The sequence below is a fragment of the Ahaetulla prasina genome, chromosome 1 (genome assembly GCF_028640845.1).
Source record: "Ahaetulla prasina isolate Xishuangbanna chromosome 1, ASM2864084v1, whole genome shotgun sequence".
NCBI lineage: Eukaryota > Metazoa > Chordata > Lepidosauria > Squamata > Colubridae > Ahaetulla > Ahaetulla prasina.
The window spans coordinates 347,663,551-347,735,639 of record NC_080539.1 but is presented as its reverse complement, the minus strand read 5'-3'; the positions used below and the strand labels follow the sequence as shown (position 1 = coordinate 347,735,639).

The 72,089-nt window shown below is 40.7% G+C and overlaps 1 protein-coding gene and 1 long non-coding RNA gene across 3 annotated transcripts; one reads left to right on the top strand and one right to left on the bottom strand.

Moving 5' to 3' along the window:
* Nucleotides 1–28,626: 28,626 nt before the first annotated feature.
* Nucleotides 28,627–34,669, bottom strand: LOC131188034 (uncharacterized). 2 transcript variants are annotated; one of them, XR_009152712.1, is made up of 3 exons: nucleotides 33,841–34,669; nucleotides 31,897–31,952; nucleotides 28,627–30,136 (listed from the first exon to the last, which is right to left on the bottom strand). It is a non-coding gene; the product is annotated as an uncharacterized LOC131188034 (long non-coding RNA). The 2 variants fall into 2 exon arrangements; XR_009152711.1 differs by having other exon boundaries at nucleotides 28,627–29,669.
* DACT1 (dishevelled binding antagonist of beta catenin 1) lies at nucleotides 32,739–61,211 on the top strand. Its single transcript, XM_058162959.1, has 4 exons — nucleotides 32,739–33,392; nucleotides 52,078–52,210; nucleotides 52,945–53,100; nucleotides 54,410–61,211. The coding sequence occupies exons 1-4, from the start codon at nucleotides 33,009–33,011 to the stop codon at nucleotides 56,242–56,244; spliced, it is 2,508 nt and encodes an 835-aa protein (XP_058018942.1). The 5' UTR covers nucleotides 32,739–33,008; the 3' UTR covers nucleotides 56,245–61,211.
* The last annotated feature ends 10,878 nt before the right edge of the window (nucleotides 61,212–72,089 follow it).

Sequence of the window (72,089 nt, the reverse complement as noted above, 5' to 3'; positions counted from 1 at the left end):
TAGCACATATGTGTGAGGGGAACCTTTACCTTTACCTTTTAGATAGCTAATTAAGCAACTTATTTCAGCAAGTTCCTAACCAGTGGTCAAATATTATATAAATAAACACGGTAACTTTCAGCCACACATTTGGTCTTTTGAGGAAGAAAATTGTCTCTATGAGCAACTGAGAACATACAGCTTGCATGTCCTTTGCTCCTTTGAACATCTGGAACCATTACATGAGTTATTTTGATGGAATCCTGTAGGTTGGAGTCATTCTATGCTTTGGATGGGTTATATCTCCCAGAATTCCCCATTAGTCTTGGGAATTGCAGACCCAATAGCGCTGGAAAGAGCTAAGCTGGAGAAGACTGACTATTTACATAAAGAGCATGCAATTTCTGCTAACAATGCTACAAGCAAAATTAATAGTACAGCAAGCTTGGAACACATTGGCAGTGATCAAACAACATAGTTGACCCAATTAGTTGCTCATGCAGATGCAATCTCCAGTGACCCAGTCATTCAGGATGGCCATTTTTTATGTTGTCCAGGCAACTTTAAAGGAGACTGGGAAGCTTGTCACGTCCGAGGATTTTTCTTCCCACTGGAGCAATTAAAAACAAAAATCAAATTGCTGCTGACTTGGAAGTAGAAGAAAAAGATGCAATTGTTAGCTATGAAATTTTGGCCCAGTTGAAACATAGGAAGACTCTGTGGTTTTTTTTGTAGAGAAATATTTTAGAAATTAAAAGTCAGATGCAGCCAAAAATTTGTGAAATGTGATCTCTCCCATGGAAAAATCTTTTATTTACAAAAATAAAATGAACAAAACACTGTTTAGTTCGTTTTCTGCCAATATCTTCCTGGGAAAACAGAAAAGCTGTTTCTCTTCACAGAAGGAAGACATAAAATATGTAACTAGGAATGATTTTGTCTGAAAAACTTTGGCTCTAAGAAGATGTGAGGAGACATCAATAGTAGAAGCAGAAGGTGAAAACCTAATTGTGGTGAGAGGGCCTGTAGTTTAAGCTGATCCATGACTCTATAGGAACCCCTTTTTCTGGCCAGAAATGAGATTTGAGGCAATAATCTCAATGATGTCTATGAATGTGAGTGTGAAAATGTATATAATTTCCAGTCTGGGTCCAATACTCTATACCAGTGTTTCTCAACCTTAGCAACTTTAAGATGTATAAACTTCAACTCCCAGAATTCTCCTGGGAGTTGAAGTCCTTGCCAAGGTTGAGAAACAGGGTGTTCTGTCCCCCCCCCCCCGCCCACCTCAGTCCGGGAGACACATGAACTGACTCAATTAGCCAGCAATTTAGTCCACGGCAGCTATCAGCTCTGGCAGCAAACCAGTGATCGTCTGCCAAGATTTTCTTTATCTTCCCTGATGCCGGCATCACAGAAGCTCATTACCAGAGCAACCAGGAAGTCAGGAACAAACAGCAATCCAGGTTAAATGCTCAGTCAAATAGTTCAGCTCAAGTTTTCTCCAGTCAGTTTGTTTTGTCCATCACGAAGTAGTAGAGCAGCCTCTCCTGCTTTTATACCCTGTGGGGTGTGGCTCCGTGACTCAGCACTCTCTAGGCCTGCCCCACTCCTTCTTTTGTTGTTCCCGCCTCTCTTGTCTACGAAACCTGGATCTAACCAGGACTGATTGTCCACAGCTGGGTCTGGAAACGTTGCCTGGGCGGGGAGAGATACAGGAGACAGAAGCCTCGTCACCTCCTCCACCTGGTCTGCCTCTGGCTCCTGGAGCTGAGCCAGAGAGGCCAGCCCTGCAGAATGGAGCCTTGACGGCCCTTCCCCCTCACTCTCTGAGTCACTTTCTGGCAGGGGGCCAGGCCCGGGGGTGGGGTGGGGGGCTTAAATCCACAACACAGGATCTAAGCCAATGATGGCAAACCTGTGGGCTCAGCATGTCAAAAATTTGGAAAATGCCTAACTTGGTTCTGCTGGAGTCTCACCCCCCTCAACAAAAAAGAAACAATTCACCACCACCACCACTACATCTAGGCCAACCAGAGCAGCAGCACTCAGCAGCACTGACACTGGGCCTAAAATAGAGGCCCAGGCCTTGCCTTCAACCTTAGTGTCAGCATTGCCACTCGAAAGGATTGCCTTGCGCTGTTCCCCAGGATCTGCCATATGCCACATACCTTCAGGCAAGGCTGCGGCCTACCTGAGGCTGTTCCAGGTCTCATGAGACCTTTGTTCTTCAAATGGCTTCAGAGAATGCTCTTCTGCTGCCTCTGCAAACCATGCAAAAGCAGGCCCTAATCTTGCATAATTTTGGATGCTCCAGATATTATGCAAGCACAATGTGCAATTTCTCTCTTGTGCACTTTACAGAAGGTCCGGGGACTGCATAAGAGCACCCCTCCCCATTCTTGCATGGTCTTTGCAGCCTCCAAACATTAGCTGAGAACAGGGCATGCTTTTGAGAATAATTATCAGGTGTTGGGGAACACTGTTATATCACTTTTGGCATATGTCATAGGTTTGCCTAGCTAAGCACTTCTCTATATGTTTTTCTTATGCAGATAGTCCTCATAACTTACAACAGTTCATTTAGTGATTGTTTAAAGTTACAAAGGCATTGAAAAGAGTGATTTATGACCGTTTTTCACACTTACGACCATTGCAGCATCCCCTGGTCATGTGATCAAAGTTCAGATGCTTGGCAACTGACTCACATTTCTGTTGCTGTGTCCCGTGATCATGTGATCACCCTTTGCAATCTTCTGACGAACAAAGTCAATGGGGAAGCCAGATTCACTTAACAACCGCGTTACTAACTTAACAACTGCTGTGGTTCATTTAACAACTGGCAAAAAAAGGTCATAAAACAGGGCAAAATTCACATCAATTGTCTCACTTAGCAACAAAAATGTTGGGCTCAATTGTGATTGTAAGAGGAGGCTTACGTATATCTGTTCAGCATACCCCATACGGATCTCAAGGCAAAAAAGGCTGATAAAAATTTCTTCAACTAAATCTATGACTTAAAAACTTGAATAAGAAGAAAGCAGTCTTTCAGGAAGAAAGCATTTCTTTTCCAGATATCAAGACATGAGAAGCACTTGTGAGAAGCAGAACTGACAGCTGTGAAATGTATGGCAAAAGACAGTTTTCCTGTGGGCTGCTGCAATTTAGGCCTTTGCTATGCTGACACATCACAACTGCTTTTTGTCTCCTCGAGCTTGGCAATGCCAGATGAAGTTCTCCGCACTTCACGCCACAGGGATTTTTATCAGAAAGGGCTTATCCATGGAGACTATGGGCAATGAACACCTCCTCTATGTCTGGTGACTTGCTATTGGAAAATGAGGTGGGTTTTCCCATGGCATGTTGCTAACAAGTATAATTTAACAGAAAGTTTGTGAAAGACTCCATATAGCCACAACATTTCATTTAAAAAATACACCCTGGAAACAAGACAAGGCAGAGATCACTTCCTACAGGAATATGATGCTAGTGTTGAAAAGAACTGCATTCCGTTCACAGTTCTTGGAAAGGCATCATAATAGTTTTAAGAATATCAGAACCTTAGCTTTTCATAAGCATTTAGGTTTTGTGATTTTTTTTTTGAATATTATAAGTGGTTAGAATACCACAAATTAATATTGACTTTCTCTAATTCAGGAGTGCAAAACTATTTTCCAACAGAGATACAGTTTTGGAATTGGTCTGACCTAAGCATAGTACATAAAATCATCTGCTACAATGTCCTATCAGCCAATGAATACTTCAGCTTCAACCAAAACAATACAAGAGCACACAATAGATACAAACTCATGGTAAACCGATCCAAACTAGACTGCAGAAAATACGACTTCAGTAATAGAGTTCTCAACGCCTGGAACGCGCTACCTAACTCTGGGGTTTCTTCCCCAAATCCCCAAAACTTTAACCTTAGACTGTCTACTGCAGACCTCACCCCATTCCTAAGAGATCTGTAACGGGCGTGCATAAGCGCACCAGTGTGCCTACCGTCCTTGTCCTAATTTTTTTTTTTATTCATACCTGTTACATGTATTTATAATTATGTTTACACTTGTATCTGTCATAAAATACATGCTTGACAAAAATTAATTAATTAATTAATTGAGTCTAGGGGAGGTGATCTAAAAATGGAAAGCAGCAAAGTAGATTTTTCAAAAGGCAAAAAGTAGGAAGAATCAGGAGAGACTAGATCTATTTTCTGTTTAATCGTGATTAAAATTAACAGAACATGTAAGCTATGAAGTAAATGATGAATAATAAATCTAACAGTAAGTTGATTCTTTCAAATTTAGTTAATAATATTCTTGTTATGTCACACCAAAACTTATATTTAATGGCAACTTTTGGAAGGATTCCAGAGGCTCTACTGAAAGCTTTTAGGGCTAAGTGCGGTGAAGAGGCTTAGGTCAATTTAGGTCTCTAAATTGAAGAGACTGGTAGAAGACTTGTTGGCCACAAACCATGTTTTAATTTGTTCACCCAGAGCGATGAGCCAATGATTCATAGAGAGTTGAATTCAAAGAATTTATTTTTGTGCAGGCACAAAGTGGACACCTTAAGCTGATAATTTCAGTAAATTCCAGCTCAAAAGGAGATATGGATGCTCTGACACAGGTATGCATTAAATTTTTTATACTTTCTTACTTTCTTGCACAAGTTGACAATTTCACTCATTGGTTATCTACTACAGATAATCCTCAATTTATGACCATGACTGAGCCTAAGATTTCAATTTCTAAGCAAAACAGTTGTTCAGTGAGTTTTGCCTCACTGCAGTTAAGTTAGTAACACGATTGTTAAGTGACTCTTGCTTCCCCATTGACTTTGTGTCAGGTCTGGAAGCCATCTTTTGCATTGGGCCTTCAGGCCTGCCACATTTACTACTGTGAGAAATTGGGAGGGGGGATTGTATGGAGCATGGGCGATATATAGTCATAATAATATTCCTTTCTCAGAGAGTCAAGGACATCTTGCTCTGCATCTGGTGGGCTGGAACTGGGAGGCATCTCCAGTTGGGACAATGTGGTGATTGGACCATGTGATGGACATGTGGGTGCTGGGCAGGGACTTGAACTTTACTTTGGGTGGGGAAAACCCAGAAGCTTTCAGATTCGGGTTTCCCCAGATACACCAATATGATATCTCTAATAAAATGGAACTTTGAGGAACCTCTAGCCTCGGAGTCTTCTTTCATTGAGGTTGTTACTTGGAACCCTGACACTTTGCTTGTCAAAAGGTCACAAAAGTCAATCATATAACCCCAGGATACTGCAACCGTCCACGAGCTAAACCATCCCGTAAGCTAAATGTCACGTTACTTTTTATCAATGGGTACATGTGAACTTTTCTTAGAAACTCTTTTCAGACAACTATCTTTCCATCTACTTTATGCCCTCCCACCCCCACCCCGAATGGTCTGTGACTTCAGTAGTTTCTAGTAAACCCACAAGCTGATTTTATCTGTGGTTTAGCATCTGCTCAGCAAGTTCCCATTATCCTTAATTAGGTCATTGCTTCACTGAACTTTTGAAAACAGCTTTTGTTTTACTTAAATCTTTATGAAGCATTTCAAACCATTGTTCTACTTAGAACCTCTTCTATGAGCTAATATTATATTTTTGGTCTTTACTGATCCAGCCTTGCCTGCACCAGGTTAGAATACTAGGCCTTCAGATTCAGCTTGGCATGCATAAAATTCCAGAGTCAACCTACACATCTTTAAGTAGACTTTTGATATTCTGCCAGTCATGGTCAATAAGACCGGATTTAGCAAATCAATGACCAGTACACTAAAAGTCCTGTTGGTGCCAGCCTCAAACTGAATAACGTGTAGACGTGATGTTCAACATTGAATAAAAAGAAACAACACTTTTAAAAATAACTTGGTGAGCAAAAAATCCCAAATCCACAATTGGGAATTCATTTGTTAAATTCACTCTGAAATTATATAGAAGAATATGCAAGATTTTGAGTTTCTGAACTGTTTGTTAGGCAGAGTTACAAAAATCAAGAGAAGGAAAAAGCATGAATCAAAAAATATAAGGGACTTGTATCACCTTAGCTGTTTTCTCTTGGACATGTCCCATTATATTAGCGTCCTTTCTGAAATGTAGTGTCCTGACCTGGATACAATACATGCAATATAAACAGTGCGAAACAGAAAAAAACAATGACTTACACGTCTAAAACATGTCAAATATTAGATCTCTGACTTTTATAGCATAGAGAGTCTGAGGCAGTGGAATCTGTACTAGGGGAGGGAGAGGGATGCTAAAAATAGCATTGTGCTGTCATGATGGAAGCCCTGCCTCTTTTGTACATATGTTATGATATCACATGTGTGTATGAAAGGAGTGGATCCAGCAATACAGTGGTGTGATGCTGTTTTTACTTTGATGAAGCTCTGAAATTGTCCCTGATCCCAGAAATAGGTTTGCAGTCAGAATATATTTGTAGATTCACATAACCCAACAGAGAAGCCATATCTCCCCAATATTTTATATTATTCCAGAAAGGTGAAAAAACATCTATAAAGAAGGTAGTGGTGAACCATTTCTGTAACATGCCAAGAAAATTACATGGAAATATCTAGATTAAATTGCCAGCATAACTGAACTCAAACTGATGGCAAATTCATTTTTAATAAAAAAAAAATTCCTGAGTTGTGGATTTTGGACATTTTCTCCTGATGTATGAAGAAAAATATGGTTCTTTTTTTGTGAACAAAAAATAGTGGATAAGAATATTTTTTATTTATTTATTTTGTCACAACAGTATATATAAGCATAAGCATGAAAATAACTGTATAATATATAAGCATATATATAAGCATAAGTATGTAATAACTATATTAATTGGATATAATGAAAGGAAACAATAGGACAGGACCGGTAGGCATGTTTGTGCTCTTATGCACGCCCCTTACAGACCTCTTAGGAATGGGGTGAGGTCAATAGTAGACAGTTTTTGGTTAAAGCTTTGGGGATTTTGAGAAGAGACCACAGAGTCAGGTAGTGTGTTCCAAGTATTAATAACTCTGTTACAGAAGTCATATTTTCTGCAATCAAGATTGAAGCGGTTAATATTAAGTTTAAATCTATTGTTTGCTCTTGTATTGTTGTGATTGAAGCTGAAGTAGTATTCAACAGGAAGGACATTGCAATAGATGATTCTATGACACAGGTCCTGTCGAAGGCGGCGGAGTTCTAAGTTTTCTAAACCCAAGATTTCAAGTCTGATGGCATAGAATATAGAAATAGTGGATAGGAAATAGTAATAATAATAATAATAATAATAATAATAATAATAATAATAATAATAATAATAATAATAATAATAATAATAATAATATTTTAATTTGTATACCGCCCTTCTCCCGAAGGACTCAGGGCGGTGAACAGGCAAATAAAATACAAACAAAAACATACACAATAATTAAAACAACCCTTAAAAAACTGATTCAAATTTGCCAGAAAATTTAAAATAACATTACACCCCATAAAAGTACAGAAATTTAAAACCAATCAAAATTCAATTAAAATTTAAAATTTAAAATCAGTCCAGTCCAGCCATACGAAATAGATAGGTTTTAAGTTCGCGGCGAAAGGTCCTAAGGTCAGGTAATTGTCGAAGCCCGAGGGGAAGCTTGTTCCACAGGGTAGGAGCCCCCACAGAGAAGGCCCTCCCCCTGGGGGCCGCCAGTCAACACTGTTTGGCTGACGGCACCCTGAGGAGTCCCTCTCTGTGGGAACGCACCGGACGCTGGGAGATAGAGGCTGGCAGTAGACGGTCCTGTAAATAGCCCGGTCCTAAGCCATGGAGTGCTTTAAAGGTGGTAACCAATACCTTGAAGCGCACCCGGAAAACAACAGGTAGCCAGTGCAATCTGCGCAGGATAGGTGTTACGTGGGAGCTCCGACCCGCTCCCTCAATAACCCGCGCAGCCGCATTCTGGACTAGCTGAAGTCTCCGGGTGCTCTTCAAGGGGAGCCCCATGTAGAGAGCATTGCAGTAGTCCAGACGAGAAGTAACAAGAGCATGAGTGACCGTGCATAGGGCATCCCGGTCCAGGAACTGGCGGATCAGACGAACCTGATAAAAAGCTCTCCTGGAAACGGTCGCCAAATGATCTTCAAAGGACAACCGACCATCCAGGAGCACGCCCAAGTTGCGTACCTTCTCCATCGGGGCCAACGACTCGCCCCCGATGGACAGCCGCATCTGCAGCTGACTGTACCAAGGTACCGGCATCTACAGCCACTCCGTCTTGGAGGGATTAAGTTTGAGCCTGTTCCTCCCCATCCAGACCCGTACGGCTTCCAAACACCGGGACAGCACTTTGACAGCTTCGCTGGGGGGGCCCGGGTTGAAAAGTACAGCTGAGTATCATCAGCGTACTGTTGGTATCTCACTCACAGAAATCAAAGATATTTGCCATTTTTTCCTGATAAATGGTTATTGTGGGATGACTGCAACTGGCAACTTTTCTTGAGTGGATATTTGAAAGTTAAGATATTTTATTTATATAAATAGAATACATTTGGATGATATGAATTCATACTTGAGCACAGCTCAGAAAGAATCACAAGCACATTTCAAATAAAACCAAGGTGTCAGGAATAAGAATGGTCAAGGTTTCTTGTTGAGAAACAGCACAACTCTGGACTTCTCTCAATAGGAAGATTTTGTTGTGAGCAGCTGTTTTCATATCCATCTGGTATAGATCTACATTATGGAGGTTATGGGACATGCCTTCAGGGTCTCTTTCTGTTTGTTTGTTTTTAATGTATTTTACTGGCTTTTTCCTGCCGCAGGACTTCCAAGTACTTCTTATCTTAGGTCATCACTGATTTTCGCTTCTGGAAACAATTATCTCTTTCTGAATATTGCAGCTACATAACTGTGCACTCTGCTCAAGCTATGCAGAGATAGCATATGTGGCATTGTGGGGATGTTGTCCAGGAATGGCATCTTTTGTGCCACCCAAGGGATTGTTTAAATCTCAGCTAAAATATGCAGAAACTATAAACTCCCCCAATTCTCTGAAAATGCACGCATATGTCCTTGGATGTCATTTGGGAATGCACATGTCATATTGCATATGCCATTTGGGAAGTCTGGGAGTTGGTATCCAAAGAAATCTTCAGGGTGTCCTATTGGGAAGGCTGCTGTAAAGATTCCCCAAGTTTGTATTGTAGGAAATTTGTTGAGAAGTTGAGATGGTCCTTTCCTCTTCCTATTTTTTTTTTTTAAATGAAACCGGATATAACAGCTTTTGGGTCTCTGAAAGTGATAGAAATGAGCTTCTACTGTGATATCCTGCTTTTACGCCAGAATGGGATTCAAATTGCCATCTGTTTTTAACAGCTCAACTTCTAGAAAGACAGTCTGTCCAACATAGCTAATCCCAACTGAATTTCTCTCTCTTTTGCTGGTATCTGAAATATGCACAAGGTTAGGCCAACTCACAGCAGGAGATAGCATGTTTGCATATGCATGAAGAAATTGAGCTGGCCAACCCACAAACTAGCTTTTTTCATAGAGATTCATAAGAGTATAAGAGACAGCCTTATATGGAATCAATCAGTCCACTTTTATTATAGCTTCAGCACAGTGCCTCCAGGATCCTTTTCCAAGTTGGTGTCCTCCAGGTTACATTATGCCATCTGGGTTGAAAATAAACATCTGTGATTTTTGAATGTGAATGCTAATGTAAGATATTTTTCCTCACATACCATGCAAATGAATATATAATATCTGGCAGATAAGATTTTTAAAATATATGTCATCTTTGCTTCATTTGTCTTTTATCTTTTTCATAAATCGTTCCAAAGTTATACTGTAGAAAAATGTATGAATAAAATGACAGTGTGTGTGGGTGGTTTGCATTAAAATGCTTTTGCTAATTTTTGGATTGGGAACTTCTGATGTCACTCATAGATGGGCTCTTGCAATTATCTCTATATGGGGCTGACCTTGAATACCACCCAGAAGCTACAGCTGGTCCAGAATGGGATGAAAAAAACTGTGATGGGCATTCTTTGGTACACCTATGTAACACCTCTGCTGTGTGAACTGCACTGATTTCCATTAAGTTTCCAGGAACAATTCAAGCAGCTAGTTGTTATTGCTAAAGTCTTACATGACATTGGCTCTAGATCAATGGTTCTCAACCTTTATAGTGCTGCGACCCCTTTAATACAATTCCCCACGATGTGGCGACCCCAACCATAAAATTATTTTCGTTTTGAATTTATCGTGCCTGAAGCCATATTGGCTAGCGATCTGAACTGCTTGCGATTGCCTTGAGGACAGAGGCATTAAAGCGGAGACTCCTCCCCTATTAAGTTTATTGCGCCTGAAGCCGAATTCGGCTAGCGATTTGAAGAGCCTGCAGCTGGCTTGTGGAGTCAACCATTGGAGCGCGATTCTTCGACTCGCAAATATACTTCCCATATTTCGATGGTTTTAGGCGACCCCTGGCAAATCGTCATTCGACCCCCAAAGGGGTCCCGACCCACAGGTTGAGAACCACTGCTCTAGATAATTGCAGGATCATCTGCCTTGGATGATGCCTATCTGTTCAGTAAGATCTGATAGAATTGATACGTTCTGAGTCCCTTCCATTGAATAGTGTTATCTTGTAGGATCCAGGAGGCCAATTAGAATAGAGCTGGAAGGGACCTTGGAACCCATCATCTCACTTTGTCAAATTGCTTTTACCGCAAAAGACTTTGCCTACATTGGCACAACTGGTGATTGATTGATTCAGTATATACCATCAAGTTATTTTTGATTCCTAACGATTACATAGTTAGCCAACATTGCTTTGTGAAGAAACTGGGGGAATGGGCTGGGAGAAGACTTGGATTGTCATTCTCAGGACTCATATAATAGTGGAAGGAGAAGATACCACACAGTCTCTTTCTAAGGGCATATGTTTCAGCAACTTTGCTAAAGAAACAACTCTAGTTCTCTTTAACACCTAGAAGGAGTTTATTTTATTTATTTATTTATTTATATCCCACCTTTATTTTTTATAAATAACTCAAGGCAATGAACATGTCCAACAAACCCTCCTCCTTTCATTTTCCTCACAACAACCCGGTGAGGTGGGTTTGGATGAGAGAGAGTAACTGGCCCAAAGTCACCCACCTGGCTTTCATGGCTAAGGTGGGAAGTCATGTTTACCTGCTTTTTTTAGATTGGTGCCTTAATTACAAACCCAAATTTCCTTGAAATCCTCACAGGCTCCTGTTATTACAATAGGAAAGCTTGTTTATATGAACATGAACAAACAATAATCTAAGAATCTGCTCACTTGTAAGCAAAGAGAGAGGGATAAGATGTATGGAGGTTAAGTTCAGAATAGCGTCTGTCATATCTGTGTGAAATTTTGAACCCACTCTGAGACATACATTTTAAAGGCTTCACTGGAATTCAGCATTTTCATTAAGGACAGGCAAGTGGATTGTTCAGATTCACCTATGATATAATAATAATAATGATGATGATGATGATGATGATGATGATGATAATAATAATAATAATAATAACAATAATAATAATAATAATAATATCAGAGTTGGAAGGGACCTTGGAGGTCTTCTAGTCCAACCCCCTGCCCAGGCAGGAAACCCTACACCATTTCAGACAAATGGCTATCCAACATTTTCTTAAAAATTTCCAGTGTTGGAGCATTCACAACTTCTGCAGGCAAGTTGTTCCACTTATTGATTGTTCTAACTGTCAGGAAATTTCTCCTTAGTTCTAGGTTGCTTCTCTCCTTGATTAGTTTCCACCCATTGCTTCTTGTTCTATCCTCAGGTGCTTTGGAGAATAGTTTGACTTATATTAATAAGGAATTGAAAATTCCCAAGAATCAACCTTTCAGCATAATTTCTGTGAAATGGTTGAGTTGTTTTTTAAAAAGCATTTTTTCCTTGTTTCAGAAAGTTACAGTTGTCTGCTCTTTGTGCTATTTCATCAGTTTTGATTTTTTTTCAATAGTTTTTGAATGTTGTTATCATGCAGCATATATGAATGACTTTTTCTGGAGAGCAGTGGGTATAAACATGTCCTCATTGAGGTTATCAGCTGTAAATGGGTTTGTAAAGTTTTAAATTAGTCATACCAATTTACTTAAACTATATTAAAAGTATATTAAATTCAATTTAATCTATAGAATTACCTTCCAGTTTGGTACCACCAGACAGGTTAAATTATAACTTTCGTCATCCCAGTCAACCATAAGAGATGCTGTCATTAAAAATGAATATAGTTATTCCACCTAGAACAGTTGAATTATTTTAATAAATTAAAATAGTTATTTTCTTGTAAGCAGAGCAATTGAGTGTAGTGAATATCGAGGGTTTTTAACTTGCCTTGGGTGTTGGCTCAATCCTGCTAGTGCATTTGATTATGAGTGATTGTATTTCTAATAAGGGTTGCTTATTTTTTTCCATTAGTATTTAATTGTTGTGTATGCATCTTGGGTCACCTCCCCTCCCCTTGGCAGATGGCAGAATATGAATTTCTAGATTTATAATGTCAACCCTGGCCCGATTTTTTCTATAAGCTTCTGCCACTCTATTGCATTCATTGGAGATAGTCAGGGAGAGAAAAGAGTGTTTTTCAGAATTGTTGGTTGAGTATTTGTTTGGGATAATAAGTGAAAATTATCTTAGGAATGTCTTTTATGCATTTATTCCTTTTTTAAAAAAAAAATCTGCTCTAATCCATAGATACACGCTTTTTGCTGCCTTCCTTGACTTCAAATAATAAAGATGGCTGGATTCCATGCAACTGGGATCAGCAAAAGAGAGTTTGGAGGACTCTGACCCCTTTGTTCCAAATAATTTGCCTCTGGCTCCTGCCACATAGCCTGTTTAATTCATTCTCTCCTTCCTCTCAAGGCTTTCCACAAAAGCAAGACAATTACCAGAACACAGACACCTTTGTAGCTGTGCCTTGGTGAAATGCCCAATTAATTGCGCTGCATTTTAAAGTAATGTATGCATTAGGGATGGCAGCTTACTGTGTAGCACATTGTTTTGTACTTACTTATTTAGAAAAGCTTGCCTCTGTCTTTTAATTAGGAGGAGGATTTTGCTTTGGAATTCTTTTTGGAGGAAAAGTTCCTTCAGAAAGCCAGCTTTGGTGCTCCACTGGTTGAAACCCTCATGGGTGCCCTACAGTGTCACTGGCACTGAGGGGGGGAAAGGAGAAAAGCCATTGCACATGATAATTAGCCTCCTCCCAAATTTATATTTCTGGTGCTAATTGCTGGGCTCAGTGAAGCTCTAGTTTAGCCACAGATGAATCAGCTAAACAAACACAGAAGCAACCAAAACACACAGATGTGCTTCTGTCTCCAAATCTGCATGCTAATTATTGTTTGCAGTTTTCAAAATCCCCCACGCCTGCTCCCTTTCTCACTCCTTGATTACTTCAGTACAAAGAGATAACAGCAATCAACACTTCACAGTGTTCAGAAACAGGCTGGTCAACAGCAAGGACAATAAATAAACATCACGGATGAATGTTCTTTCTCAAGTTCCTATACAATACTTAAGAATCTTCCTTTCTGGAGAAAATATCTTCCAGTTATTTCAACATGACTTGTGCATGGCAATGATTAGCTGCAGCTTCTATTACCATGATCCCATCTTGCAATATGGCTTTAAGAAATGTTTCTTATTGTATTCAAAATAAGGCAAGAGCATAATTAGATATGGACTGGGAGTAAGAGCTGCAAGAGTGATATTTCCCTGATGGCCACTGAAGGTTTTGCATTGCTGAATTGTCAGGAAGTGTGTGAATAGTCACTGAACTCCACATATGACGAGGGAGGCATTTTGGGGAGTTGGGAAGGCCTTAGATGCAAACAAATTCCAGCTCGAGGATGGAGAGACCCTGGCTTTTGGCTACCACCCCAATTCTTTTTATCCAACTCATGGACCCTTATGCCTGATTAATTCCAAATGGAAACTGACTTCACGATGTCTCCTGTTAGTCAGTGGGTCTTAGGATCAGTAACTATTTCAAGAGGCTGGAACTAAATAATCAATACATTCCAGTCTCCCACAGATGCTATAATTCCCAGCCAGCTGTAGCCCAGGAGGACAGAGGGATAAAGCCCAAAGGCACTGTAAATGTTACTTATTGTTTTGTTATATGTTGTGAGTCACCAAGAGTCTGCCGGATGTAAATGTGATAAATAAATGTATTTGTGTGTTGGTGCTTATGTAGGAATGACATGCTAGTCTGCCCTGAAATCTAGGTGTTTCTGTGTAAGTTTCGAGACTATTTTTGCCTCTGGGGGAAAAAAAAGGTTAAATTGTAAATCATGCTTGAGGACGTTTATGCAGAGATTTACTAGAATCAGAGCTGCCAGGATAAATCCTCATAGCACATTCACAGTACTTTAGGAAGACACCTCAGATTTAGTAGGCAGAGGAAGGAGCTGGGAGTTTGCTGGGAGGTCTGTGAAGGAAATCAAAAGACAGTCAGACCTTGCAATAAAATTTCACCCCAATGGTTTGACTCCATTCACTTCCATTCATCCAAAAGGTGACCAACGAACTATACTTCTTGCTTTACAGCAGGGGTGGGCAATTAATTTTAATATGAGAAACTGGGAATGTTGTGGAGGGCCAAACTAATAGACTGAACTTAATTCTCACAATATTAATTTTATTGCTTTAAAAAAAGCAGTAATTTATATGGTTTCGATTACTGTTTTTTTATTATTTATTTACATTTATATCCCGCCCTTCTCCGAAGACTCAGGGCGGCTTACAGTGTGTAAGGCAATAGTCTCATTCTATTTGTATATTTACAAAGTCAACTTATTGCCCCCACAACAATCTGGGTCCTCATTTTACCTACCTTATAAAGGATGGAAGGCTGAGTCAACCTTGGGCCTGGTGGGATTCGAGCCTGCAGTAATTGCAGGCTGCTGTGTTTTAATAACAGGCTTTCTTACAGCCTGAGCCACCATGGCCGCACTGTGAAGGTGTGTAGGCCTGCACACATGTACATGAAAAAATAACAGTTGCCTTCAAAATAAAAGCAATGCGATTGTATTGTGTGTATGGTGTACACTTATTTACATTTGATTTTTTTTACTTTCTGATTGGCCTTACATGGACTGGACAGGGACAGCCAAAAAACTGGATGTGGTCTGAGGAGGAGAGTGTGAAATGCACAGGTCTGTTTTACACTGTAACCCATGATTATAGTTCATACACTATAAACTTTAACACTCACTGAATCATGACAATGGCTTCCTGGATTATGCCTAATATGTTTCCCCCGTCTCTTGATTGTTTAAAAGTGTTCCTACACCTGGAAAGCGTTATTTTAATTTTCTTTCATGCCCTGGAGTGTAACCCCAACTCAAGACCATTGTGGAAAATGTAAACAGGAGCTCCTAATACTTGCCATTTGTTATTATTGCCAAGAAATTTAAAAGAATCCCAGAAAGGATGGAGTCATCTGAGGACATTTCGTCCAATGGCCCTACAGAACTAAAGTTGGCCCTGAATTTATCTTCCATGAATTTGGTTAATCCTTTCAACATATCGAATAGATCAGGAGTCTCCAACCTTGGTCGCTTTAAGACTTGTGGACTTCAACTTCCAGAGTCCCTCAGCCAGCAAAGCTGGCTGAGAACTCTGGGAGTTGAAGTCCACAAGTCTTAAAGCGACCAAGGTTGGAGACCCCTGATATAGACTGAAAGGATTCGATAATGGTTCATAACTGCCCTTATAAGGCAGTTATAATTCCTTTCTAGGGAGGCTGCGAAAACTTAAGAGCCACTATGATAGAATAGAATAGAATAGAATTTTTTATTGGCCAAGTGTGATTGGACACACAAGGAATTTGTCTTGGTGCATATGCTCTCAGTGTACATAAAAGAAAAGATACGTTCATCAAGGTACAACATTTACAACACAATTGGTGGTCAGTATATCAATATAAATCATAAGGATTGCCAGCAACAAGTTACAGTCATACAATCATAACTGGAAAGAGATTGGTGATGGGAACTATGAGAAGATTAATAGTAGTGCAGATTCAGTAAATAGTTTGACAGGGTTGATGGAATTATTTGTTTAGCAGAGTGATGGCCTTCGGGAAAAAACTGTTCTTGTGTCTAGTTGTTCTGGTGTGCAGTGCTCTGTAGCGTTGGTTTGAGGGTAGGAGTTGAAACAGTTTATGTCCAGGATGCGAGGGTCTGTAAATATTTTCACGGCCCTCTTCTTGATTCGTGCAGTATACAGGTCCTCAATGGAAGGCAGGTTGGTAGCAATTATTTTTTCTGCAGTTCTAATTATCCTCTGAAGTCTGTGTCTGTCTTGTTGGGTTGCAGAACCGAACCAGACAGTTATAGAGGTGCAAATGACAGACTCAATAATTCCTCTGTAGAACTGGATCAGCAGCTCCTTGGGCAGTTTGAGCTTACTGAGTTGGCGCAGAAAGAACATTCTTTGTTGTCCTTTTTTAATGATGTTTGTGATGTTAGCTGTCCATTTGAGATCTTGCGATAAGATAGAACCTAGAAATTTGAAGGTTTCTACTGTTGATACTGTGTTGTCAAGTATTGTGAGAGGTGGAAGTATGGAAGGGTTTCTCCTAAAGTCTACCACCATTTCTACGGTTTTGAGTGTGTTCAGTTCCAGATTGTTTTGGTTGCACCACAAGGCTAGTCGTTCGACCTCTCGTCTATATGCGGATTCATCATTGTCTCGAATGAGACCAATCACTGTTGTGTCATCTGTGGACTTCAGTAGCTTAACAGATGGATCATTGGAGATGCAGTCATTGGTATACAGAGAGAAGAGAAGTGGGGAGAGCACACAGCCTTGGGGGGGCCCTGTGCTAATTGTACAGGTATTTGATGTGATCTTGCTTAGCTTCACCTGCTGCTTCCTGTTTGTTAGGAAGCTTGTGATCCACTTACAAGTCTGTTCCGGTACCTGTAGCTGGTTTAGCTTAGTTAGAAGAATGTCTGGAATGATGGTATTGAATGCTGAACTAAAGTCTACAAAAAGGACCCTTGCATAGGTCTTTGGAGACTCAAGATGTTGTAGGATGTAGTGCAGAGCCATATTAACAGCATCATCTGTTGATCTATTTGCTCGGTATGCAAATTGCAAGGGGTCCAACAGTGGATCCTTGATGGTTTTCAAGTAGGAAAGCACTAGCTGTGCACATAGAAAGCACTATGATGTTGCAGGTAGAATATTAGGATAGCAGCAAAGTGTCTTGGGTTCAGCTCCTTAGTCATGAAAATTGCAGGCTCTGTCACTTACATCCACAATTTCCTTTATTATATTTATAAATTAAAAAGAAAGTTTACCTAAAATGTTCTCCTTCCTGAAATGAAGGACAAAAAGGCCATTGATATATCCACAATGTGAAGAAATCAAGCAGCATCACAGTTCTCTGATCTCTAGGATCTATTTCCCAAGCAATCATCCCCACTCTGTTTAATAACCAGACTGGCTTTGCTTCTCCCAACTGCTTAGAAGAATGGCAGAATAAAACAGAAGGTAAACTCACTTTATTTGGAAGACTGATCATTATTTGTGGTCCTGCTGCTTCTATTGACTTTTTAATAGTTATTTGTAGTGGTTTAACTACTCACATATTTATTGCCCTGTATGCTGCCTTAAGGATGGTGTGCCATCATCGATGGAACTATGAATTATGAATTGTTCCAGTAAATTCTACAGGAAAATGTCAGGTATCTGTCCATGAATTGAAGCTCAAGAGAAAGAGGTCATGCAGCAAGCTTATGATCCCCAAACATACAAGTCATACAACCAAAGAAAGCAGATGTTATATAATAATGTTATGGGCTTGCAAGTCAATGTCCTGTCCTTCATCCTACAGAAACATTGCAGAAGGACCCAAGCAGGCTACTCATGTAAGAAAGGCCACCAATATCCTTGAATGGAAGCTGTTCAATAAGGAAGAATGGACCAAATTCTTCCAAGATGATACAGGAATCAACCACAGTTATTAGTTAGTTGTAGTTATTGTTGCCCAAGAAGGGCACACAGTTACTGAAAGCAAAGTGTCACATACTTTTGCCACACACAAATTTGTAGCTTTGGATCATTTTTTCTCAATAAAAAAGTGAACAACAAGGATAATGTCCCACAAGTGCTTTTTCAAAAGGTAACTGGAAGTTCTTTGTTTTTTATCTTTTGTCCTTTTTTTCTGTTTAACTTATTCTGTTCTTTCTTCAGTGAGAAGATAGAATAGAATAGAATTTTTTATTGGCCAAGTGTGATTGGACACACAAGGAATTTGTCTTGGTACATATGTTCTCAGCGTACATAAAAGAAAAGATGTTCATCAAGAATCGTAATGGGTGATGGGAACAATGAGAAGGTTAATAGTAGTGCAGACTAAGTTAATAGTTTGACAGTGTTGAGGGAATTATTTGTTTAGCAGAGTGATGGCGTTCGGGAAGAAACTGTTCTTGTGTCTAGTTGTTCTGGTGTGCAGTGCTCTATAGCGTCGTTTTAGGGGTAGGAGTTGAAACAGTTTATGTCCAGGGGTCTGTAAATATTTTCACAGCCCTCCTTTTGACTCATGAAGTGTACAGGTCCTCAATGGAAGGCAGATTGGTAGCAATTGTTTTTTCTGCAGTTCTAATTTACTTCTCACCAGTGATGGGATTCAGCCAGTTCGCACCACTTCGGGAGAACCGGTTGTTAACTTTCTGAGCAGTTTGCTGAACTGGTTGTTGCAAGAAATCATTAGGGCAGAGAACCGGTTGTTAAATTATTTGAATCCCACCACTGCTTCTCACCCAAGAATCTTGAGTTCTGACAATGCTGAAGAAGCTTCTTGGATAAGAAGTGAAATGTCTTCAAGAAAAAAAACAAGAAAGTCCAGTTGCTTTTTGAAACAGTACCTGTGGGACAGCCATATCCTGAATGATTGAGAATCTCCATGCAGAATGAACTAGTATAATATTTCTGACTCATTTGTTTACTTTGCTTCCTTTTATCTAGTTTAAGACTTGTGTGGAAAACAGATCACCTTTTAGGTCATATTTTTTTTGCAGAACGATTGAAAATTCAGAAGGATTCACACATTTTAAAGCACCACTGTATTTGTAGCATGCAAGTTATTCCTTGCCACTGAAAAGGCACATTAGTGAACGTGCCCTTAAAAATATTTTTTTTAAAAACATTGGAGAACTCATCCAGAGTTTTGAAGAAAAAGGTGAGGCAGTTATAGAATGGTGAAGAGCACTGACACAGAACTGTCACCCATCAGGGTTCAAACAATATGGTGGAACTCTAGCTGCTTTACCTTGATGAATTATGACAGAATGTACACACAGATTTCATGGAAAAAGAATTGTGATTAACTTTTCTTCATTTGGCCTGAGTCTATATTCACACAACAAGTGAACATATACTATTCAAACATAGTTTGTTTTGTTTACATTAAATACATTAAACAATATTTTGTTTAATGTAATGCGTGTACCCAGAAAATTTGGTTAAAAGGGTAAATCACAGTTAATTTGACCATGGATGGGGAAAAACAGGCTCCGATTCAACCCTTCCAAGACCGAGTGGTTGTGGATGCCGGCTTCCCGGTACAATCAGCTGATTCCATCGCTGATTGTGGGGGGCGAGTTATTGGCCCCCATGGAGAAGGTCCGCAATCTAGGCGTCCTTCTGGATGCAGCTGCTTTTTACATTGGGTGTGAATTAAATTTTCCAGTGTTGGTGTGTGTGCAAAGTGTGCTTGGTTTTGCTTTTTGTGGCTATAGAAGTGTGCAGCTTCTTTTCCCAATTGTGAGTCAGTTGTGTTGTGTTGTGTTGTGTGGTGTGGTGTGGTGTGGTGTGGTGTGGTGTGGTGTGGTGTTGTGTTGTGTTGTGTTGTGTTGTGTTGTGTTGTGTTGTGTTGTGTTGTGTTGTGTAACTGTAAAGTGTGAAAGTTGGTTTTTGGTACCTCTTATTGTTTTTTATACTGTTGTTTATTATTTTTATTATTTATTTACATTTGATTTTTTTTACTTTCTGATTGGCCTTACATGGACTCGACAGGGACAGCCAAAAAACTGGATGTGGTCTGAGGAGGAGAGTGTGAAATGCACAGGTCTGTTTTACACTGTAACCCATGATTATAGTTCATACACTATAAACTTTAACACTCACTGAGTCATGACAATGGCTTCCTGGATTATGCCTAATATGTTTCCCCCATCTCTTGATTGTTTAAAAGTGTTCCTACACCTGGAAAGCGTTATTTTAATTTTCTTTCATGCCCTGGAGTGTAACCCCAACTCAAGACCATTGTGGAAAATGTAAACAGGAGCTCCTAATACTTGCCATTTGTTATTATTGCCAAGAAATTTAAAAGAATCCCAGAAAGGATGGAGTCATCTGAGGACATTTCGTCCAATGGCCCTACAGAACTAAAGTTGGCCCTGAATTTATCTTCCATGAATTTGGTTAATCCTTTCAACATATCGAATAGATCAGGAGTCTCCAACCTTGGTCGCTTTAAGACTTGTGGACTTCAACTTCCAGAGTCCCTCAGCCAGCAAAGCTGGCTGAGAACTCTTTTTATTGGCCAAGTGTGATTGGACACACAAGGAATTTGTCTTGGTGCATATGCTCTCAGTGTACATAAAAGATACGTTCATCAAGGTACAACATTTACAACACAATTGGTGGTCAGTATATCAATATAAATCATAAGGATTGCCAGCAACAAGTTACAGTCATAACTGGAAAGAGATTGGTGATGGGAACTATGAGAAGATTAATAGTAGTGCAGATTCAGTAAATAGTTTGACAGGGTTGATGGAATTATTTGTTTAGCAGAGTGATGGCCTTCGGGAAAAAACTGTTCTTGTGTCTAGTTGTTCTGGTGTGCAGTGCTCTATAGCGTTGTTTTGAGGGTAGGAGTTGAAACAGTTTATGTCCAGGATGCGAGGGGTCTGTAAATATTTTCAAGGCCCTCTTCTTGATTCGTGCAGTATACAGGTCCTCAATGGAAGGCAGGTTGGTAGCAATTATTTTTTCTGCAGTTCTAATTATGCTCTGAAGTCTGTGTCTGTCTTGTTGGGTTGCAGAACCGAACCAGACAGTTATAGAGGTGCAAATGACAGACTCAATAATTCCTCTGTAGAACTGAATCAGCAGCTCCTTGGGCAGTTTGAGCTTACTGAGTTGGCGCAGAAAGAACATCCTTTGTTGTCCTTTTTTAATGATGTTTTTGATGTTAGCTGCCCATTTTAGATCTTGCGATATGATAGAACCTAGAAATTTGAAGGTTTCTACTGTTTCTACTGTGTTGTCTAGTATTGTGAGAGGTGGAAGTATGGAAGGGTTTCTCCTAAAGTCTACCACCATTTCTACGGTTTTGAGTGTGTTCAGTTCCAGATTGTTTTGGTTGCACCACAAGGCTAGTCGTTCGACCTCTCGTCTATATGCGGATTCATCATTGTCTCGAATGAGACCAATCACTGTTGTGTCATCTGTGAACTTCAGTAGCTTAACAGATGGATCATTGGAGATGCAGTCATTGGTATACAGGGAGAAGTGGGGAGAACACACAGCCTTGGGGGGCCTCTGTGCTAATTGTAAAGGTATTTGATGTGATCTTGCTTAGCTTCACCTACTGCTTTCTGTTTGTTAGGAAGCTTGTGATCCACTTACAAGTCTGTTCCGGTACCTGTAGCTGGTTTAGCTTAGTTAGAAGAATGTCTGGAATGATGGTATTGAATGCTGAACTAAAGTCTACAAAAAGGACCCTTGCATAGGTCTTTGGAGACTCAAGATGTTGTAGGATGTAGTGCAGAGCCATATTAACAGCATCATCTGTTGATCTATTTGCTCGGTATGCAAATTGCAAGGGGTCCAACAGTGGATCCTTGATGGTTTTCAAGTAGGAAAGCACTAGCTGTGCACATAGAAAGCACTATGATGTTGCAGGTAGAAGATTAGGATAGCAGCAAAGTGTCTTGGGTTCAGCTCCTTAGTCATGAAAATTGCAGGCTCTGTCACTTACATCCACAATTTCCTTTATTATATTTATAAATTAAAAAGAAAGTTTACCTAAAATGTTCTCCTTCCTGAAATGAAGGACAAAAAGGCCATTGATATATCCACAATGTGAAGAAATCAAGCAGCATCACAGTTCTCTGATCTCTAGGATCTATTTCCCAAGCAATCATCCCCACTCTGTTTAATAACCAGACTGGCTTTGCTTCTCCCAACTGCTTAGAAGAATGGCAGAATAAAAACAGAAGGTAAAACTCACTTTATTTGGAAGACTGATCATTATTTGTGGTGCTGCTGCTTCTATTGACTTTTTAATAGTTATTTGTAGTGGTTTAACTACTCACATATTTATTGCCCTGTATGCTGCCTTAAGGATGGTGTGCCATCATCGATGGAACTATGAATTATGAATTGTTCCAGTAAATTCTACAGGAAAATGTCAGGGTATCTGTCCATGAATTGAAGCTCAAGAGAAAGAGGGTCATGCAGCAAGCTTATGATCCCCAAACATACAAGTCATACAACCAAAGAAAGCAGATGTTATATAATAATGTTATGGGCTTGCCAAGTCAATGTCCTGTCCTTCATCCTACAGAAACATTGCAGAAGGACCCGAAGCAGGCTACTCATGTAAGAAAGGCCACCAATATCCTTGAATGGAAGCTGTTCAATAAGGAAGAATGGACCAAATTCTTCCAAGATGATACAGGAATCAACCACAGTTATTAGTTAGTTGTAGTTATTGTTGCCCAAGAAGGGCACACCAGTTACTGAAAGCAAAGTGTCACATACTTTTGCCACACACAAATTTGTAGCTTTGGATCATTTTTTCTCAATAAAAAAGTGAACAACAAGGATAATGTCCCACAAGTGCTTTTTCAAAAGGTAACTGGAAGTTCTTTGTTTTTTATCTTTTGTCCTTTTTTTCTGTTTAACTTATTCTGTTCTTTCTTCAGTGAGAAGATAGAATAGAATAGAATTTTTTATTGGCCAAGTGTGATTGGACACACAAGGAATTTGTCTTGGTACATATGTTCTCAGCGTACATAAAAGAAAAGATGTTCATCAAGAATCGTAATGGGTGATGGGAACAATGAGAAGGTTAATAGTAGTGCAGACTAAGTTAATAGTTTGACAGTGTTGAGGGAATTATTTGTTTAGCAGAGTGATGGCGTTCGGGAAGAAACTGTTCTTGTGTCTAGTTGTTCTGGTGTGCAGTGCTCTATAGCGTCGTTTTGAGGGTAGGAGTTGAAACAGTTTATGTCCAGGGGTCTGTAAATATTTTCACAGCCCTCCTTTTGACTCATGAAGTGTACAGGTCCTCAATGGAAGGCAGATTGGTAGCAATTGTTTTTTCTGCAGTTCTAATTTACTTCTCACCAGTGATGGGATTCAGCCAGTTCGCACCACTTCGGGAGAACCGGTTGTTAACTTTCTGAGCAGTTTGCTGAACTGGTTGTTGCAAGAAATCATTAGGGCAGAGAACCGGTTGTTAAATTATTTGAATCCCACCACTGCTTCTCACCCAAGAATCTTGAGTTCTGACAATGCTGAAGAAGCTTCTTGGATAAGAAGTGAAATGTCTTCAAGAAAAAAAACAAGAAAGTCCAGTTGCTTTTTGAAACAGTACCTGTGGGACAGCCATATCCTGAATGATTGAGAATCTCCATACAGAATGAACTAGTATAATATTTCTGACTCATTTGTTTACTTTGGTTCCTTTTATCTAGTTTAAGACTTGTGTGGAAAACAGATCACCTTTTAGGTCATATTTTTTTGCAGAACGATTGAAAATTCAGAAGGATTCACACATTTTAAAGCACCACTGTATTTGTAGCATGCAAGTTATTCCTTGCCACTGAAAAGGCACATTAGTGAACGTGCCCTTAAAAATATTTTTTTAAAAAACATTGGAGAACTCATCCAGAGTTTTGAAGAAAAAGGTGAGGCAGTTATAGAATGGTGAAGAGCACTGACACAGAACTGTCACCCATCAGGGTTCAGACAATATGGTGGAACTCTAGCTGCTTTACCTTGATGAATTATGACAGAATGTACACACAGATTTCATGGAAAAAGAATTGTGATTAACTTTTCTTCATTTGGCCTGAGTCTATATTCACACAACAAGTGAACATATACTATTCAAACATAGTTTGTTTTGTTTACATTAAATACATTAAACAATATTTTGTTTAATGTAATGCATGTACCCAGAAAATTTGGTTAAAAGGGTAAATCACAGTTAATTTGACCATGGATGGGGAAAAACAGGCTCCGATTCAACCCTTCCAAGACCGAGTGGTTGTGGATGCCGGCTTCCCGGTACAATCAGCTGATTCCATCGCTGACTGTGGGGGGGCGAGTTATTGGCCCCCATGGAGAAGGTCCACAATCTAGGCGTCCTTCTGGATGCACGGCTGTCGTTAGAAGAGCATATGATGGCCGTCGCCAGAGGATACGCCTGATACGCCAGTTGCGTCCCTTCTTGGATCGGGATTCCCTATGCACAGTCATTCATGCCCTCGTCACTTCCCGCCTGGATTACTGCAATGCTCTCTACATGGGGCTCCCCTTGAAGAGCACCCGGAGGCTCCAACTGGTTCAGAATGCGGCCGCGCGGGTGATAGAGGGAGCGACTCGAGGCTCCCATATAACACCCCTCCTGCGCAGGCTGCACTGGCTTCCGGTAGTCTTCCGGGTGCAATTCAAGGTGTTAGTTATCACCTTTAAAGCGCTCCATGGCATAGGACCGGGTTATTTACGGGACCGCCTGCTGCTACCGGTGGCCTCCCATCAACCAGTGTGCTCCCATAGGGAAGGCCTCCTCAGGGTGCCGTCGGCCAGACAATGTCAACTGGCGACCCCCAGGGGGATGGCCTTCTCTGTGGGGGCTCCAGCCCTATGGAACGAGCTGCCTCCAGGGCTACACCAACTCCCTGACCTCTGGACCTTTTGGCGCGAGCTGAAGACGTTTTTATTCCATCGCGCAGGACTGGCCTAATAGTTTTTAATGGGGGTTTTACTGGTTTTATAGTTTTCAGCCAATTTCGTATTAGTCTTTTAAATTCGTTTTTAATTTTTATATCTGTTGTTTTATCTGGCTGTAAACCACCCTGAGTCCTTTGGGAGAAGGGCAGTATAGAAATTGGAATAAATAAATAAATAAATAAATAAATAAATAAATAAATAAATAAATAAATAAATAAATAAATGCTTATGAGCCATGGTGGCGCATTGGTTAGAAAGCAGTATTGCAGGCTAAATCTGCCCACAGCTAGGAGTTTGGTCCTGAATGGCTCGAGGTTGACTCAGTCTTCCATACTTCTGAAGTTGGTAAAATGATTGTCAGAGGTAATATGCTGACATTATAAACCACTAAAGAGTGCTTTAAAGCAGGGGTCTCCAACCTTGGCAACTTTAAGACTTGTGGACTTCAACTCTGGGAGGTTGGAGACCGCTGCTTTAAAGCACTGTGAAGTGGTATATAAGTCTAAGTGTTATTATGTAACTGAACCTAAGCACCAATTTAAAGATATGCATAAACAATGTACAGGGCACCCCAAACACATAAGACCCTTTTCTGTAGTGGGCTGTACAAGATAGTCTACAACAATTAGTTACGCAACGTCTCCAGGCTATTCCTGAATTCTGAAATGAAATATATTTCATGCTAAGTAACCATTGGAGCTTGGAAGGGGGGTGGGGGAAGCAGAGATTGGTTTATGTGGAGAATTTTCCCTTTTTTCCACATCTGGTCCTCATAAAACAGCAACCAGCAAAATGCTTGAGATCCAATTTCTTCATCAGCTGCTTGGAGATGAGATTCTACCGGTGTGGGGTGTGGAAAAAGTTGTTCTCTTAGAAAAAGAGAGACACTGCCTCCATATTAAAATACCTTTCTGATTCTTATTTTCTGCCTGAAAACTCTTGCTTCTTTTCTCTTCTTTGTCTGCTTTGCTGGTCTTATCTGCCAAATGTGGTCTAAATTCTCCAGAAAAAAATATTTTCCTGTGGCAATGGGTTGTCTTGTTAATAGAATGTCCTCATGCTACTGTCATCCTGGCCTAGTCATCCCAATATTTGTGGTTTCTTGTCTGGTTAGTTTTCAGAACCGTTAGACATCAGGCTTAGCAGTCATCGCATTCCTGCAGCTGTTTTAAAAAGATAAATTTCCACTATCTATGTTTGGATTCTCAAAATCCTTTTGAGAGGATTTTGTCCATGGGTGCCTTTTCTCAACACACACATACCCATTTCACTTCCACAAAAGTTTTGACAGGCCAAGAGCAGTTAGATGCTCATCCCATTGAAAATCTGTTTGGAAGTTGCAGAGCCAACAATAGTGGCTTCTGGGAGTTGTAGTTTAACCACATGTGAAGGAACACTGCAAGGAGAGCACAAATATAATGCAAATATTTATATCTACATCTAGCTGAACATGTGGAGCAGAAAAGCTAGGACTACTATCATCAGATTAACCTTCTACTCCACAATTTGTGAGCCCCACCTACACAGGGTTTCATAAAGGTCTACCCCAGGACATATAACTTTTAGTCATGAGATCCGTATTCTAACAATATGTGATGCACCCAGGTTGTTAATAGATTTGAGAAGCAGGCCTATTTAACCTTAGAAGTATTCTCAAAGTGACAATGAGAAACAAAACAGAAAATCTGATAGTTATAAAAACAAAGGACTGATGGATACGGACCAGACCATCTGGGAGAAGGGGTCAAATAAAGCAGGGGCGGGACCCATGCAAAAAAGATTTGGGGTGGGGTTTTTTTGCCAGTTCGCTTAAGTGGTTGCTTCCTGCCTGAGAAGGAAGCCTGACAAGACACAGAGACTTTGTGAAATATTTCATGCTCACCTGATAGCCTCCATTTGGTTGCAGCAAAGAAGATGGTGACATTTTTAGCTGGATTTGTATGACCTTTGAAGTCTAAAAGTTTGGCCCAATAATCCTGTGTCCACACCCATCCCCGTCTCCTCCATCTCCATTTCCTCCAAAGTTTTGACTCTGATATTATCCAAACCCTGAGGAACCACCCTAGAGAAACCAGACTTTGTATCCTATGTTAAAGTAGAAAGGCAATACATGCATGCTTGTTATCTGGCTTAGTATGTCATGTGACAACTTCCATCTGTCTGCTCCAAGAGCAGCCCGCTAGGAGGTCTTCATATTCAGATGTCTTTTGGATCCATAATCAGAATGGCCTTGTAGCTTCCTTTCCTTTCCTTTCCTTTCCTTCTCCTTCTCTTTCTCTTTCTCCTTCCCATCCCATCCCATCCCATCCCATCCTTTTCCCACTCCTTCCCCATCCCTTTTTTCCTTACTGAGTCCTGTTGGGATTGTACAGGTAATGACCATCTTCGGGTTTTTTTCCTTTCCTTTAATTTTTAAATTTATATGCTGCCCATCTCACTATCCAAACCGATTCTGAGCAGTTTTTAATTGGATGCTTTCAACTGAAGCTTGTGCTTAAAAATGACTGGAATATTTTTAAAAAGGCAGGCTTTTAAAAACTTTGATATTGAGTCTGGGAATCCTGGTGGTTGACAGATACAGCATACATATTCTGGAACCTCTGATGAAAAGGTGAAGTTCTAGTGTTAGAAACACGGCTCACCAAATTCTTCTCAGCTTCTTGCAGAGCCTTACACCCAGTCTTGAAAATCTGAAGAAGCCACAGGGAGAAAGACCTGTGAGCACCTGAGGATCAGTGATGGGACGAACGGCTCCAAACTCTCTCCTTTCCCCCCCCAATGGTTTTCTGCATACAGATGTAATGATAGGCATTACTTGGTTTTGAAAGATCCCCATGCTGATCGTAACAAAGAAAAGGGATGGAGGAGAATTTACTAGTCTTGATATTTTCTTCTCCTCCAGGCCTCTCCCCATGTGGGGTTAACAGAAAAAAGAGCTTGCAGACTAGAAAGGTCTGTGATGAGGCACACAAGTATATATTTGAGTCTGCACTTAATGGTTTGAACCAATGTTTTTTAAAAAAATGCCGTGTGTTTAAAACAGAGCCCACAGTGAGATAACTTCAGATATTTAGCCAAAGGGCAGAGATCTGTTATTAAACTATCCATCAACTATCTATCCATTTGCAAAGTCTCAGTCAGAGTTGAATAATGATTATAATCTATTCGGTATTTGCTGTAGTTGCAAATAGACAAATGAAAGGATTAAGTTAAAAGAAGACTGCAAATATTTTCAGAAATATAAGAGTTTTAGGCAGCAAGGCTGGCATTTTTGGCAAACATTTTTCTAAGAGGAGAAAGACTGACTGTGTTGACATAACATATACAATGCACCAAACTATAAAAGAAGAATGTGGGTTGACTTTGCATCACACATTAGCCTAAAACAGGGGTCAGCAACCTGCAGCTCTGGAGCTGCATGTGGCTCTTTCACCCCTCTGCTGTGGCTCCGTCACTCAACATATGCATTGGAACTGCCAATGTGCGACGCCCACCGGCATGTGATGTATTGAGCTTTTCAACCCCCGGTAGGCCAACCATGGATAAATCCAAGAAATGAAAAGTTTCAGAAGAAAACAGAACATTTAATTCAACTCCATATGCTAGTTTTGTGCCCGCTCAGGAAATAGTCAGGCACAGGAAGGGTTTTGCGGCTCCCGGTGTTTTCTTTTCTGTGGTAAACAGTCCAAATGGCTCTTTGAGTGTTTAAGGTTGCAGACCTCTGGTCTAAAACATGGATAGCTAGCTTAAAAGTACAGGTAGTCTTCAACTTATGACCACAATTGAGTCCATTTGTTAAGCGAATGAGTCCACAGTTGTTAAGAGAATTTGGTTTCCCCATTGACTTTGCTTGTCAGAAGGTTGCAGAAGGTGATCACATCACCCCCCGCCCCAGGACACTGCAACCATCATAAATGTGAGTCAGTTGTCAAACATCTGAATATAAATTTCATGACCATGGAGAATCCTGCGATGGTCATAAGTGTCAAATATGGTCATAAGTCACTTTTTTCAGTGCCGTAGTAACTTCAAACGGTCACCAGGTGAACTGTTGTAAGTCGAGAACGACCTGTATTTGTGTGGTCCCAGGCAGGATTTAGGGACATGGTGGCTCAGTGGCTAAGACACTGAGCTTGTCAATCAAAAGGTTGCCAGTTCAGCGGTTCGAATCCCTAGTGCCGCCTAACGGGGTGAGCTTCCGTTCCTTGTCCCAACTTCTGCCAACCTAGCAGTTCGAAAGCACATAAAAAATGCAAGTAGAAAAAATAGGGACCACCTTTGGTGGGAAGGTAACAGTGTTCCGTGCGCCTTTGGCTTTGAGTCATGCCGGCCACATGACCACGGAGACGTCTTCAGACAGCGCTGGCTCTTCAGCTTTGAAACGGAGATGAGCACCGCCCCCTAGAGTCGGGAGCAACTAGCACATATGTGTGAGGGGAACCTTTACCTTTTTAGGAAAGATTGAGACAATGACTCCACTGCTGTAGTATTGTCTTACCTAACAAAAAACTACAATTTCAAACTTCAAGTTAGGAAAGAAAGCCTGTGCTTCCTTGGTGATCTTTTTAGCCATCCGATCCCTATTCAATCTAGCATCATGATCTTGAGTTTCTATGTTTCTTTGATCCATTCCTAGGGAGTGACATATACAAAGAGGGATTAAATTATGGACCATGTCCTTCTCCCTCCCGTGTCTGTGGAAGTGTCTTCCTCTCCCATCATCAGTCGTCCCGAATTCAAAACCAAACATGATTATCTTAGTTTCCAATATTCCCTTATATCCCCTCCATCTGCTATTCCTTCTTTGGGGGGGAAGTGGGGAGAAAAATCACCATTGTTAAAAAAAGAAAAAGAAAAGCCACAGGCTCTAATTAGTGTACAAAGCATGTAACATTTGTTTCATTGCGATAACCTTGCCAGATTGATTTGGGTTGTTTTTAAAACAGCTGCCACATTGCAGCTTTGATCACAATCCTTTACAATTTAGGGCAGCCCTCCGTTCAAAGGACTCTTCTTTCTTCACTCTCCTTCATCTCCTTGGCCCGCTTGTCCCTTCTCCCCTGGGAAGCCACTTTCCTCAGCATTGCATCGGCAACTGGCTGTAAAAATGGCACAGCCTTCGTGTCAGCGTGTGGAGTCCCAGAGTCGCAAACATTTCTGAAGGAGGCCTCTGGCATCCCTCAGTCTTGTTTCAAGGGCTACTGGGAATGGGGGCATAGGTTCCCATTATACAGTTCTCGTTAAGATATACTGTAACTAATCACCTAATCACTAAGATAAACTGCATTTTGCACTTATATGTTTGATTAAAATAAGCATATACTGCATTTCTTTCCTTCCTTCTTTCCTTTCTCCCTCCCTCTCTCCCTTTTTCTTTCCTTTTTAAACTGTCTTCTCCCTCCCTCCTTCCTTTCCTCCCCCTCCCTCCCTCCCTTTTCTTTCCTGGCTTCTCCCTGCCTCCCTCCCTCTTTCTTTCCTTTTTTAAACTGTCTTCTCCCTCCCTCCTTCCTTTCCTCCCCCTCCCTCCCTCCCTTTTCTTTCCTGGCTTCTCCCTGCCTCCCTCCCTCTTTCTTTCCTTTTTTAAACTGCCTTCTCCCTCCCTCCTTCCCTTCCTCCCTCCCTTTCCTTTCCTGGCTTCTCCCTCCTTCCCTCCCTCCCTCTTCCTCCCTCCCTTTTCTTTCCTGCCTTCTCCTTCCTCCTCTCCTCCCTCCCTCCCTCACATTTTTCTGTGACATTATTAATGTCACAGAAGACATTAATGTTATTTCAATCTAATGATTCTAAGCAGAGCAAGCATTTGGTGGTGACATCCCCTGTTTGGAAGGGGATGTTTGGAAGGATTTTAATGTCCTTTTTGTCAGCAAGTTCATTCAATTCCCCAGAACCATAGAATTTCCCCAAATTTTACATACATTTTATGTCACACTAATTGATCTTATTTATCTACTCTTCAATTCAATTCAATTGTCTTTATTATGGTCATGGACTAGTACATTTAGTTGCTCTTTAAAGTGCCTTGTACTGGTTTACTGTTGTTATTATATTTTATTCATCATACTGCATTTTGTTATTTCCTGTGCATACATACTTGCTTGGAAATATGCAGCTTGGGATCTTAGATCACATTATCAGACTAAACATATCATAAAAGGAACTTCCACTGTTCACTGCCAAGAATGAACAAGCTACATATTACTTTGTAGGTGACATATAATTGTAACCATAATTCTGTTTCATATAAATATATGCATGTGGGTGGCCATGTAAAAATGACTGATAGATAAATAAAAATCACGTCAGATTCATGACGATGAAATGGGAGCTTCTGATGGGGGGGGAGTTATGGATTCCAGTTGTTACTGAATACTATCTTACTAATAAGGAAGAATAGCAAAATAATAAATAATAAGGGGGAATCTATTTGAAGTATTCTTGTGAGTTTCCATAAAACACGTGCTTCTTCCATTGTGGAACGCAAGAAGATGGATTAGGGGCATACAATCTGAGTTGGAAAGAGATTTTAGACCATTAATTACCATCTTTGTTTAACACTGAAATCCAAATTAAAACATCCTTGAAAGATGGTTATCTAACCTCCATGTGAACTCCATGCTATCAGTGAAGGAGACCTGCCACTTTCTGCATGCTTGGTTCTTCTGTCAAAGTCTTCTATAGCAACAACAGCCAAAAAAACACCAAGTTGTCTTGATGTCAGTCCTTGTGACTTTGAGGGAGGGGAGGGAAGGTCTCCATGCAGATAAGGAAATGATCTGTCATTGTTTCTCCCCTCCCCGCTCCTGGCTGATCATCCATCCCAATGCTAACCCTAGTTGACCTTGCTTAGCTTTCTACCACTTACCAATAGTTCAAAAGCTGCTACTTCCTTCTCTCCATTTGTGGCTTCCAGTCGGCCTCCTATCAAATGATCAAATGATCCAACAGATATTAGACGCTTGGACTTCCATAAAATCAGAGATGACAAAGACATGTGACAATCAGGCTTCCTTCTCTCCTGGCCTTCTATTTTTTCCCCCTTATCAGATAACCGGGGAGTGTTCACTATTGTGTTGAACGTTGTGGCATTGATCTGAATTAATCATCACACTCAACTGCATAATGGCATACAAAATTCTGCAGTCATTTTTTTTAAAAAAACCCTAAAAACTCTAAAAGGATATTTTAAAATCCCTTGAGCGAGTGAGGAATAAAAAGAAAAATATAGATAGAAGACATTCAGAGTAAATAAGGCAATGCATGTGGGGAAAATGTATAAAGATGTATTAAACGCAGAAAGTCGGAAAAGCAGAAAGGCAGAAAGAAGGAAGGAAGGAAGGAAGACAGAAAGAAAAAGAAAGAAAGAAAGAAAGAAAGAAAGAAAAGAAAGGCTTGTTTTCATACAGAAAAAGATGAGACTAACTAGGACTTGGGATTCTGATTATCACTAACCCTTCTTTGAAAGGACGAATTTGTGTTTCTGAAATATCTGAGGTGCAATCCCACCATGTAAAGAGAGGAAACACGGGGCGGCCAAACGGCTCTTTGAAGCGGGCGAATAGACGCGCGCGATCCTAACGAGAGCTGCTCCTCGGGTCGCCTCTGGGCCGCCTGGTCTGAGAGGCGGAGAAGACGGAGGGGGCGAGGAAACGCCGAACAGCCAAGAGCGAACGAGCGAGAAATAGAGGGGGAGAGAGAGGGGAGGAGGAGCCGGGGAGGGAATAGGGCGATTGGAAGAAGGACGCCGAGGGATAGAGAGCCAGGCGGCGACGGCGGTGGCGGAGGGGAAGCGGGAGCAGCAGGGACGAAGACGTCGCGGGGTGCGGGCGGGGCAGCGGGGATGCTGCTGCCAGCAGGCTGCAGGCGCCGTACGGTTCCAGAGCGGCTGGGCTTGCTGTCCGCGGCGCGCAGCTGAGGCTCGGTGCCCCTGCAGTGCCCTCCGTGCAGGATTCTGCCTGCGCCGAGTAGGGCTCGGGCATGAAGGCGAGTCCGGAGCCAGAGAAGCAGCAGCCGGAGCAGCAGCAGCAGCAGCAGGAGGGCCAGGTGCCTGCGGCTGTGGCGGGTAAAGAGCCCAATCCGCGCTGGGCAAGGGACGGCAGCCGGAGCGAGGCGACGGAGGCGGAGCGGCTGCGCACCCGGGAGCGGTTGGAGGCCACACTCGCCGGGCTGGCCGAATTGGAATTCCTGCGCCAGCGCCAGGAGCTGCGCGTCAAGCGGTTACTGGCCGCCGCGCCCTCGGCTTCCCTGCCCGGGATCTGCTCAGGGGAAACGCCGAGAGCCGCAGCAGGAGCCGGGATCCCGCCGCGCACCTTAGAAGAGAAGTTCCTGGAGGAGAACATCCTACTTCTGCGGAGGCAGCTGGTGAGCCGCGTCAGGCAGCCAAGGCGGTGGGCGCGAGGCAGGGGCGCAGCCACGCCAAAGGGGGAAGGGGGGATGGGAGGCTGTGGAGGTTCCTGGACCCCATCAGCTACGGAAGGACGGTTGGGGGGGGGTGCAGGGCGGGAACCCGGCTCGGGGTTTTATTTTAACCCAATTCCATACCGCTTGGGACACGTGGGAAACGTGTCTCTGAGCGTGTACAAAGTGCTTATGCAGGATGCATGGCCGAATGGGAATTCGGAATTCCAATTGGAATTAATTACGCTGTCTACCTGAAAATTCGGTCACCACTTCTTCAGGGAATCTCCCATTTCTCTCAGGAGAAAAGGTTTCTGTTTAGCATTAGTTGCGCCAGGTCGTTCACCCTGCAGATGAGAAACATGGCAGGGTTGTTGGGAAAAAGAGGGTTTGAAAACTGAGGGTCACTTACACTGCGTGGGTGGAGGCGGAGGTTTTAAGATCTGCCAGGACCCTCCCAAGGTAAAGATACTGCAAGCTGCTAACAGTGGATCTTCCTCTCCGCCCTTCATACCGAGCAGTTTTGAGTTTTGGGGCTTGGCGAGACAAGAGGGCTGCTGGGAAGTGCAGCCTTTTTGGCTGCATCCTCCTTTGAAGAAAACCCATAGAAGCACCAGCTTCCTCATTCCTCCTTTTCCTGAAGAAGAACCTCAGCAGAAATGAGGATGGGGGGGGGTGTTGTCAGATGGGAGGAATGGCGAGGCAGATGCCAACTCATTTGTGAAATGGATGGGTTTGCTTCTACATGAGGTGCTGAAGGTACCTCCAGGGTCTCCTTAGATGCAAAGTCTGTGGCAGGCAGGCTGTGGGGAGGGAGGGTCTCCAATGGAGCATTAAGAGGGCAGAGAGGAACCCCTGAAGCCCCCACCCTTGGAAATATGGAAGCTGCCTCCTGTATATTTCAGTGGGAGCCCAGAAGGGAAAAGCCAGGAACTTTTAAGCAGTATATTGAAGGGTTGTTTTTCTGTGTTCCTAAAATATCACAGTTCCAGGGCTGGGTGTACACAGTATTAAGAAGAACCAAATTCTGTGTGGCCACCTTCCATTACTCTTAATGATGGTCTCTTCAGAGCAGGACAGCTGGCCTCCGCCTTCCAGCCTCCTGCATCAGTGCCTGCCCTTGGCCCATCCTTCTTTTGGCTAACAATAGCTGCCATACCTGTAGTATATGGTGATTAATTACTGCAGCTCCAAATGAGGGGCTTTTTGTCATCCCACTGCATGGGAATGGGACCTGTGGGAATAACCTCCTTGCCCTTCCCGTAAATCCAGCACGCTTAGGCTTTGGTGCTGCAGGGAGTTTTTCCATTCGCTTACAGATATAGGTGTGTGCATATGTAAAGGCTTAGGAGGAGCCTCGCAGGAGTCTGGTTGGGCATCAAGTTGCATATTAGATTGGCCGCTGAAAGAAATCGATTCACCTCCTGCAGATGCTGTTAATGTTGTTGATGTTGGCAGTCGACAAAAGCTGGGGCTGGACTGGGAAGAAAGCATTTATCTTATTGAGTTCCTGTCAGTGTTGCGGGAGCATATGTAGGATGCTTGCATTAATACTGTAGTGCAGCGGGAGGAAAGGACTTAAATGAATCCAGCCATCAGCTGAGTTCCATTGTTACTCTGCAAAAGGGGTGCAAATGTGCTTGAATTTAGTCACTAGAGATAATGGATGCTGCCCCCATCCCTCAGGAAACACCATTGGTGAAAAAAATCCTATAGAAATGAATAGGTAAGGTGCCGAGAAAACCAATAAAGAGTGCTCTCTGCAGCACATTTAACACAGGGGCTGCAAAGAGCTTGAAAGGGGGGGGGATCAAAATTGAGCGCTGCTTTGCTCAACTGGAATCTCATCCCATTTCCCAGTTCCTAGAGTGGAACTGTAGGAAAAGAGCAGGCTGAGCTGGAAGGCAGGGTTAAATGTGTCATCAGTTAGAGTCATTGTGGTGCCATAAGACACCCAAGTCCAGCTCCCTATGAATTCCATTGATCCTTATCTTGCACCAATTTAGCTTTTGACTGTTAGTTGACTAGATTTTTGTATAGAAGTAGCAATAATAAACTCTTCTGTGCTTTGAACCTCATGAATGTGCCTGGTTATTTGTGCCTCACAGGAAGATGGGAATGCTTTTTGCTAGAGAGGAAATGAACCTTTTGGAGCATGAAGATCCCTGCTGGATTGACTACCAGCAGTGAATCTGGAGATCTGGCTGTCCATCATTTTAATAGGGGTTTGGACTTCTGTCATTTTTCAGGAAGGCTGTTGATTTAGTCAAAATCAAAAGGCAGGATTGTTAGAACTACAGTCTTGGGACTGCTGCTTAAGCAGCCAATAAAGAGTGGTTGTGCTTGTGGTTTCTGTGCCAGCAAAACTCATGTTTGCAGAGTCAGTGAGGCAAAACCCAGAAAATAGAGGAAATGTTGCAGATGATACCAAGCTGACTTTGAACCTGATATTAAGGGTTGAGAGAATATGCAAAATTTAACACTTCCAAGAAACTTCAAGGAAATGGAGAAAAGACAGAATGTGGTAGGAAGTTTGATACAAGCCCAAAAGTGTGTGGCTTGTGAAATTCAGTCTGTCTTTTGGTCTTCATTTCTCTCCCTGGAAGAAGCCAATGGCAAGTCCCTTGAGATTTCTTATCAAGGAGACACTGGATGTGTCCAGGATGTCACCACAGGAATCAAGCTCAATGTGAAGGAAATTTTATCCCCCTCCAGCACAATTGCCAATTTGCAATCCTACAGACATCATCATTTGCATATCAGTCCTTTTAGAGATAAGAAGAGCCTCATTTTACGCTTTAGGATTTTGGTGGATTTGGTGCCAGTCAACTCCATAGCTTTCCCTTCCCATACAAAAGTCGCATTTGAAATAGCCCAACAGAGGATCTGTTCTTGGGGCATTTGGGACTTTGGAAATATTCCATCTTTTCTTACAACCTTCCCCAGTTGGCACCCAAGGAATGGAATTAGAATTCAGAAACCAGATGAGGCTAGGACAAAAATGATGTTTGATTTGTGAAGAGAGCAGGCATGAATGTGATTCAACTTAACAGTTTTACTGTCTGAGCCCAGGAGCAGGAATACAAAAAGATCATTTGCATGTTAATCGTTCCAGCCATTCTCACCTATTAATATCCTCAGGAAAGAGATCAAAACAGGGAAGTAATTTGTTATGGTAAGAGGGTATTGGCTTGGAAATGGGAAGATAATTCTTCCCCCCTTTCTTGCTTTGAGACCAATAGCTGTGGGATTTGCATATAAAGCTGGACCATAGCTGATTCAATATTGCAACTATGATTTGTAAATGACAGTATCAGTGGCAAACATGTTGCTTAATTAAAAATTGAAGTGAATCCAGCTATAATACAAGTTGTTTCTTTATTTTAAGCTTTTTTTATTCCATGGTCCATATTTAGTCTCTAGCTAGCATGTGGAAGACCTATTCCAAGAACTGAATATGGTATTTGATTTAATAGCAGTGTAATTAATATTAAATAATGAAAAAAACGATTACAGTTAATTAATGCACATGGTTACTATCAATTCTCATTTGCAATATTATAAACTCTTATGGAGTCTCCACTTCAAGGACAGTGTAGCAAACTGGAGAATGTCCGGAGGAAGTAACCAAAGAAGGTGAGGGGGGGGCCTAGTCACCAAGTAGCATAAGAACTTTTTTCAGGAGCTGCGTATATTAAGCCAGGAAATCTGATTATTTGGAGATCTGTTAGTATACGAATGAAACAAAACCATTGCACAGAATATAGGAACTCAAAGGAACCCAATTAGTGCTTCCAAGCAAAATATCATTTAAAAACATAATACTTTTTAGTTGTTCAGCAGAGGAACAGATTTGCTCAGAAAAGTAGCAAATTCCATTTTCACAAATTTTTATGCAAAGTTTGAGTAGTCATCTATCAAGAAGGCAGTCATAGCAAAAGTAGAGTCATAGTACTGCAATCTAGTTTGCTGCCAACCCCTGCTTTACTTAATAATTGTTTACTGCATTAACTGTAACTGAGTTCTGGCCAGATACAATTCAGAGTGCTAGTTTTGACCCAGAAGTTCCTACATGGTTTGTCCCCAAAGTATCTTAAAGAACATTTATTTCAACTAATGCTGAGGCCTGATTGAGAACATGCCTGGAGAAGTTGCTTGTGGGCTTCCAGTTTTGTGAGGTGAAGGGAGCTAAGCCATAAAATTCCATTTTCCAATCATGGCAGCCACACTCTGAAAAACCCTTACTGATGGTTACCAGAAGGTAATGAAGAATGAACCTTTGGGGAGCAACTGAAACCAGATTTTATTACTTAACTAATTAGTTTGTTGGTATTGTGTATTATTTAGTTTAGTTTTATTTTTATCTTTCTGATTTTGTAGTGGTTTTATTGGGTTTATAGTGTAAAAGCTTTGTAAATCAATAGCAATTCAATGGTACACACATTCAATAAATAAATTAATATATATAGTTTGCTAAACCATAGTTTACAAATCACAGTGGCTGACTTCAGACATTATTTTGCTAAATGTAATTTGTTTGAGCAGGTAGTTAGATCCTATAGCCCAGGGGTCTCCAACCATGGCAACTTTAAGACTTGTGGACTTCAACTCCCAGAGTTCCTCAGCCAGCTTTGCTGGCTGAGGGACTCTGGGAGTTGAAGTCCACAAGTCTTAAAGTTGTCAAGGTTGGAGACCCCTGCTATAGCCCTTAAGACAATTTTGGTAAGAAGACAGAGACCATTCTAGAAGAATTCCAACCTTATTGTGATTCTATCTTCAGATATTTTTTTGTTAACATATGGAAGTCTGAAGTCTTATGTAATTTGCCGGTGTTGGACATCAATCTATGCATTGATGTGTTCAAGTATTTTATTTAAATGGTGATGGACACAAAATAATCTAAACATGATGTTCTACTGCCCTCTCTCTTTAAAACATTGAAGATACTGTAAGAAAAGAGACAAATCTGATTATTTTTTATGCTACTGATCTATAAAGGTGTGTAAAATAGCTTTAGACTTTAGTTCTTAATGAGTCTGCATCAGAATAACAAAATAACAAAGTTGGAAGGGACCTTGGAGGTCTTCTAATTCAAGCAGGAGACCCTATACCATTCCAAACAAATAGTTGTCCAGTCTCTTATTGAAAACTTCCAGTGATGGAGCAGCCACATATTTTGAAGGGAAGCCATCCCACTGATTAATTGTTCTGTCAGGAAATTTCTCCTTATTTCTAGGTTACTTCTCTTCTTGATTAGTTCCCATCCATTACTTCTTGTTCTGCCTTCAGGTGCCTTGGAGAATAGGTTGACCCTTTCTTCTTTATGATAAACCCTCAACTATTGGAGCATTGCTATCATGTAATGCCTAGTCCTTCTTTTAATTAAACTAGATGTACACCAATTCCTGAAACCATTCTTCATATGTTTTAGCCTCCAATTCCTAATCAACTTTGTTGCCCTTCTCTGCACTCTTTCTAAAGTTTCAGTTTATGTAATATAAAGATCAGTTATTATCATCAAGGCTGACATTCCAAATCAGAGATATAGGAGTTGTTGGCTTCATCTTTTCCCCAACAATGACAACTGTACTTTGTCCCATCTTAACGTGTCTTTTTTAACTTCATTCCAAGACTTAACCACCATCCCTGCTTCTTCGGAGACGTCTAGTTTGCCATGAAGTGTGTCTTCACTGGAAGTCCTTTTCCAGACAATAATGTGTGTGTGGGTTGCTTTATTGCAGGGGTGTTAAATTTTCATTGAGGGCCACATCAGGGTTGTGTTTGACCTTGGGATGGGTAGGCATGGCCAGGGTGGGCATGGCCAGCTCAATGTCACTCATGTTGGGAGCACCTGTGTTGGCCCGGGCGCTCACACGGCTCTCCCGAGCTCCATTTTCGCTGGCAGAGGCACCGTAGGCCAGTCCTTCACTGTTTCCAGGGCAGCCCCATGGGCCAGATCTAAGCACCCAACGAGACTTGAGTTTGACAGCCCTGTTTTATTATTTTATTGCCATTGGGTGCTAAGCCATCCAGAGTCCTATAGAGTTGGGTAGCATCTAAATTTAACAAATAAATGAATAAAATAAGTGACAACTACTCGCAGCATTCCCAATTTGTTAAGGGATGCTGAAGCAAATGTTGTCATTCATCAGGATTTGATCCCAGCACTGAATTCAATTTGGAATAGTGTAGAAGAAGAAAAAGAGTTGTGCATCAATATACTTGCACAGATATTGAGGGCAACAGATTCACAGATAGCATCACTTGAAACTACTTTCTTTTTAGACTACTAAATTCTCAAGAGCTATCAGATTGCAACTCCCACAGTTCCCAATCAGCTAGATTATGGGAGTTATATTCCAACATATTTGAAGACATAAGATGGGGGAAGCTAATGTGATTTTGTTTAATTAGCATATTTCTATTCTGATTTTCTTCCATAAGGGAATGGAAAACATCATATATAGTATTTCTAGATTATTTCCAGTCCCAGGACTGATCAAAGCTGACATGGCTTAGCTTCAGCAAAACATCTGCTTCAAGCAATGTTTTGAAATGAACTAGCTGTAAAGTTCTACTTTAAATAAGTTGATTCTGCCTAAATAAGTTTACAGACCAGTTTCTTGAGACAAATAGTGAATATTGAAATGGAAATGAGGGACAGTTGAGCATAACTGGAATTAACTATCCTTGCCACTAAAGGACAAATCATGAGGTTTAACTTATTTGCCAAAAATAGTATTAAGGTGCTTTAACACTAACAATGAAATCTGTCAGTTGAGGAATTTTAGATGGCATTAAGTAGTTCGCAGTCATCCCAGATGCAGATATTAAATCTGAAACAAACTTTGGGAAATATATGGAAAGACCTTGGTTCAGGGATGGGCTGCTGGCATTTGGGAGAACCTCTAGCTAAGATTCTTTGCAGTTCAGAGAACCCCCAAATCCCACTCCTGGCTGGCCCCGCCCACCTCTCCCCACCCCTCCCAGGAGTCCCCACGTGGCCCATTTTGGATGCAGATAAATGCAGGAGGCTCGGGGAGGGCGAAAAACAGGCCGATTGGAAGCCTGGAAGCTTTCTGGCCTCCAGAACAGCCTCCAGGCTGTTTTCAGCGCCCGCCGGAGGCTCAAGGAAAGCCTCTGGAGTCTGGGGAGGGCAAAAATACCCCCCCCCGGTGCAGGAAGCTGACTAGGCCACGCCCACCCAGCAACCAAGCAGAGAACCCCTTGCTAAAATTATTGAAGCCTACCCCTGCCTTGATTGAAGAGGTAGGGAAAAGAATTGCTCTCCGGGAAATAGATAAGAGACAGCATAGTCCACAGCTGAACAGCGAGCAGGGCAAGAGGTTCAGAAAGGGCCCTCCCTAGTTTCTTGGGCTGTAAAAAACATGGTGGAAGAAGAAATGTATTTTCAGACTTGCAAGATTCTACTAATACAGCTTCTTAATAAAGTTGAATTAGCTTATATGGCTGTTTTTCTTGTTTGGTCCAGCTGCTGATACCCACATCCTCCTAAACCAGGGTACTTTCTGTTTCTAATTCCACTGATGGAAAATAGTTATGTGGCGATAGACAAGGATTGCATTCTTGAAGGCTTGAAGGGTTTAAATTCCAGTAACACCATGGAAGATCACCATCTATCAACTTGCTGCATATTTGGGAATATAAATTTCAAAGACTGTGCCACAAGAATTTTTGGATATATATTGAAGCTGTTTTAAGTATACCCCGAAATAGATGTGAAATGTAGATTGCACAGTTACATTGATGCCAGGCTTGACTTCAGTTGTCACTGTGTGCAGACTCCAGCAAGATTTAATTTGTCTCCGAAGTGTGTGGGCTGGGATGCCAGCCATTCTGCTGTTGAAGCTGCCATCAATTATATAAAGCAATTATATTTTCCAGAATGGAGAGAAACTTGTGAACAACCAGTAACCCTCATGTTTCTCTTCATGGTTGCTCCTTATAAGTCTCTGCCACAGTTGCTGCATTTCTTTGTATTTATTTATTCAACAATGTTATATACTGCTTCACTCATTCACTTTGACAGTTTAAAATACTAAAGCAAAAACAGGCGAACTCATCTATATTAAAAGACAGAAACAAAAATATAGCATTTATCAAATGCCCAATTACAAATATGATTGAAATTGTCTTGTGACGTATCATCAGGGAGAGTGCAAGACATAACTGTAGAGGCAGAGATTTATTATTTATTTATTTATTTATTTATTTATTTTTCATATTTATATACCGCCCTATCTCCCTAAGGACTCAGGGCGGTTCACAGGCAGTTAAAATACATATAAATACAATTAAAAACGACAATTAAAAAACTTATTCTATAGCCCAAATTATTAAAAACAGTATAAATAGTAAAAACCCCTTAAAACCAGTTACTTTAAAATCTAATCCAGTCCCGCGCAGATAAATAAGTGTGTTTTAAGCTTGCGACGAAAGGTTCGGAGGTCCGGAAGTTGACGAAGTCCTGGAGGGAGTTCGTTCCAGAGGGTGGGAGCCCCCACAGAGAAGGCCCTTCCCCTGGGTGTCGCCAGACGGCACTGCCTAGCTGACGGCACCCTGAGGAGTCCCTCTCTGTGAGAGCGCACGGGTCGGTGAGAGGTATTTGGTAGCAGTAGGCGGTCCCGTAAATAGCCCGGCCCTATGCCATTATGGAGAAGGATTGTCTTTACTCCCACATTCCCTGAGCTCAGTGGTGGGATTCTACCAGTTCAGACCGGTTCAGGAGAACTGTTTGCTCCGACTTTCAGCCATGAGCGAACTGGTTCTCTCTTTGTTTGAAGTGGGCCTGCCTGCCTCTGTGTTATACTTGCCTATATTTCTGCTTCCGAAGCCCTGCTGATCGGGGCAGCAGAGTGGATTGCCGCTCCTCAGCTGTTTTCCTTTCTCTCAGCAATGTGGAAGTTCAGTTTTTGGCAAAGTGCGCACGTGCACTCAGTGAACCGGTTGTTAAACTGGTAGGATCCCACCACTGCCTGAGCTGATGTAGGGATGGCATTTTATGTCTCTGTATGCATACGTGTAAGCCAGGTAGATTCCCACTGGAGGAGATGGACCATGTCTTGGAGCCAAGCTATAAAGAGCTTTATAAGTTAAAAAAAAAACCAGCATCTTGAATTGGACTGTGAGATCTATTGGTAGCCAATGAAGCAGCAGAGAATCAGAAAGTAAGTGTTATATTAAAGTAATGGTATGCTCCTAATAGCTTCCTACTCGCTGTGCTTTATAACAGTTGTTCATGGATTGATTTGAAAGATAGCTCTGTCTACAGTGTGTTACAATAATCTAATTGCATGGTGGGATATGCATTGCCAAGACTTCATGGGCCATGTAGGACTGCAATTGCCAAAATTGACTGAAGACCCCCAGCTGCAGCTTCCACTTACTTTCCCAGCAGGAATCAAGGACCCAAGAATTCCCAATTATGAACCTGCTCCTTCTATGGGAAAGCAACTCTGTTTGCAACAATTCTTGGTGTTGTATCTGAACCTGGTGTTCCTGGACAAACAGTAATTCCATTCTTCTGGAATTAAGACTGGTGGTTGTCCTTTACAGCTGGACTGAGAGATAGCTTCTTCAAAAGAGGTCAGGCCACTGGATTCCTTCAAGGCTGATAGCAGGTTGCCATCTTCCAAACACATTTACCAGTTCATGAACCAGCTTGGCATGCCCTTCCCCCATTCTTTTTGTCTGAAGAAATGGGGACGAGCAAGTATTAAGTCTATTGTTGGATGGGCAAATCCTAATCACTTAATTGGTTTTCAAGCATGGGATGAATTCCAGATAACATTGCAAGATACCTATTAGCAAAGATACAACATTTTCAACTGCTCATTTTTCAACTGTGTACATTTACTTAATGTTGTTCTATAGAATTCATATTTTGTCCCCCCCAACTCATCACATAGCAGAGTGCAGCCTTCAACTCATGGGAAAATAAAGAATAACCAATGCCTGCTTTGAATTTGTTGAGATACTTGCTGAATTTAAAGACATAAGTGAGCAACTTTTTGTTGTTGCTAGTGCAGGTTACGTGGCAGCATCGGGTGAGGCAAAGTTTGTTGAATGTGTGGGACAGACTTATGCATATGGATGGGGTGGAAAAAAAACAGTTTGTTTCTAGACCAGGGGTCTCCAACCATAGCAGCTTTAAGACTTGTGGACTTCAACTCCCAGAATTCCTCAGCCAGCAAAGCTTTGCTGGCTGAGGAATTCTGGGAGTTGAAGTCCACAAGTCTTAAAGTTGCCAAGGTTGGAGACCCCTGGTTTAGACAATTCTTGCTTTCCAGGCCTTGAGTCCAAAGAGGTGGAAATGAAAATGTGCAACCTGTCAAAGCAAGATTTGGGGATTCAAGAGATGTTTGCAGCGGAGCAAAGAAGACAAGGATGCCTTAAGTCCAATCCAGGTTTAATACAGCAGGGATAAACAATCATGTTTCCTTCTACGATCAGGGTCTGACGAGGCAAACGAATTTGTGTGGGTAAACGTGTGAGCTATTTCATCAGCTCATCAGCACATGTATATACGTCCAGAAGGATCTTCCAAGGCGAACAGGCCATGATGATGATGATGAAATAACCTTATACTGTAAATCTAGTGAAGCAGCCATAGAGCAGAGTCAACCAGAGTTCAGAGGACCATATGAGCAAACTGAGGGAAGAGTCCTGCGAGGAGAGATTGAACAAAAGACCGTACAAAACGTTGAGGCTGGATTTCCTTTTTGGCGAAGGGTTTTATATAGAGCACTTCAAGCTGAACAGTGTTCCTGAACCCTTAAAGGAGAATCATTTCTTGCATAAAATCCTTAGCCCATCCTTCCATGGAGCGCTTTTTAAAGCCTCATATTCTCCCAACATCCTGTTCATTGTCCCATCATTCAGCCTCAGTGCTGTTTTGGAGCATGTGAGTTGTATATTTTCAGTACCAGTGCTTGTGTTGCAAGTTGCAAAGCAGGGTGGGGGGGAGGAGAGAAACTGGTTATATCTGTGGCTGGCTGTGGGATCTCAGACAAAGAGGGCTCCCTACATCCCCATGCTCCTCTTCTGATAAGGATCTCTGTCTACCTTTAGAGTTTAGAAGAAGGAGTCTTTCAGTCTCAGCCATCAACTATTGATGGGCTGGGAGAATCACATTGGACCTAGGATGAGATTGCCTGGGGACAGGAAATACTGCCTCTTCCAGGGATCCTAGATTAGTCTTTCTCCTGTGTAATTCCGGATTTTATTTATTTATTTGTCAATCATATATAAGATAACAGGTAAAAGTATAAACATAGTTTGGATACATGAAAAGGGTAAGTAAAAAGGAATATTAGGACAGGGATGTTAGGTGCGCAGGTGCACTTATGCATGCCCTTTAATTGCAATAGAATAGGATTGCAATAGAAGAGATTAAAACTCAGATGCAGTAGACGCTACCCTCCCTCCAGCTCTGCAGTTTCCCATGTTGTGCTCATTAAACGGTAGGTATCCATTTTTAGAACACCCATTTTAATTTAAAATTGCTGCAATGTAACAGTTAACATTTTTAAAAGATGTATTGCATAATGATGAGCAAATCTTGCTCAAGATACACTGAAACAGCCCCATTTTGGGATGCTTTTGAAATAATGAAAAAAGCGAGATAAAGATTTTATTAGCAGTTATCATTTGGTACTGAGTCTGAGGGAGATGTTTGTAATCTCAGAAAGGTGAACTGGGATACACATGGTTAGTACTTGAATTGGGGCCTCAGATCCTTGCTAGAACTATAGGCTAAGCCAGAAAGTCAATGACAGTGAACACCCTAGAAAAAGACAGTGCCAATTCATAGAATATAGAATAACAGAGTTGGAAGGGACCTTGGAGGTCTTCTAGTCCAACCCCCTGCTTAGGCAGGAAACTACACCACTTCAGACAAATGCTTATCCAACATCATCTTAAAAACTTCCAGTGTTGGAGCATTCACAACTTCTGCAGGCAACTTGTTCCACTGATTAACTGTTCTAACTGTCAGCAAATTTCTCTTTAGTTTTAAGTTGCTTCTCTCCTTGATTAGTTTCCACCCATTGCTTCTTGTTCTACCCTCAGGTGCTTTGGAGAATAGTTTGACTCCCTCTTCTTTGTGGCAGCCCCTGAGATATTGGAACACTGCTATCATGTCTCCCCTAGCCCTTCTTTTCATTAAACTAGACATACCAAGTTCCTGCAACCGTTCTTCATAAGTTTTAGCCTCCAGTTCCTAATTATCTTTATTGCATTTCCACACAGCCTCTGAGAAAACAACCTGCAAACTTAGTTGAACTTGAGTAGAAGAAGGCTTTCCTTGTTCTTTGTTCTGTTTTTGTGATCAGCAATGTTATCTACCATACCGAGTATTTTGATATGCAGAATTGGAACTGGACCGGCACTGACAGGGCCAAGCTTATGACCCGCGTGTCCTCTACCCATGTCAGTTTGTCAGAACGGGATCTGGAGCTGCTGGGGGTTATAGAGGCTCTTAGTATTTGTGACTTTCTGTTGTTGCTTTTAAGGATGTTAAGATATGCTATGCATACACAATGCTTTTTACCTTCTCACTGAATTCCTTGTGTGTCCAATCACACTTGGCCAATAAAAATTCTATTCTATTCTATTCTATTCTATTCTATTCTATTCTATTCTATTCTATTCTATTCTATTCTATTCTATTCTATTCTAGTAACTCATTTTTTGGATTCTCACAATACACCAAATCATAAATTAATCAAATGGGTTCAGTTTGCATAACTCCCTAAGCTACAAAAAACCTAAATCCATGGTAATCCTATCTCATCATAGCATGTTGTATGAATGAATTTGCAATTTAACTGTCTTGGTGTACAGTTTGGTTATATAGGTTAGTTAAAAAGTCAAGACGGTAGTGCTTTGGCATAGGCTTTGAATGCGCAGTCCTTGCCACCATCTGGATTTTTCACACACACACACTCTCCCTCTCTCCCTCTCTCTCTCTCTCTCCTTGCAGATACTCCTGGGGGCATTCAACTAATCAGGGAAAAAGTAGGCTGGAAAATAGATTTGAATTGAAATGGGGAATTTAATGGGAGTGTGCACTGCTAGAGTTGCCATTTATTTGTGATCAGCCACACACTTTGTATACATATGTACTGCTATAACATGGTTACCCTTAGGGTGTAAATAATCACCAAAGATGTTTGCTTTGTCTTTGTAACTGTCCTTATCCTGCCAAAAGGGTGAGAGGCAAGAGAAACCTTTGTGAATGGGGTTTGGGTAACACAGGGAAATATTTCCTCTCTCCTTCAGGCAGATGGAGAAAAAAAGAATTACACTTCATTGAAAGGAGGAAGAAGACCTATGTCCAATAAAGACTTTTTTCATTAGGAAAAGGTTTTTGTTTTATTTATTTGTTAGATATTTATCGTGCCTTTATTATTTTGTAAGTAATTCAAGGCGGGGAACGTACCTATTAATCCTTCCTCCTGTTTTCCCAACAACAACAAGCCTGTTAAGTAGATGGGCTGAGAGAGAGTGACTGTGGCTCAGTCACCCACCCACTCAGTCACCCAGCCAGCTTTCCTGCCGTAGGTGGGACTTGAACTCATGGTGTCCTGGTTTCTAGGCCAGCACCTTAACCACTACACCAAACTGGTTCTCTTTTCCCCTCTCATTCCATGCCAAAGGATGAACACACTCCGTTGGGTTGTGTACCAAAGACATCTATTCCTATTCTCTGCTTCCAAGCTTTCTCATAGACCAAGAGTGGCTTTGGAGAAAAAATGAAAAATAGATGGATTTTCCTTCCCCCCAGTTGGTCAAAAATTCTTCCATAAACTTGTTATGCTGTAAGACAACAATCAGAGCCTGCAAAAACCTTGAGCATCTTCCCCCCTAAGCGACACTTCAAAAGGGCTTCCACATTCACAAATGGCCTTGGACTATTAAGTGATTCGGGTTGGACGAAGCTGCCCTTGAATGACAGCATGCCAAGAATCAGGGGGGTTGACACATGTAACCTGCCAGATGGACCCCTACGAGGTAGTGAATCCCCCATTTTTCTTTCTCTGAGAACCGTGCTTTTTCAGAGAAATGAAACGCTAGAAGATAAAGAGTGTAGAAGTAAAACAAGAGCCTTGTGCAACAGTGTTATTGAGGGATAGGTATAATTATAAGATTCAGCAGGAAAACTGATTGCTCTGACCTGAAGTTAATGAGCTTATTTTAAACTCATTTTGTAACACCATGCATGAAGAATATCTTTTACTTAAATGCTCTTATTGCTTCAAGCAACCAATCCTTTCCTCTAACTGAGGATGAAGAAGGGGATTACTACTTGGGCTTCAGCTGTCTTGGTCTAGTTCTAATCACGACGACACCACTTAACAAGGATATACAATCATAATTTGCCATTCAAGGAACGTGGGCTGATATCTAGTCTCAACTAGATACCTGTCTTGGGTTGTTTATTTTGCAGAAGAGCAGAGCTGGGAATTCTGCCAGTTGTAACCCAGCACATCTGGAGGGCGCCAGACTCGGAAAAGCTGTATTATAACAGTAACTCTTTGCAAGTTCAGGAAAAGGTCAGCAAGGGTTCAGGGTTTAGCTACCTTGAATGAAACTTTCTTGCCTCATTTTTAAAGGTTATCCTTTCTATTACACAAATATACCCTTCTGTCAACTTATAATAAACATTTGCAATTATAACCTTTCTTAAGTCTAAAATCTTACCCGTAGGCTAAAGATAAAACATCAGTGTTATTGCATAAATATTGTGTGCATCTCCCCCATAATTAAAATGGTTTCCATTCATCAAGATCTTGGTTGAACAAGACAGAGTTAATTTGGCCACCTACATGACTCCAGTGCCACAACGGGGGGGAAATTTTCTAGTTTCCAAAGCTGGAATGCCACTGTGCAAAGGCTTTCATCTCAGAGTTCAGTCACAGTGTTTCTGAGGGCAGGAAGGGTCTAGAAAAGAGCTCCAGAAAATGACCTAATCCTTAGCTGGGTTCACATGGAGCATGCTTGAAAGTCAGGTTGTTTATTTACGTGCTTGCTTCTTTGCTTGCTTATTCATTGATTGAGCGAATGAATTTATATAGCCAGGGGCTTAAAAATAGGATAAATGACTGAACACAAATATAGGGAATTTGTGAGCTTCGGAAAGGACCAGAATCAAAACTATTTTTAGACTGGGGCTGCTTGGAGGCAGAATGTTAATTTTGGGAGTGTTTGTCGATGAGTATTCAGCTGTTTGATAAGATGAAACAAGAGAAGGGAATAGTCACAGATGCATAAACAGAAGTATCACTGATTTGCAGAAATATAGTTCTGGTAACGATTGGAGAAGATACTTCAATATTGCTTACTCTAAGAGTAATCTCTCTTTCTTAATAGCAAAAAGAGTCTTAGATCTGTATATGAAAACTAAAAATATGTTTTACATAATAGATCTATACTGGTTTTGTGTATGGCACCCTTGCACACGTAAGTCCTTTCTTCTTTGTTGTTTATGCGTGCAATAGCAAAGTGGTATATAGGGGAAAAACTTTGTCTTTGGGACAGGATATAAAAAAAAAGCCATAGTAGAAACTAGTAGAAACAATTTTTGTTGAACAGAATCTAGTAACAATGGGACTTCCGGTTTGGCACCGTAGGTGATGGCGGTGATCTTTACGATCACCAACCTCTGGATTATGTGGAATCGCTAGGACAGCTTAAATCTGCTGCCCAGCGGTTCGGAAAACCCCCTCTTCGGGAGAAGGAGAAGGGGTGAGCTGAGGGCAGAGGTTGAATTTCCCTAAAGCCCCTGAGAAAAAAGGGGTTTGAAGGGTTAAGTTCCCTCCAGTAACCCGAAGTGCTCCAGATCCGAGGATTCTTCTGCTTTGGCGGAACCAATCACCACGACCAAACGCCGAGATTTATTTTGGACAATAAAGGATTATACCGGACAGAACGAAAGTGGGAGAACTTTATGCAAGTAGCCAAGCCGATTCCCCGATACTTTGTAACAAGCTTGAAAACAGCAAGAAAATGGAGGCGAATTGTTAACAAGTTAACGAGTGGAAAGCGAAAGTGATACTTTCAGCGTGTGCCTCTGCAGTTGGTAATTTGCATGTTACTTGCTGCTTTAACTCTTTGCTGCCTGCTGATAGAATCTAGGGAGATTTTTTAAATACTGCTTTAAAAGACTGTGTTTCTCAGAAGTTAAGAAGATTTAAAGTGAATATTAAGTTGGAAATAAATAAATAAATAATTTTATAGAAGATGGCAGCCAAACAATTAAAGTCTACTGTAACAAAGAGCTCTGGAACTTTATCAGCTGGTGCCTCTCCAGCTCATACAGCAGAGACTAGAACATTGAATTTAGAGGCGTTACAAGAGAACTTAAAAGGCTTTATAGAAGAAAAATTTAAAGTTATAACTGATGAGATGTCTGAAATGAAAGAGCAGATATCAGAAATTCAAGTGGGAAATAAAGAAGTTAAAGAAGGATTTGTAATGGCAGTACAAAGTTTGGCAACGAATGTGATTTTATTGGAAGAGGAGGTTGAAGAAATTAAGCAACATAATTCAAAATTAGAAAATAAAATGGATGAATTTCAAAGTAAAATGGAAAAGACAGAGGATGAAATAGTTTTGATACAATACAGAAATATGGAATTTGCTCTTAGAATTCAAGGTTTGAAAGAAAATAAGGAAGAGAATTTAAGGGAAATTTTTCTGAAGTATTTGCTGAGATATTAGCAGCTCGTCCAGCAGATGTGGCTTATCAAATTGATAAAATATATCGTGTGAATTCTTGGATAGCAAGGCAAAAAAGTTGCCAAGGGATGTTGTTATTTATTTTACAAACAGAACAGTGAGAAATCAGATTTTGCAAGCTTCATATAAGGGGGAGAAGATTCAGATTGCTGGTCAAGATATCTTGATATTAAAGGAAATTCCACCAAAAATGTTAAGGGCTAGGAAGGAATTTGCCTTCCTGGTGAATGAACTTAAAAAACATCAGATTGAATATAGATGGGATATTCCAACTGGTATAATAGTATATTATGCAGGGAAAGTACATCGTTTCAATACGGTTGGAAAAGCAAGAGAATTTTATGTTGAGGTATTAAAGTTGGAAGTCTTCCCCATTGGAAGCTAGAAGAAGGAGGCTGAAGTGAAGGAAGAGAAGTGAAGCAGGTACAAGAACAGATTGTGATGGAAGAAGATTTATTACAAGTGTTGGAAATACCTACGACGGGTTTAGATTCAAAAGAACAAAGGCTGACTAGAGCTGCTGCTAAGCGCAAGGAACAAGAGATGAAGGCACAACAACAACTGGCAACTACTACAATGGAAACAGTGGGAGGAGCAAGGCCTAAAGTAAAATGTGATCTGCGGCTGGTGTTCCAAAAGTTTCCTTTGGCCGATAATGGCAATTAAACTATTATCTTGGAATGTTAATGGCCTGAATTCACCATGAAGAGAAGGAAAGTATTTCATTATTTGAAATAATTTAAAATGACATTACCTGTTTACAAGAAACACATATTAGATCTTGCTAAATGTTGGAGATGCGATTGTGAAGATGCTACTTATTACCATATATGGTGGACTTGTAAAAAGTTAAAGTATTTTGGATTAAAGGCTGGTGGATCATGCAGAATATTTTGAAAAGAAGATTAAGTTTACTCCGCAGTTCTTTCTACTAGGAATAATTATGGACTATACAGCTATAGAGACTAAATTGATTTTGAACTTAATAACAGTCGCAAGACTTTTGATTGCTCAGTATTGGAAGAAAGAAGAATTACCTACAATCAAGAATGGACAAAACAAAACAACAAATGGACACTCAAAGTATCAAATCTGGCAGAGATGACAAAATCTCCGCTTACTTGAAAGACTATATACTAGAAAAATATATTTTAGAATGGAAAATGTGGATTGATTATATTTAAAATAAGTATCAGATAAAAAAAATATCGAATAGCATATGAGTAAATTTAGGAAATATTTTGTATTAGATATATTTTTGAAGGAGAGGGGAATTGAGAGTGTGACTAAGTGTGGTGTGACTAAAGATTATAATTTAGGAATTATGTTGGATTATGATTGTTAGTTTTGATACCCTGCATTTTGTTCTGGGAAGTCGGGGTGGGGGTGGGGGTAAGGGGAGGGAATTGGGGGTTTGGTAGAGATGGAGTGATGGTTAATGTACAGGGATTATTGAAGAAATATAATTAATGTAGGGTCGGGTCTGCATAGTTACCATTTTAGAACGGTGGGGAGGGAGAAAAGAGAGAGTAGGAGGTAGGAAAGAGGAGAAGAGGAAGGAAGAGGGATAGTAGAGGGAGAAGGAAGGTGTAGGGTGGAGGGAGGAGTGGATGTAGATAAGAGAAGGAGAGGAAGGTTTGGAAAGTAAAAGAAGGTAGAAGAGGGAAGAGTGTTAAAAAGGGTGGTGGTGACTGGGCAAGCCCGACTAATTGTATATAACTGTACATTGGATGAATTATTTGATATGATTGTAAAAATAAAACTTTTTATTAAAAAAAAAAAAAAAAAGAATCTAGTAACAATGGATTGGCTTATGCTGTTGCAATATATGCATTCTTCCTTAACCTATCAAATACTGAAACCGGTTTTCACTTGGCTATTATTTCAGAACTGCTTAAGAAGAAGAGATGCTGGCTTATTAAACCAATTGCAAGAACTGGACAAACAGATCAGTGATTTGAGGCTGGATGTTGAAAAGACAGCAGATGAACACCTTGACATGGATAGCCGTCCCAGTTCAGGTAAGCATTTTATGTTGCTAAGCTAGGCTACAATGATCAGCAGACTTTAGGTCTTGTAAAAAGGAGATTGGCACCCCGGCATTCTGTGGGTGCCCAGGCATCTAGGACATCCCTAGGTACGGCCCACAGAACTCCAGTATTAAGTAAAAAATGTCAAATGCCTTCCATCTTGCATGAAAAAGGCAACTGCCAAGGAATTGTATCCCACTGGGAACAGTTATGCTATAAGGAACAAGCTGAGGAAGCTGCAGCCAAAACTCTGCTTGCTCAGATGACATGAATTATAGTTACAGCTTCTTAATTTAGGTTCAGTTATAGTTGGAGGTTTGGTTATTTATACAGAAACTGAAAGATGTCTATACTGTATTGGATGAAGCCTCCCTTTACTTTTACTGGCCTTTATATCTGACAGCTATTGTATCTGCAGTCCTATATTTCAGTATGTTTGCCATAGAAAAAGCCACTGATAGCTACTATTCAGATGTAGCATTTGACATTTATTTACTAAATGAAACAGGAGATTACTAGGTGTATTGTTTCATTAAGAGGTAGATGTGGGATTTAGACTCAGATCTATCAAGTTGCTACATTCCCTCCATCTCATTTTCTTAAACTCCTGTTTTATTTGGAATGGGGTTTTAGGTTCGGGAGGAATATGCTAGATTATTGCCCTATTCCTTCCCTTGGCTACTAATTGCAAGCAGCTTTAATGGACTTTTTTGTTTTTTTAATAGGGTTTTATGAGCTGAGTGATGGGGCTTCTGGATCTCTCTCCAACTCGTCCAACTCTGTTTTCAGTGAATGTTTATCCAGTTGTCACTCTAGTACTTGCTTCTGCAGCTCTTTGGATGCATCCTTGAGTGGCTCTGATGGACGGCCCAAGTCGGCAGGTATGGCAACAATTCCTAATACCCAGGCATGCTTATTTTCTTTTGCAGCATACACCAGGGATTCATGCAACCCACCAAGTTAGCCACTGGGGCTATTCTGGACCCCAATCAGCTTTGTCCTTATTTGTTCCTGGTCAATAGATACTGGAATAGACGGCAAAGATAGAAAACTTCTACTGAACTTCTACTGAGATGATGGCTGTTGGATAAAAGCACTGGATCTAATGATCCAATAGATCAGTTGCTATATTCATACACTAAACCAGGAGTGTCAAAACTCAAGGTTGCGGGGTGCTTACCCTGCAGGGCAGCCCTGGAAACAGTGAAGAAATGGTCCCCAGTGCCTCTGCCAATGAAAATGGAACTTGGGAGGGCTGTGGGTGACCCTCCACAGCTCCGTTTTCGCTGGCAGAGGGTTGCAGGAGGCCATCACAGCTGAAAACAGAACCCAGGAGCCCATTTCCGCTGGCAGAGTGCTCAGGCCACCACAGGCGACTCCAACACAAGGGACGTCAAGCTGGCCATGCCCACCCCAGCCACACCCGCCTGGCCCCCCGAGGTCAAACCTAACCCTGATGCGGTCCTCAATGAAATTGAGTTTGTCACCCCTGCACTAAACTAAACAACAGTTTGATCTATTGTATGAAACCAGACACTATAGTTTATGAATAATATTTTCTGTGGGCCAATCATGATTTAGTGGGCCAATCATTCAGTAAATGATGATTAAACAAAATATGGCTCAGCCCTGATTCCATATTCTCATGCCCCCACCCCCCAAGTGTAGCTGATATGGGAGAAAGAAATAGGCTGTAGTTATAGATCCCTCTATTAAATCCCCCCTCCTACTTTCCCAAGCGCAAGAAGGTGGCAGCGTGGAAGCTTCCGGTGTTAATATGGCTTCCAAAGCTGACAGCAGGTTGGTAGCTGAGGGATAGAGAGAATTGGTACATTTCTTCAGCCCCATCTTTATATCCTTTCTTTTTTAATCGAATTACAGAAATCTGGTAGGAACTGAATATTATAAGAATAATATGCAAGTAAAGCTCTTCATTTGTATTGTATTTTTATTTGCAATCTGTCTCAAATCTGTGGGCTAAGGGGGTTATCCTCAGCTTGGAACTCTTTATAAATATATTGAGATAGGAATTGTCAATCTGGATTTCATAGAAAACAGTATCCTGGACTGTTGTAGACATGTATTGTGATTAATCCAAATGATAACAAATGCAATAGGTAGTTATTAGTTCCAATTTCATATCCAAATGTTATTCCTTACTTATTTCATCTCCACATCATTGAATTTCAGATTTCATCAGCTGGCTGGAGCAAAACAAAGGAATCCAACAAAATGACCAAGCAGGGATGGCCTCTCCACCAATGCCACACACAGATTCTTTTGACATTGTTGCAGATGTACATCCAAAATATCAGTGCGATCTGGTGTCTAAAAACGGAAATGATGTGTACCGTTATCCCAGCCCTTTACACGCTGTTGCAGTGCAGAGCCCCATGTTTCTTCTGCCGGTGACCAGTTGTCCCCCAAGAGAAGAAGTAGAAAGAACCAGTGACAATGCTGTTGATGTTGGACTGGAACCCAACTCGGAAAAAACAGTGGATTCTTGTCTTTCACACACTTCTCGTTCTCCATCCTGTCCTTTGCCCAGCAGAAAAATGGATGGATATATTTTAAGCCTTGTGCAAAAAAAGGCTCCTTCGGTGAGGACTAATAAACCAAGAACGAATCTGAATGCAGATCTGGCCAAGGGGATTTTGAGACATGGGAGCTTGTGTCTTCGGCAGATGGCCAGTGCTGCGCCTAGCAATACCACTAATATTAAGAATCTCAGTCAGCCACTTTCACATTCCAGTGGAACCACTCTCACCCTAGACAACAGTGCCTTTTCTCCCATAAAGCAGAATTCAAAGGACGTAGAGCATACGGAGTTAAAAAAGATACCTGCACCTGCTGTTTTCCCACCAAATGCTAATAATGATCAAAGCAAGCCCTCAGTGAAGAATGTCAAAACTCAAGAAGTGATGCGATCCCCTGTGACTAAGAGTGATGCTCCCAAGGAAAGTGGCCAATTCTTTTTGATATGTCCTAAAGAAAGCCCAGGCCAGCACATAACACCCTTGAAAGAAAAGAAAGCTGTCCAGCTTCCCAAAAAGCTATCATTTAAAAGTAGTGGGACGCAGTCGGCTTGCTCTGTTTTGTCAGGCCAGGAGAGCAGACCATTGGTGGAACTTAAGAGTGAGGGGTCGTCATCCCAGAGTCTGGAGGAGGGATTGCTGGTGAATGCCCAATTCATACCGGCTCAGCCACAAACAGTCAGACTTCACAAAGGCACCAGGAGTGTCAAAATTCTCAAAGGTTCTATGGTGAAACACAGATCTCATCTGGTCACAGTGCTGGAAAACGGCCCTCAGGCTGGACGGGAGAGGCCCAAACCTGTGGGCAAAAAGTGTCACTTCCTGGATGAATTGGATCCAAATAAGAAGCCAAAAAAGACCACTTTGAGAGGGAAGAAAGGTCTCCACCTTCAGCCAGATGCCAACCATCCAAGTCGGCAGCCAGGCGTACTCAAGTCTGTGCTGAGGCCCCATGGACATAGCAGAGAACCAGTAGTTGCTAAACCCAAGCACAAGCGAGCAGATTACCGACGCTGGAAACTCTCTACAGAGGTATCTTATGAAGATGCCCTTAGGCGGGCCAGGAGGAACAGGAGAGAAGCAATAGGAGTCTACTCACAGGTTCCGCATCCTTATATTAGCCCCTATGCCTATGTTGCTAGTGACTCGGAATATTCGGCTGAATGTGAATCCCTCTTCCACTCCACTGTAGTGGACACCAGCGAGGATGAAAGGAGCAACTATACCACCAACTGCTTTGGGGACAGCGAGTCCAGCTTAAGTGGAGTGGAGTTTGTTGGTGAAAGCACAACAACCAGTGACTCAGAGGAAAGCGGGGGCCTCCTTTGGTCCCAGTTTGTTCAGACACTTCCCATCCAGGCAGTGGCTGCTGCTTCGGAGCTCCATGAAAACGCAGCCAAAGCCTTTGTTAAGATTAAAGCATCCCATAACCTTAAGAAGAAAATCCTTCGCTTTCGGTCCGGCTCTCTCAAACTGATGACTACTGTCTAAAACGGATATGAAAAGCAAATGATAGCAGCATTTTGGCCTCTTGGCGAGACGTATATGTGTAAGGGAAGTGAGTGTCAGGATTCTGGCGAGTCTTGGGGACATTTTTTCGGGACTTGGGAGCTATGCAGCAGTGCTGACTCCAAGAGGGTCCTTCACCAGCTGTCATTAGAATTGCCTGCCTTAACATCTCGAAGAGCAGAGCAAGCAACTTTTCTGTGACAGAGTGCACATGTTTGTGTATGTCTACTTTTTGGGCTGAGGACTATAGAGGGATGAAGCAAGTAAGGCAGGGCAAATCCTGCAAGGTGATAATGTTGTGCCATTTCAAGGTTTCCTAATCTTTTCCAGCTTCAGAGGTTGATAACCACTCTTAAGGCTATGTAAGATGAAGGAATGACAAAATTTTGGGGACAGGGCCAAACATAGGAAGATTCTTTTTTTGGGTGTGTGTGTGGAATTCAAGACTTTGGGGGGGAATTTTAAGAGAGAAAATTAGGTGGAGTCATCTATTTTAGACATTGAAACCTCCAAAAAGGGAAAGCCGACGTTAAATAATACCATAAAACCGTGATGGTGAGCCTATGGCATGTGTGCCACTTCCGGCACGCAGAGCCCTTTCTCCTGTTGTCCATTGCTCCTCCGGGTTCTGGCACGCCGGCCAGCTGGTCTTCACCTGCGCTGGAGCACTGGAAACCGGAAGAGCAGCCACCATGCATGTGCCATGATGATGATCTTCCAGTTTCCAGCATGCACATGTGCACCGGCCAGCTGGTCTTTGCCTGCGCATGTGCACCAGAAACTGGAAGACCAGGTGGCCAGAGCGCATGCTCTCGCCGGAAACCTGAAGAGCAACTGCTCAGCATGCGCATGTCCACGCCGGGCAGCTGATCTTTCGGTTTCCTGCGCATGCACGTGTCTGTGCATGCACGCCCCCGTTTCAACACTCAGTGCCGAAAAGTTTCACCAATACTGCCATAGAATGAAAGCGTCTGTTTAGTTCATTTTGTGGGAATCTCGGGGACAACATAAAACGTGTTGGGGGACTCCATTTGAGCCAGGGTGTCTACCTCTGATTTAAACTTTGAAATAATCCATTATAATAACAGAACGTTGGGCAAATTTAATCTCCTTCTTCTGATGCACCATTTTTAGCATGACAAGGGCTTGCTTTGGAGAAGGACAGACTCACTTCTTTTAAGTTTGCAGACTTCCCATTCTCTCTTGCCTTGAGCAATCAGGCAAGTGGCTAATTACAAGACTGGTATAAGCAGAGAACAGAAAGAAAAATCTATGGCAGCCTTTTCTAACCTGATACCTTTAGTTTGGGGACTGTGATTCCCAGAATTCACAGCCACCAGAAAAGGCAGCAATTCAGCCCATTAGGGAAGGTTGCCTTATGTAGACCTTTGGGGGAATCTCTCTGGTGCTGCTGCTTTTGGTAATCTGCCAAAACGGTCTTATGAAGATGTGACCAACACACATCTGCCTATATAAACAAAACAAGGTGCTTCTTGTAAATAATTTTTCTAGAATGCTTTTTGTAGGGCAGATATTTAAGTCTTAACGGACTGCTTAGTTAATGTCACTTGAACCTCCGTATTTTTGAGTCAACACTAGTGCCTTTTAAGTGGTGAGAACAAAAGCCACCGTGCTAGTTTTTACACAAAGGATTAAGACACCAGTTTACTGCTTGGGCTGATTAAGATGCAGAGAAATGAAGACTTGGACCAAATGTTGATTTAAAAACAGTGTTAGAAACATCAGTGTGAAAAGATGGTTAAATGAAATGCAGGATACACATTTTTTAAATAAGCAAACTTGGTAAGCATTGTGTTGATTTATGCAGCATCACTGGTTAACACAGAAAATCTCCGCTTCAGATTTTCTCCATCATCCACAGACATTTTATATTTACAAAAAAAGAGACTATTTTCAAGATTTCGCTTGACGCCTCCTTATACGGTGATTAAACTAGTTGTTCCTGTTGTTCAGCATTGTCTATTTTGAATTAAAACTACCTTCAAGAGTCTTGAGCAGAGGTTTTCCTCATTATTTTCTCTTGCATCATTTTTAAATGTAGAAGCAGGGATTGAACTGCCTTCAAAAGGAGGAACCTCAGTACTGAGCCATAACCACCTAAAGCTGCCTTGAATTTAGATAATGATCCATCCAGCCCACTGCTCTATGGCTTTTTCCAATGTTACTTTCTGAAATCCTGAAGAAGTTGGGAATTTGGGGCAGTGGCTCTACCTCTTGAATTATTGTATTCATCTCTTACCAACATGCACACGTTTTAGTAGTATTGAATACTAAATTGGATTAGGAGCAGAGGTGAAATCCAACAGGTTCTGACAGGTTCTGGAGAACCGGTAGCGGAAATTTTGAGTAGTTCAGAGAACCGGCAAATACCACCTCTGGCTGGCCCCAGAGTGGGGTAAGGATGGGGATTTTGCAGTATCCTTCCCCTGGAGTGGGGTGGGAATGGAGATTTTGCAGTATTCTCCCGTTGCCATGCCCACCAAGCCACGCCACACCCACAGAACCGGTAGTAAAAAAATTTGGATTTCACCCCTGATTAGGAGGTGGCAATCCAAATAGTGAGATGAGGGAAACAAATGATATAAACTTCAAAATCCTTTAGGATTTACAGTATATGTGGTGGGAAACTCTGCCTTCTACCATTTAAGCCTGCTTTGTTAATCTTGTACAAGGTCAAGCACTTTGAATAAGCATCTTGAATAAGCATCTTTAAGTCCTTGACTTACGACCACAATTGATTTAACAACAAATTTCTGTTGTTAAGTGAGACATTTGTTAAGTGAGCTTTGTCCCATTTTATGACCTTTCTTGCCTCAGTTGTTAAGTGAATCACTGCAGTTGATAAGTTAGCAACATGATTGTTAAATGAATCTGGCTTCCCCATTGACTTTGTCAGAAGGTTGCACAAGGTGATGATATAACTCTGGGGCATTTCAACTGTTGTAAATACAAACCAATTGTCAAGCATCCAAATTTTGATCATATGACCATGGGAATACTGCAAAGGTAATTAAGTCTGAAAAACAGTCATGTCACTTTTTTCAGTGCCGTTGTAACTTCAGACGGTCACTAAATGAACTGTTGTATACACCTAATTTTGCATTCTTGATGGGAATTCTAGCAACTGATGGAAAGAGAGTGACAGGCAGATTGCAGTTTTTCATTCGCAATTTAATCTGCTGGTTACTTTGAAACTACTTTGTGATCATAAGAACATTTTCTATACGTTTTTATTTTTTAAGAATAACTTCTAGCATTCACAACCAAAATGTAAAAACTGAAAAAGTGTTCAAAATGAAACGCCAACCCCAAAAAACCACTGAATCAGAATATTGGTAACTACTTGAAGTTTAGCAACATTTCTTGAGTTTTGATTCCAGTTGTAGCCATGTTCAAGTGCTTGAACTTCTAAAATGGAGACTTTTTAAAGGAAATGCAAATCTTGCCAAATATCAATTTCTCAGATGCTATTTGTATGCCAAGCTTTCATACTCCATCGCTGAATATGTTAAAACGTCAAAGAAATGTGTTCAGTATTTTGTATTGTTTTGTAGTTCTGTACATAAGTGAGGATTTTAAAACAATACTTCAAATAAAGAGTAAATATTGCAAGTGGAGAGGCGGTTGAAAAATATAGTTTAGGGCTTCTTTTCCTTTGGTTGCTTTGTCCTGAACCAAACTAGACACCTGAGGCAAAAGTGCTCTTAGGACTGAGATTTCTGCAGAAAATATAAACCTTGAACCTTTAGATGCTTGGTGCCCTGGTGAATTATTATAATTAAATTGTGGGAATAATAGTGAATAGCAATATATAGCCCAATAATTTTCATTTCTGAAAACCTTGTAGATCTTGCTAATTCTTTTTCCTTCTTTACGAATTCTTTGTTTAAGAATAAAGAGTTAAAGTAAATAAAGACAATGTGAGAGGCCGATGTGTAGTTTCGCAGGATTTCAGTTTCTGGTTTATTTTTAATTTGGGGAAAAAAAAAACACCTTAAAACAAGCTGGGGCAAAGTGGCTGGATGATAAACCTATAAGAGGTTCTTCTGCATTGAGGTCAAGATGGGGAATTTTTCTGCGCATCCCACTCAGTTATATCCAGTTCCATTCCATTTCCCTTCTAATGTTATAATAATACAAGAATTTTGCTGGTCTGAACTAAAGGATTATCTATTCTAGGATCCTGTTTCCCACAGAAACCCATCTGATAATTCTGGAAAGCTTGTTAGAATAGCAGTAGGATTCTCCCATGTTCGCCAGCAATGGAACTGAAAGGCCAGCTTACTCTGACTTGGAGGTGGAAGACAGACATCATGACTGACGGCTGTTGATAGCTTTGTCCATGAGAAATTTACCCAGCACCTTTGTAAAACTAATCCATTTCATCTGGTTATGATACATTTCCTTTTGTTTTTCCTGAATCTCCCACTTTTCAGTTTCTCAGGAAGATCCTACATTCCAACATTTTAATTTAAGATGTCTCTCTTCTCTCATAAGAGTTTTCGAAGCTACAAATCCCAACTATTAAAACTTTTCTTTGTATGGGAGCACTTCCTACCCCTTGACCATTTTGGTGGCCTTTTCTGCACCATTTCCAGCTCACTAATATCTTTTTTGAGGTGCAATAACCAGAATTCAGTATTCTAAATGAACAATTCAATGGCAATTGTCTGACACGTCTTTCTTTTGACTTTGGGGGGAAATCCAAAAAGTCTCTAAGTATATTGTGTTGTTTTTTTTCCTTACAGTTTACACAAATATGCATGTTAAAAGCATGAGTGTCAGTTGTGTCCGTTTTTCTGTCTTGTGTCCAACAATTGTACATCATTAAGCAGTGGTATTTTATATCTCTATATGAATCATATTGCTTTATAAATTAATATAATGCATTGATATGCTGTAATAAACATTTCCTTTTTTTAAAATCCCTTGTCATGTGTGAAACATTGATTGTAGCTAAGACGGACAACAGCTGTAACTCCTTTTGAAAAATTAGACTCTTAAGGGCCGAAATACATTTTGCTACTTCTTGTCATTATATTGAGAAATATTACTTCCTTTGAAAAACAAAATAGCATAACATTCTTCCGGGAATTCATGATTGGTGACCAAAAAAAAAAAAAAATCACCCACATTTGTCCACTTCCAATTTTTGTAGTCAAAGCTTGGCACTCCCTTTGAGATGTTCCTTTCCACATCACAAAGAAACGGGAGCCATCTGCCAATAGCCAAAAAAAAACCAAAAACCAGCTGTTGCAGCATTCTTCCAAGTAGTTTTGAGAGATGTGTGGATCTTCACTTTAATTGTATTGGATACTTTTCAATTTAGAGATGCTCTCTAAGGAGCCAGAATGAAGAGCACTGGAGAAAAGGGCAAGATGAAGTTGCTTTGTTTGCAAGCAGATGGCAAAGATGAGGTCCATAGAAAGGCTGTATTCTTGAAATGATTGCTAAACGTTTTCACAGCTTCTGTGATTTGAAAGCCTTGCCCATCAACAAAACACATATTCAAAAAAGGAATAATAATAGCAGAGAGCACAAGAGTAGAATAGAATAGAATAGAATAGAATGAAGAGGAGGAGGAGGAGAAAAGAAAGAAGACATGAAAATAGTGTAAACAAAACAGATAAAATCATAGAACAATAAAACAAACAATGAAAAATAAAACAAGGGGAATACATCATTATGATAACAAAGGGATGGGTGGAAAGCAGAAAACAAGGTGGCCTCTACTGTGGAACTCCCCCATTGGATCTCCAGGCCAACCATTCGAGTCAGGTCTCCTGCAGAAGATAGGAGGATGGGGAGATTTTATCCAAAATGTTTGGCCGTGACCTTTCTAGCCATCATCTGATGTCACCAGATACTTTCTGTGGCCTTGATGAGTGAACGGCTTCCCTAGGCTTTCAAAAGTTGTCCATTCCTACTAAAGATTGAAGCTCTACCTTATCTACTGTAGTTTCTAGAATATTTTTATGGCTCTGGCATCTCTCTATCCTTCTACTTAAAAATATGTACGATACAATATATGTATTTTGTTAAAATAACTTTGCTTCTATATAATTTCTTACTGCTACAGTAAATTTTTTCTAACAGCAACCTGAAATTATTGGATTTTTCCCACTTAGTGAGGGAATGACAGCTCAATAGGCTTAGTGTCTTTCACAATATTACAGCCCTCTCAGAATCTTCTGACTCTTTTCTGGCAGAGTCAAACTGTCCAGTGTCAAAGACCAACAAAAACAACTTAAGAAAAAAATCAATAGGGAAAAATCTGGTCAAGGTCCGATTAGGGAGTCAACACAAGACATTCAATAGCAGCGATCAAAGTTCAGAAGATTTGCCTGGTACTAACAGGTCCGGGCAAAAAATCAGGATTTCCAGGAACTCAGGACAGACTTAGAGTCAATGTACATCCGCATTTTTCATAGTACTATGCAGAACAGAATTCAGATGTTCTTTGGTGTATAGGTAGTCCTTGAGTTACGACCACAATTGAGCCCAAAATTTATGTGCTAAGTGAAACATTTGTTAACTAAGTTTTGCCCCATTTTACGACTTTTCGTGCCACAGTTGTTAAGTGAATCATTGCATTTGCTAAGTTAGCAGCATGGTTGTTAAGTGAATCTGGTTTCCCCATTGAGCCTGCTTGTCAGAAGGTTGCAAAAGGGGATCACATGCCCCTAGGGCAGGGGTCTGCAAACTTGGCTCTTTTAAGACTTGTGGATTTTCAACTCCCAGAGTTACTCAGCCAGCTTTGCTGGCTGAGGAACTCTGGGAGTTGAAGTCCACAAGTCTTAAAAGAGCCAAGTTTGCAGACCCCTGCCCTAGGACAATCATCATAAATATGAACCAGTTGCCAAGCAACTGAATTTTGAACACATGACCACAAGAATGCTGCAACGGTCATAAGTGTGCAAAACGGCCATAATTCCCTTTTTTCAGTGCCGTTGTAACTTTGGTCATTAAATGAACTGTTGTAAGTCGAGGACCATCTGTATATCATGCTCCACATTTTGAGAAATGTGACTGAAAATTGCATGAAAATAATAGAATATTGAGGGAAGCTGTATTTATACATGAAGAGAACTGGCATGTAAAATGTATACACTAAAACAAGGAAATTCAAAAACACCCCCATAGACATCTCCAATTAATGGATGAGAAAAGTGGCTGGAACACATTTAGGATTGAATACATGCAAATTTGACATGAGCTACCTACACATTGATTCATTTAATCATTAGGGATAATGAATAATATGATGAAGCTGGTTTATGTGGGATTGTTGAATCTGGTCTGCAAAATTCAAGAGAACCACGAGATTACAGTAAAAAGAAATTTCCATATCTGTTTGTTGCTTTTTACTGATTGTCTGGATTATTTGCAGCCAAAATGTGATAGTCCAAGATTTTGTATTATAACAATTTGTTTCATGGAAGATTCAAACAAACCTTTTACTTTGAGTGAGAATAATGCAGAGAATGGCAACATTTTATGCTCCGGATGCAATGAAAAAAAGGACTGAAATCTCATGAGATAATTATATTTAAAGTGTTTTGCTGTGAGAACTCATGAAAGCATGGACAGTGGTAGCAAAATCTCACACCAGCCTGCTTAAATCTCCCAGTATGTGGACCTTTTTAAAAAAATAAATAAAACATGGATTGAATCTGGGCACGTGTTATTTTAAGATGCAGAGATGTTCTCGCACCTTCAAGTGATTTGTCAAGACTCAGAATAAAAGCTTTTCATCTTCTCCACCTTTGCAGATGACTAAATGCACCTATTTAGAGGGCATCCTTGCTTTTGGGGATGGCTGAGATAATAACATAAATTATAATTTATGAGGGGACCCTAGTGCTCTTTGAGCTTGCTTGTTTTTTTGCAGATGTTTCATAACATCATCGGTGTTAGTAAGAAGTGTAAGAATTTGCTGTCAGTTTATATTCTGGTGACTTGCCTGTCTGTGTGGGTAGGGGTGGTCTTAGAGCCCAATATCTCTAAGACCACCCCCACCCCCATACACAAATCACCAGAATATAAACGGACAGAAACAGCACTTCTTACTAGCACTGATGATGATACATAGTTAGGTAATGAAACATCTGCAAGAAAACAAGCCAGAACAAAGAGCACCAAGGACCCCTCTTTTCAATCCTGGGCTATAAATATTCTCCTTTATTAGTATTATAATTTATGTTAATAATATCATAGATTATAAATTATAATCTCTGTTTGACCCAGTGAAAAGGCATACAGCTGTTGTCATTTATTTTTAATTTGATTTATTATTTAATGAAAAAGGAATGGTTCTAAAATGCTGTTAATTATATGGAAAGTTTCAAGCACTCAAAAGCAGAAAAACCTATTTGGCAAATATTGGAAGCTTGAGCAGCTACAAGAAGTAGTAGAAGGCTTTGCGTAAAGGTCATTGGGATAAAGTTGCCCCAAATCTGCGAGGGTAAATCTAATACCTGAGCAACTGGCTAGATCTTTGCTTTGTTTGCTGAAAGGGGAGAGAATATGGTTGACTGCTGCCCTGAAAGTCTCAACATCAAAGCTTCTCATCGGAGAAACCGACTGTGATCTCTATCATTCAGCCTCTGGCACTTTAAGGAAAACTGATTGACAGCTAAGAGATTGTGTTTTGTTTTCTGGGCAGATGGCAGTTTAGGAGCTCCCTGCTGTTCAAAGACCTAGTGGCTGCACCTTTAATCTCTGTCCTTCGCTGTGGATTTTAGTGAAACCAAAGTTACTATCTTTTGGGCACATTACAAAGAATGGCTAACCTTTTCAAACTTGAATCTAAAGGCTGAGGAAGAATAAGGGTTGACAGGAGGAGTTTGTGGAGGTTTTCTTTGGGGAAATAGCATCCTGAATTTGTTTGTTTGTTACTTTTTAATGCCGCTCATCTCCCCTATTAGGTGACTCTTATTCCTTGGTGCAAAAATTCTCAGTCTGCTAAGCCTTTGAAATATTATAGTACAGGGCTGTCAAACTCATGGCCTGCGGACCAGATGCGTCATGCACTGGCCACGCACATGCCCAGTTTAGCGAAGGAGGGAAAAGCCACGATACATCACCTGATGATGCTGTGCCGATGCACCCCTGATATAGTACAATATCCAGCATTCAAATATCTTCTCAAGGTGGGCCTTACCCCTGGCCTATAGACATGAGTTTCATCATTTGCTATCATGCTTTAGCTTCTTACACAATGATGGAATGCATTAAGTTGTTGGCTTGGGTCTCCAGTCCTCAGACACAAGAGAAAAAACAATCACAAATAATGAAAGAAGACTATTTGTAACTCAGGTTGAATTGTGGGGTCCTTGGTGGTTTATGAGCTTGGTTGCTTTCTTGCAGTTGTTTCATTATCTAGTATGGCAAACATCCTTCCCAGGCTGAAGGTAATCAACAACTGGCAGATGACCTGAATGTGTTTTACTGCAGGTTTGAAAAAAAACTACAGCCACCTATCTCCACAACACCCATCTCAGACACACCAACAACAGCCAAGCCTCCTACAACTATGACCCATTTCATTGGGTTCACAACCCCTAGTGATCACAGAAAAGGAAGTGCAGGACCTATTTCACAGACAAAAGCCAGGAAAAGCTCCAGGCCCAGACAAGATAACTCCTTCTTGCTTAAAAGTCTGTGCTGACCAATTGGCCCCATCTTCACCCATATTTTCAATAAATCACTAGAGATGTGCTATGTTCCTTTTTGCTTCAAACGCTCTACCATCATCCCAGTGCCAAAGAAGCCCACCATCAAGGAACTGAATGACTACAGACCAGTTACTTTAACATCTGTAGTCATGAAAACCTTTGAAAGGCTAGTGCTTTCCTACTTGAAAACCATCACGGATCCACTGTTAGACCCCTTGCAATTTGCATACCAAGCAAATAGATCAACAGATGATGCTGTTAATATGGCTCTGCACTACATCCTACAACATCTTGAGTCTCCAAAGACCTACGCAAGGGTCCTTTTTGTAGACTTTGGTTCAGCATTCAATACCATCATTTCTAACTAAGCTAAACCAGCTACAGGTACCGGAACAGACTTGTAAGTGGATTACAAGCTTCCTAACAAACAGGAAGCAGCAGGTGAAGCTAAGCAAGATCACATCAAATACCTGTACAATTAGCACAGGGGCCCCCCAAGGCTGTGTGCTCTCCCCACTTCTCTTCTCTCTGTATACCAATGACTGCATCTCCAACGATCCATTTGTTACGCTACTGAAGTTCGCAGATGACACAACAGGGATCGGTCTCATTCGAGACAATGACGAATCCGCATATAGACGAGAGGTCGAACGACTAGCCTTGTGGTGCAACCAAAACAATCTGGAACTGAACACACTCAAAACCGTAGAAATGGTGGTAGACTTTAGGAGAAACCCTTCCATACTTCCACCTCTCACAATACTTGACAACACAGTATCAACAGTAGAAACCTTCAAATTTCTGGGTTCTATCATATCGCAAGATCTCAAATGGACAGCTAACATCAAAAACATCATTAAAAAAGGACAACAAAGAATGTTCTTTCTGCGCCAACTCAGTAAGCTCAAACTGCCCAAGGAGCTGCTGATCCAATTCTACAGAGGAATTATTGAGTCTGTCATTTGCACCTCTATAACTGTCTGGTTCAGTTCTGCAACCCAACAAGAAAAACACAGACTTCAGAGGATAATTAGAACTGCAGAAAAAATAATTGCTACCAACCTGCCTTCCATTGAGGACCTGTATACTGCACGAATCAAGAAGAGGGCCGTGAAAGTATTTACAGACCCCTCGCATCCTGGACATAAACTGTTTCAACTCCTACCCTCAAAACGACGCTATAGAGCACTGCACACCAGAACAACTAGACACAAGAACAGGTTTTTTCCCGAAGGCCATCACTCTGCTAAACAAATAATTCCATCAACACTGTCAAACTATTTACTGAATCTGCACTACTATTAATCTTCTCATAGTTCCCATCACCAATCTCTTTCCATTTATGACTGTATGACTATAACTTGTTGCTAGCAATCCTTATGATTTATATTGATATATTGACCATCAATTGTGTTGTGAATGTTGTACCTTGATGAACGTATCTTTTCTTTTATGTACACTGAGAGCATATGCACCAAGACAAATTCCTTGTGTGTTCAATCACACTTGGCCAATAAAAATTCTATTCTATTCTATTCTATTCTAATTCAGTAACATCATCAGGGCTAGAAGGGAGTTGATTCTAGCACTGATGATATTACCTAGTTTTATTTTTAGTTTTATTTTTATTTATTTATATATTTATTGAGTACATATTAGATAATTTATATAAGTATAAGCATGAATTGAATACATAAAATGAATACAATTAAAGGGAACATTAGGACAGGGACAGTAGGCACGCAGGTGCACTTATGCACTCCCCTTACAGACCTCTTAGGAATGGGGTGAGGTCAACAGTGGACAGATTAAAGTTAAAATTTTGGGAGTTTGGGGATGAAACCACAGAGTCAGGTAGTGAATTCCAGGCACTGGCCACTCTGTTGCTGAAGTCATATTTTCTGCAATCGAGTTTGGTGCAGTTTACCTTGAGTTTGTATCTATTGTGCTCATGTATTGTTGTGGTTGAAGCTGAACTAGTCACCGACCGGTAGGACAAAACTCAGAAAGCACCAAAGACTCCACAATCATCAATAATCCAGCTATTCTTCTTCTCTTGGGCTTGGTAATAAGTAGACACCATCACAGTCTTGGGCAGGGGTCTGCAAACTTGGCGCTTTTAAGACTTGTGGACTTCAACTCCCAGAGTTCCTCAGCCAGCTTTGCTGGGAGTTGAAGTCCACAAATCTTAAAAGTGCCAAGTTTGCAGACCCCTGGTCTAGGGTAACCTTCTTGAATCTAAATTTTCCAAATGTATTGAGGCTACAACTACTTGAGTTCCTCTGAGCAATGGAACAATTTGCCCGCACCCTCTGCCCTAATACTCTGTATATCAACACAAAATGTTGAGCTTGGCTTTTGAATTAATTATTTTCTTTTTGTCGAGAAAATACAGTGAATGTCAATCAGGCTGGATCTATCCAATATGTTAAGCCACAAGGAAATGAACCCAAGATTAAAATTAATCTAGCTTTGTATATTATGGAAATGTAGTTACTAAGTTATTAATTGCCTTGGTTCAACGTATTGTACAACCTCAGTTTCTTTTTTTAATTTGAGACTAGTCCTGATTGAATTACCGATACCAAATACCTTCAGAAAGAATGCAGATACCTAATACCTTGCAGCATCTGCTCTTTCTACAGGTAGGGTACATTTGTTTGTGTGTGTGTGTGCGTTTGTGTGTGCGTTTGTGTGTGCGTGTGTATTTGTGTTGTACTTGGTCTCTTGATCCTAGCATATGTCCATCAGATTTATCATGTATCCTGAGGATGGCGAATGCATAGTGGGTTAAATATTTTTTGTTTTATACCCAACATTATAGAACATATATAAAAGCCTTATAAGCAGTGATCCCTGGGCCATGTCTATGAATCAATTTTTAAAAAGAAAAACAAAGTAATGATAAAACAGCTACAACTGTTCTTAGTACAACTCACACGGCTCAGTTCAGTGAGGAGGGGAAAGGAGCCTTTGGATCTGTGTTTTATGAGTGATCTTTGAAAGGGGAAGAGATGGGGAAAGAAGTAAGCAATTTAAAGCTCTCTAGAAGAAGAAGAAATCTATTTTGCTATTGTACTTCCATAATGAACTAACTGTATGAACTTTGGAAACAAAGACAAGGACTTGTAAATGGTAGAGAAAATTGGAGGTCAGAAAAGCACTCTAAAAAAATGACCCCAGTAGAAGCTCATGACTGAGACTTAAAAAATAGGACTATATTGGATCTTATCTCAGAAAGACTGCCTTCCAAGAACAGAGGAGTATTTCACAATGTCTATATCTTGATGACCTAAATGGAGGACTTTATTAAGAAAAAAAAAGAGGATTTTTCAGGTTTGCAGAAAACACAAAGAAAAGCAAATTTTTATTTTATTTTTTATTTTATTTATTTATTTTGTCACAACAGTAGAATAGAATAGAATAGAATAGAATAGAATAGAATAGAATAGAATAGAATAGAATAGAATAGAATTTTATTGGCCAAGTGTGATTGGACACACAAGGAATTTGTCTTGGTGCATATGCTCTCAGTGTACATAAAAGAAAAGATACGTTCATCAAGGTAATATAAGCATATATATAAGCATAAGTATGTAATAACTATATTAATTGGATACAATCAAAGGGAACATTAGGACAAGAACGGTAGGCACGTTTTTGCTCTTATGCATGCCCCTTACAGACCTCTTAGGAATGGGGTGAGGTCAATAGTAGACAGTTTTTGGTTAAAGCTTTGGGGATTTTGAGAAGAGACCACAGAGTCAGGTAGTGTGTTCCAAATATTAATAACTCTGTTACAGAAGTCATATTTTCTGCAATCAAGATTGAAACGGTTAATATTAAGTTTAAATCTATTGTTTGCTCTTGTATTGTTATGATTGAAGCTGAAGTAGTCTTCAACAGGAAGGACATTGCAACAGATGATTCTATGAGTTAAATACAGGTCCTGTTGAAGGCGGCGGAGTTCTAAGTTTTCTAAACCCAAGAGTTCAAGTCTGGTGGCATAAGGTATTTTGTTGTTTTCAGAGGAGTGGAGAACTCTTCTTGTAAAATATTTCTGGACACGTTCAATTATATTGATGTCTAAAATGTGGTATGGGTTCCAGACAGGCAAGCTGTATTCAAGAATTGGTCTAGCAAATGTTTTATAAGCTCTGGTTAGTAGTGTAGTGTTTCTGGAGAAGAAGCTACGTAAGATTAGCTTTACAACTCTTAAAGCCTTTTTTGCGATGTAGTTGCAGTGGGCTTTGGCACTTAGATCATTGGATATGAAAACTCCAAGGTCTTTAATAGGGTGGGGGTCATCTGTAAGGTAATATCCATCGAGTCTGTATTTAGTGTTTAGATTCTTTTTTCCAATTGTCGCAAATTCTACATAGCTGTATCATGCAGATGGCATGTGAATAGAGAATTCTCGGGCCATAGGAAACGTCTTGTATGGAACACTTTTAGTAATATAGTTAAGAGGGATGCTGACTTGTAACCTGGTTCTTTCCAGATGTGATGGGCATCTGGAATTCCAAGTCTTAATTCCTAGCCAGCATAGCCACAATAAAAAAGTCCCATTATTTACAACTGTGTACTAACACATAACCTGATTATGCTTTCAAAAAAAAGTCACGGAGCTGCACTTTCTCATGTTTCTCCACCACTATATCACTGTTATCCTTGAAGTCTTCAGTAACTGGGAAGCTCTGGAGAGGTGGGAATCTGCTTTTCATCAGCATAATCCCTTCTACGCCATTTAATAACACATCAGTGCAGTATTGAATGACAAGAGGAAAATGTGCTTACATCTTCAAAATTGTCCAGAAAGAATGATTTCATTTCGAAGCTGTTTGTAGTGAGGACCACATGCGATGAAATAGGCCCACAGAAACAGTGGGCACGTGAGGGTTGTGGGAGATGAGAACAGACATATTCCTCTTGCACCTCTGTTATCTGGCAACATGGGCACTTTGGTCACATTCAACGGTGGCTTTCACATTTTTTTACCACCTCAGTTCGCCGTATGCATGCACGCTCGCTTTGCTTGCGCATGCTCGCCTTCCGCGCATGTGCCCGGCCTCAAAAACGTGCCTAAATCTACATGGTTCCAATATGGACAACTACAAGCTAGATGGAAATTAGATCAAAAAATAGGTGTTAAGCAAATTGAGGATAATTTGTTAAAACAAATGAGAGATCAAGGTCAACAGCATATTAAGAGGTTGTATAATGTATTAGTAGAAATAGATTCAGAGACTGATTTGGTTAAGGATTGTATGATTAAGTGGGCACAAAATTTTCAGCAACCAATAATGTTGGAAACTTGGGAAAGAATTTGGGTGAGGAATGTTAAATTTACACAAGCGCAAAATATGAGAGAAAATTTTTATAAGATGTTTTATAGATGGCATTTAGACCCCAAAAAATTGTCATGTATGTATCCTAATGTACAGGCTAAATGCTGGAGATGTGATTGTGAAGATGCTACTTATTATCATATATGGTGGACTTGCAAAAAAGTTAAAGCATTTTGGATTAAAGTATGGTGGATCATGCAGAATATTTTGAAAAAGAAGATTAAGTTTACCCCGCAGTTCTTTTTACTAGGAATAATTATGGATTGTACAGCTATAGAGACTAAATTGATTCTGAACTTAATAACAGCCATAAGACTTTTGATTGCTCAATATTGGAAGAAAGAAGAATTACCTACAATTGAAGAATGGACTCTTAAAGTATCAAATCTGGCAGAAATGGCAAAATTTCTGCTTACTTGAAAGACTATACACAAGAAAAATATATTTTAGAATGGAAAATGTGGATTGATTATATTCAAAATAAGTATCAGATAAAAAATATCAAATAGCATATGAGTAAATTTAGGAATAATTTGTATTAGATATATTTTTGAAGGAGAGGGGAATTGAGAGTGTGAATAAGCGTGGAGAGACTAGAGATTATAATTTAGGAATTATTTTAGATTATGATTGTTAGTTTTGATACCCTGCATTTTGTTCTGGGAAGTCGGGGTGGGGGTGGGGGTAAAGGGAAGGGAATTGGGGGTTGAGGTTAGTGATGGAGTGATGGTTAATGTACAGGGATTATTGAAGATGTATAAATATAATTAATGTAGGGTCG

Coding starts and splice junctions, on each gene's coding strand:
- DACT1 (XM_058162959.1), top strand. CDS start 33,009: ATGAAGGCGAGTCCGGAGCCAGAGAAGCAGCAGCCGGAGCAGCAGCAG. Junction 33,393..52,077: donor TACTTCTGCGGAGGCAGCTG/GTGAGCCGCGTC, acceptor CTATTATTTCAG/AACTGCTTAAGAAGAAGAGA. Junction 53,101..54,409: donor TGGACGGCCCAAGTCGGCAG/GTATGGCAACAA, acceptor ATTGAATTTCAG/ATTTCATCAGCTGGCTGGAG.